A 72,089-nucleotide genomic window follows, 5' to 3' on the forward strand; every position below is an offset into this window, starting at 1 on the left:
ACTAACACCACCACAACCATGTCCGCGTCCCTTACTAGATGTTTTCCTCATTGTTACCGTTCACCACAATAAGAAAAAAATTATTTGGCCCAATGTATTGAATTCAAATTCAGGCCTTTTTTTTACAGGCACCTAACACTATCTGGCTATCTATTTAGGTACCGTATTACACTAATACAGGCACAACAGTAACGACAGATTTAGCTGAATATAAATTGTAGGCCTAGTATTTAGGTGCTGGGTGACAGGTATACGTTTACGGACAGAATTATTTAAACTTGGAAATGCACGGTAGCGTGTGAAGTTATTGAGGATGACACTATCCGCACCTTCAATCTAATATACCCTTTTATGGATAGATTTGAACTTGGCCTGATACAGCATAAAAAATATATTTAGGGGATTGCTAAGTTGGGAATTGTATTCAACCCAGAACAAAAACTGTGCTTTGGCAGACACTAAATAAATTGACCAGCCTCAGCAATAAACATAGATTTAGCTGAATATAAATTTTAGGCCTATTATTTAGGCGCTGGGTGACAGGTATACGTTTACGGACAGAATTATTTAAACTTGGAAATGCACGGTAGCGTGTGAAGTTATTGAGGATGACCCTATCTGCACCTTCAATCTAATATACCCTTTTATGGATAGATTTAACCTTGGCCTGATAGTAATTCCCTAAATTTGTGGTTTCTGCTCTAAGTTGGGAATTGTATTTCAACCCAGAACAAAAACTGTGCTTTGGCAGACACTAAATAGATTGACCAGCCACAGCAGTATCAACAGATTTAGCTGAATATAAATTTGAGGCCTATTATTTAGGCGCTGTGTGACAGGTATACGTTTACGGACAGAATTAGACTTGGAAATGCACGGTAGCGTGTGTGTGAAGTTATTGAGAATGACCCTATCTGCACCTTCAATCTTATATACCCTTTTATGGATAGATTTAAAGTAGGCCTGATACAGCAGAAACCACTGATTTAGGGAATTGCTAAGTTGGGAATTTTATTCAACCCAGAACAAAAACTGTGCTTTGGCGGACACTAAATAAATTGACCAGCCTCAGCAATAAACATAGATTTAGCTGAATATAAATTTTAGGCCTATTATTTAGGCGCTGGGTGACAGGTATACGTTTACGGACAGAATTATTTAAACTTGGAAATGCACGGTAGCGTGTGAAGTTATTGAGGATGACACTATCCGCACCTTCAATCTAATATACCCTTTTATGGATCAATTTAAACTTGGCCTGATACAGCAGAAAAAATATATTTAGGGGATTGCTAAGTTGGGAATTGTATTCAACCCAGAACAAAAACTGTGCTTTGGCGGACCCTAAATAAATTGACCAGCCTCAGCAATAAACACAGATTGAGCTGAATATAAATTTTAGGCCTATTATTTAGGCGCTGGGTGACAGGTATACGTTTACGGACAGAATTATTTAAACTTGGAAATGCACGGTAGCGTGTGAAGTTATTGAGGATGACACTATCCGCACCTTCAATCTAATATACCCTTTTATGGATAGATTTAACCTTGGCCTGATAGTAATTCCCTAAATTTGTGGTTTCTGCTCTAAGTTGGGAATTGTATTTCAACCCAGAACAAAAACTGTGCTTTGGCAGACACTAAATAGATTGACCAGCCACAGCAGTATCAACAGATTTAACTGAATATAAATTTGAGGCCTATTATTTAGGCGCTGGGTGACAGGTATACGTTTACGGACAGAATTATTTAAACTCTGAAATGCACGGTAGTGTGTGAAGTTATTGAGGATGACACTATCCGCACCTTCAATCTAATATACCCTTTTATGGATCAATTTAAACTTGGCCTGATACAGCAAAAAAAAAATATTTAGGGGATTGCTAAGTTGGGAATTGTATTCAACCCAGAACAAAAACTGTGCTTCGGCAGACAGCAGACAGTATTACAATTGGCTAGCCACAGCTGAAACACCAAACTTAGGGTACTGCTATTTTGGCCAATTGTATTTTACCCCTCAATAAAATAGCAAGCACAGCCAAGCCCCTGATGTAGGATATAGCAAAAAAATAACCACACTATTGATGCTTAAATGGACTTGGTGGCAGCTTGTGCTGGCGCACCACAAGACACAAAATGGCCGCCGATCACCCAAGAAAAAAGTGACATAAAAACGCTCTGGGCAGCCTAAAAACAGTGAGCAATTAAATAGCAGCAGTTCAATGATCCACAGCTGTAGATCGATTACTGAATTAAGTGTTTTTGCTGAGTAAATCCCTGCCTAATCTCTCCCTAACAGCAGCAGCATCCTCTCCCTAAACTGATCATAGCAGAGTGACGTGCGGCGCTACGTGACTCCAGCTTAAATAGAGGCTGGGTCACATGCTGCACTGGCCAATCACAGCCATGCTAATAGTAGGCATTGCTGTGATGGCCTCTTGGGGCAAGTAGTTTGACGCTTGTTGATTGGCTGCTTTGCAGCCTTTCAAAAAGCGCCAAGAAAGCGCCGAACACCGAACCCGAACTTTTACGAAAATGTTCGGGTTCGGGTCCGTGTCACGGACACCCCAAATTTCGGTACGAACCCGAACTATACAGTTCGGGTTCGCTCATCCCTATTTATAAGCCTTCTAACGTTCCCAAAAAATAAAATGGCATTCACAAAATGATCCAAACATGAAGTAGACATATGGGGAATGTAAAGTGGTAAATATTTTAAGAGGTATCACTATCTGTTTTAAAAGCAGAGAAATTGACATTTGGAAAGTTGCGAATTTTTAAAAATTTTTGGTAAATTTTATATTTTTTTATAAATAAAAATGAAATATGTTGATTCAAATTTACCATTGTCATGAAGTACAATATGTGACGAGAAAACAGTCCTAGAATGGCTTGGATAAGTAAAAGCGAAGTTATCACCACATAAAGTGACATGTCAGATTTGCAAAAATCAGTCTGGTCCTTAAGGTGAAAAATGGCCCGGTCATTAAGGGGTTAAAACCAGAAAACACCTGATTTTATTTTTATTTTTATTAAAATTGTGTTTATTGTATTTACCTAAAGGGTTTGTCTGGAGGGGGATGGGGGGGGGGGGCGGAAGGAGATAATCTTTAGATAAGGCTCAAAGTGGGACAAACAAAAAAGAGAAGGAATGATCCACCAACAGTCTACAGTAGTCATCTGCCTCAGTTTTCACCCTGGCCATTTACGCTCAGAGTAGGCTGACATGTCTTTGTAAAGAGATCACTTCTCAGTGCTGATATCATTATCATCACAGATAGGATTACTACGAAAAGTAATAGCGCTATTATAAATATGCTATATATTCACAAGAACCCTATTGTGGGGAGCAGCGTTTGAGATTACAATTGTAGCTTAGGCTGTATTTCAACAGCTAATTACACTGTTTTTCCCCCCACATTAATTGTTAAAATTTACCTTTATTATTTATCATTAATATCTAACACTATTAATTCAATGAGAACCTATGCTTTAAAACTTCCAGAGTGAGCGGTAGTTTGTCAGAAATTCTATACACTCTTACATAGAGTGTGTGGCTGCACGCCCCCACAGATGCTTCTCTTGTTTAACTCTGTTAGGTATATTCATTCTCTAGCGCTCACTACCTGAGGTAAAACTGTAACTTAGAATCTAGATTAGATTAGATTCTAAGTTACAGTTTTAGCTCTGGTAGTGAGCGCTAGAGAATGAATACAAGAGACGAAAAAATGGCGGCTCATCTCGGAGATCCCTATGGGTAGATGCACTCCTCAAGGATCACCCAGTTCCAGAAGAAAATAGCATATAAAATAGAAGAGGGGCACTCAAATATCAAGGAGCCCAGGACAGCAAGTGCATATGAAGTGCAATATTTAATAAACACTAATAGGACTCAATAGACACTTCTAACATAAAAAACATAAAATAGCATAAAATACATAAAAATCGCATAGGGGGTGATAGGCAGATCGTAGATATATTAGCACATCTGTGGGTGGACAGAACTGATGAATCAAGTCTCTGGCTCCTATGATGGCCTGATACAGCCTTAGTTGGACAACACTATAGGACTTGATTGTACGGTATACTGCCTGTACTGAAGGTACTGTGTACTAATGTTTCATATGAGAATAGAAAACTGCACGTGGAGGCAATGAATCTCTTGTTAATAAATCACATGTGAGATGAACGCTCATGAAAATATGTCCATATCTCAACTTGAACAGTGTTAAAGAAGAACCGTGTACATTACCACCGGATAGTAGGCCGGTCCTGGTTCACGCTGTCTAATAAGGTCTTACCGCCGAGAGGTAGGTTGGTTGTTTGATCTCTCCTCTGTTTCACCGCCGAGACTAACTACCCGCGTCCCATGTAGTCTCGCGGTATTCTTGTGGCGTCCCACATGACTTGGCGGTGATTCCACGTGACTCAGAGCCCATGCTAGATTCCACGTGACTCAGAGCTTCTAGCAATGACTTTGTCTCCTCACTTTACCAACACTGTCTCTCTACCTTTTACAAGCATACACAAATTTACCATTCTCCTGCTACCACTATTGTTAATCCAATTTCCCCTATTTAAATAAAGGAAAAAAATAATTACACCCTGGGACAGTGAGGAACTACATGTCTCAGCAGAACCTATGAAAGAGTAGCCATATAAAGTACTACAACCTAGTTATGAATAGCTTGACAATGAAACACTGAGGTACTACAGATCCTAGTACAACCTAGTCAAGAATACTGTAATTATGCGCTGGAATACTGATGTACTGGAAATCCCAGCATAACCTAAAAGTGATTAATTGCACACAGGAACGTCCAAGCATAACCTTTAAATAAATGCACAGTAAAAGCAGGGTAATCCTTGGGCTTAAAAGCTGTAAAGGAGAGCAGGATTCTGCTTGGCAGTATTATGGAAGAGATCTCCTCTGGCACAGTACATTGCTCCTGTGTGCTGATGCTGCAGCATGGATTCAGAGGTGAAGGGGGAGGACTTACAGGAGCAGCTGCCTGCTTGTGTGGTGGGGGTCGTCTGATTGATGAAGGACTGTACTGATGGGTCTTTTGCGACTGATTTGGTACAAAGAGCTGGCTCCTTTACCTGAATGATGGAAGCTGGCACCCAAGCAAGAGTGAGCCAAAAGCACAGACAGGGCAGTAGGCAGGCACAGTGGCAGTCTACAGAGAATTAATTAGCAGGGAAGGCAGAGTTTCAGGGAGGCATCAGTGTCTGAGACATCAGTGGCTATTCTGGGCAGGCAGTGGGGCAGAGAATAAATGAGCTAGGATATTCCCCCAATGTCTGCTAGCTGTTGGTCCCACCTCTAGGACCTGCACCTATCCTTAGAACACAGCCCGCAAAGTCCCAGAGAGCGCACTGCGAAAGTGTAGCCACACTCCATTGATTCCTATGAGAGCGCCAAAAATATCCGAGCACTGGCTCAACTATTTCTGTCAGCTCCAAAGAAGTGAATGGAGCGATGGCTATGCTTGCGCGGTGCACTTCCCATTAATTTCAATGGGACTTCCAAAAATAGCTGAGCGCGTCGCTCGGCTATTTTCAGTGCTCCCATAGGTATAAATGGGTGGTGTGCCCTCAGGGACTTTGCAGGCTCCGTTTGAAGTATAGGTGCACGTTCCACAGGTAGGACCCACAACTATCAGACATCCTAATGATATGCCCCCAATGTCTGAGACGGGAATATCCTTTTAATGCTTCTGTTTTCACATTGTTGTTTCTTTGGTATTTGTTATATGGCACAAAATACAGCATGCCAATAAAAAAATACTGCTAAATTTCTCAGAATAATAAAAGCCGTAAGTTCTACTAAAAAAAGAGCCATTTGAGAGCCAAAAGAGCCAGTTTTTTTTGGTGACCTGAGCCAGGATCACTAAAAAGAATCAAAATACCCACTAAAGGACTGATGACGCAAATGCTGCGGAAAAGGAGTCCAAACAACAGGGAGCATATTACCCCAGACATTTGTCCAGTTTGCATCCCCACTCCCCCAAATTCTAGCCCTGCACTAAAAATAAATATACTATAGTTTTCAAATATCAAGGTGTCTACTGTAAAAAAAAAAGTCTCTGGAGCACCCAGGTACTCCACTTGTCCCTGCTTTCTGGTGCCTCTCAGCAAGCCTGAATGAGCCCTCAACGAATCACTGGTTGAGTGGTTGAGGTGGGTCAAAGCATTGGTCAATAGTGGGCTGAGCAATAATTTGTTGAGAGGGACCAGGAAGCAGAGATCAGCAGAGGACTGAGAAGCTCTCGAAGGGAGGGAGGGAGGGAGGGAGGGGGGGCATCGAGTGATCGGTACTGCGAGTATTGTTTATTTTGATGCTTCACAGCAATCTCAGCTTATTTTTAAGAAATGGACAACCCCTTTATGCCATTTTTCTTGATTTCCTTAATAAATGTAGTGGATTTTGTTTTACAAGCTTTTATTAAGAAAGTCTGCAGATATTAAATTTGTATAACAATATTTTTAGTTACTTATTACATATATGTATTGCAAAACACTCTAATTTCATCAGCATCAAGCTACATAGACATATGATAGTAGAGTATAATTCTGAAGCACTCACTGAAAGCTTTTTTTCTTTAGGTGCAAAAACATAATATTTGTGTTTTGGGAAAAATAAATTCAGTTTAAGAATTTGCATTTAAAGACAAGCAGGAATGGACAGTACAGGAGGCATTTTAAGAGTAATAATGTGTAAGTAAGCTGTGCAGCTCGAATGATCGTAGTCCTAATATGGACACCACCTGCAAAATTTAAGATAGAGTTTTTAGCAAAAATACACAAAATTATTTAGTTTCATACAAAATATGGAAAAAAATGTATAAAACATAATTTAATAAGTGAGTACTTTGTGGTGCGTCTCTTGATGATCCACAGTTAAACAGTTATGTTATAATATAGACATAAACAGCTATAATGAATATGGAAATCATAATGCAAAGAATCAAATTCAGACCACTACATGGTGCCTCGAATAGGTAACAGAAGGTAACTCCATTTTAGAAAACTCATACAGTATTTCCACTTCTCCATCTCCAGTAGGTAATATTTTCAAAAGCTAAGATGGCCCCACCTGTAATTGACCTTATTCCCTGTTACCTTTTTTCCTTATACCTTGTTATACAGCCTTCCTACTCATTGGTCCATTTGTTTTTTTTATTTCTAGAAAGCAAACTGCATTGTCCATAGTGATATAGCAATGGGAAATGTATTTCAACCATGTGCTCATTGTTCCCACACAATTCCTTACCCTGATTTATTAAATCCTACTGTACAGATTCATTTGAATGGTAGTTGAACGGCCACTGCACATCATTTACTTGGACAATTTAACTCTGTGTTCCCTTAGATGTCCTCATTTGCCATTATTAATTCTATGCCTCACCTCACTCATGATTTTTATTGTATTAGGTCTCATGCACACAAACATATTTTTGTTCCTTGTCTGTTTTTTTTGTGGCCCATATGCGGAACCATTCTCTGCAATGGGGTGTGCGTATGTCCGCATGGCTTTTCCGCAAAAAAAAAAAAAGAATATGTCCTATTATTGTCTGCACGCTGTCGTTATCCGTGTTTTACGGATCTAAAATTTGCAGACTGCAAAACACCCAACTGTCATGTGCCAGAGCCCTAAAGGAAATGTTTTTGCTGAACTGAAATTTTTAAACATACCCTGTTAAGAAAGTAATTCGGAAGCTAGATTTAAAATAAATATTGCTTACCTGCAAAATTAGTACAATTACCATTTTTTGTCTTGTCCGACTCTGTATCTTTAAAAATGGCTGTGAAACAGAATCATAGTGTCATCTAAGTAAATATATTATATAACACATTTTATTATTTTATAACAATCATTTTTATTAAAATGTAAAAAAAAAGTAGAAGGTGCTGTATACAATTTATTAAAGAATAAATAGGTCATACTGCATGTGTGTTTTCTGTGTGTTGAAGGGTCTGAGCAGAAACCTAATTCTTCCACAGCTGAAATCATAGCACATTGGTTACTGTAGAAATTGAAGTTTGTAATTGAAATGCTGAAAGCAATTTTCATAACGCATAGCCACTCTATCGTTATTTCAATGTCAGACTGTGGTTCCGTGGGCCCACCAGAGGGAATGGTTCTGAGGGACCAGGCTCCATCCGTACAGAATATGTGCATGTCCATCTTTCATTTCAAATCTTTATTGTTATCATTCCATGCTAAGGATATATCACCCAATCAGAAATAGACAATAATGACAAGATATTTGCTCTAAAGTCCTGTAGACAATTATTCCTCTACATATATTGTCACATTTAAGAATTAAGTATGACTTGTACCTACTGAAAAAACAAAACATTTATTTATAAATTATAGGAATATAATAGTATAAATTTACCTGTATCATACTCTACTTCTTCCCATGTTCTTAGATTTCCCTCGTGTTGATACTTGCATTTATATATTTTACCTATGCCAGGTTTTTTAATTGTAATCCAGCTGTACAATGAGGACAAGTCACTGGATGCATTCTTAATAATTTCACCTTGTTCGGATTCCAGCACCTCATTGCCTCCATCTGCTCTCCACACCACATTAATTACATCAGGGAAGAAATTCTGAAGGCTGCATAGTAAAATTGCAGATCCTGTATCCTTCACAATTTCCTTAGATGTGCCTAAGATAGTCACATCTGGTTTTCTTGCCTTCTGATCTGAAAAAAAAAAAGGGTTTTACATTAAGAAATGAATTGGTAAGTTTTGAACCATTGCTCCAATTTAAGGAATTGTATTTCATATACTCACATAACTCATGTTTTACCACATTAAATATGTATCTATTCATCTAAATATTTTAGATATATGACATTTAAAAATGTATACTAGAGTGTTCTAGCTTGTAGATCCAGTCTAGCTTAAATATGTAACAAAGAGAAAAACATAATAAAACCCTAGTTTGAACATTCTCATACTTCTACTAGGAAACAGTGACTTCTAATCTGCTTGTATGGAATGCTTGATTCCTTATAGTTCAGGCTATAATCAATAAGCAAAAGAAGAAAACAAGTTTGGGAACTGAATAGATAGAAGCAAATTGACAAAAACTGCTTTCCTCACTATTTTTGGAAAACATTTAGTCTTTGCAGCAGTATCCTTCATACCATCTTCTGTCATTGTAATTGTTGGTCACAATAAAACTGCATTCCATTGTCTCCATGGTACAAGTTGTTCTGTAGAATACTGTCATCCCCCTGAAACACGTCGATTGATATTGGTTCTCTGTGCTTAGTCACCGCTACCTCTGTTCAATAAACTATACACCCAGGGTTCAACATATTGCAGAAACACCCATTCCCTCTGTGCTCACACTGCAGGAGGATAAACACCTTTACAAGTGTTTAAAAAGTAAGTTTATTCTAATCACATAATAAAACCCAAAAGCCAGAGTTTTCTGTGTTTATCCTCCTCCAGTGTGAACACAGAAGGAATCTGTGTTTTGGTGACTAGTTAAACCCATGGAGTATAGTTTGTTGCAGTCAGTGTTATCAATGACTAATGACACTACAGTATATCACCCAACCTGCTCCAGATAGCGGATGGTAAACTACAGAAAAACCAAGGAGACAGTGGAATGCTGTTTTATTGTGACCAACAATTACGATGACAGAAGTACATTGCTGCAAATGCTACCTGTACATCAGGAACACTGTGTTCTGAAATACTACAGGGCACTAATCCTGTCTAATATTTAGACAGTCTAAATTTAGGTTAGACTTAAAAAATAGGCCAAATTTATCATGCTGGATGATAAATTTGGTGTATTTTTACATTTCTGTTGAACTGTACACTACCTGTTGTTTTGGCGCAATTTTGACACACGTTGACACATCTTAAGCTACACCCTTTTTCCAGCTACACCCTTTTTCCACATCTATTTCTATTTAAACTACACCATTTGTTAACCGATGCACAAAAAAAGCTTAAAACACATTATAAATGTGATTCAAAGCATTTACTCAGTTTTTTTTTATTGTAAATTATGGCAGAATTCTGACACATATATCTTAGCAAATCTCCTCTATATATATTCTATATGCATTCTAGAATCAGTGAGGCAATCACTCTTTCAAATACCCTATGGGTTATGACCCTATGACAAAGGTAAAATAAAATTAAGTTGAGTAAAAATTATAATAATTAATGACTCATCTCCTCCCAAAAATAAAATAAACATGTCTTTTTAAATAAAAGATTGTTTCATTTTTTCAAAAATAGATCACCATAAAAAAATATACATTTGGTACTGCCACAGCCGCGATAAAATAAACTTTTTGTTTTTGTCACCTGGTAAAAAGCAAAATCAGAAAAATTTCAGTTTTTTTCATTCTCCCCAAAGAATATAATAAAATGAATGAATATATGTACCATAAAATAGTACTAATAAAAACTCCAACCTGAGCTATGAAATCAAAGCTCTCATATATTTGCATCAATGGAAATTTTTAAAAGTTATGGGTCTCAAAATGAGTTGACACAAAAAGTAATACAATTAAAAAAAAAAACTATACTTATTAAATAAATCTGTAAATTATATGTACCACAAAATGTTACCACTAAAAAATACAACTTGCCATCTAATGTTTGCCAGTTATAGTCACCTAGGGTGACAAAAAAAGTAAAGAATGTTCAAAGAATGCCCCTTTTTAAAAAAAATCAAAATAAATGAACAATTAAAAAAAATCTAGGTATCACCGCATCAAAAAACACCTATACTATTCAAATATAACAACATTTATACCATACAGCGAATGGTGTAGTAGAAAAAATTCATAAAAAGTTATCAAAAAGTCGCACACTTCAAAATAGTATCACTTTGTAAGTACAGATGACCCTGCAAAAAATTAACCCTCATATATCTCTGTACACATAACTACAAAAAAGTTATAGGGGTCAGAATATGGTATTGAAAAGAAAAAAATATATTTTTTCAAGGTTTTTTCAGTATTAAAATGCAAGAAAAACTATACAAGTGTGGTATTGTTATAATCATACTGACCTGGAGAATGGAGGTAACAGGTGAATTTTACTGTATAGGGTATGCCGTAAAAAAAGAAAATAAATAAAACTGTGGAAGAATTGAGTTTTTTTTTCCAATTCCACTCCATTTGGATTTTTTTTTCCAGTTCCCAACTACATCATATACAATATTAAATGGGGTCATTAAAAAATCGTAAGGTCCTCTAAGGATTAAGTTACATTGATGGAAAAATAATATGGCCCTTGGAATATAACAATGGGAAAAAAATAAAACAAAAAACTTGGTACTTAAGGTGCAAAATATGCCGATTCTTAAGGTGTTAAATGTTACCCTTGAGAATAACCTAAATAACACTTCCTTCAAATAATAATATTATCAATTCTGCCATTTAAAAGAGGTTCTACATTACTCACTGAACAAATTATTATATTGAAATATTTAAAGTGGTTCCAAATTATAGTTTGTTGCTCAGAATAATATAATATTACTCAATAATAATCAGCCTAACAGTTTCATAAGCTGATTATTATTAAATGTCATAAACTATTGAATTGTTAACTGGGTTCCCAGTCTTTATCAATAAAGTTTCTCATGAACATGTTGGATACCAGGACATAATGGCTAATGATATACTTTAATAAAAAACTAATTCCAGCATTTTCAAAAATTGTCCGAATACAAAGTAAAATTACAAAACGTTTTTGCAACCATCGCAAAAAATCTGAAGATCATTTGTTGGCTTTTTTTCATTGAGATTACTGTAATCCTGCAATTTTACTGCCACCAGTGGTAAAACTGATCTTTAGAAAGTAAAAACATTTAACTGAATCTATCAAATAAAGTGTATAAGCGGAAGAAAACCAAATTAGTGTTCTGCAATTACAAACTCATGTCCTTCATAGAACCAATCTGGTTTTAAATATGTATTGTGCAACATATATATAGATATATGTATATATATATCTATATATATATATACACAAAATGTTAATATTTTAATTAGCTCATGCTAATTGTGGAACGACGCCCATAATTGTCAAATAGCACCTGCACATGCATTAGTTTCAAATAACATGTATGACCCGACAAGTACAGATGCTATCCCATGATTAGCGATGATCCGCATGGAGATTCCGCTGCCAGGGCCGCATCACTGCGGGTAGCCTGATACATATTTTAATTTATTACTAATACTAAGGCAAATTATCATTATCTTGTTTTTTTTTTTTACTATTTATTAATTTTCACAATACTGGTGTTAATCGGATCCATATTTGTCACCAGGAATGAGGAGATAAAATGATCCTGCTACTAGGTAGAAAATATATGTATTTTTTTTATTTGACTTAGTACATTTAGTAATCAGACTGCTGTGTTATGAAAAAAGTATATAGAGATGACAGAATTAAGAATTATATTATTCTAATTTGTCACACATGGCTTTATTATTTATGTGTACAATTTTTTATGAATGTGATATCAGTAAGACAATGAAACCTGTGAAAGTGTGACCTGAGTGTAATCACTATACTTACCAATCACCAAAAGTTTTGTGCCTATTCCAAATTTCTTCATGTTGGCGTCCTTACACAGTGATAATTTTCTTAGCAAAAAACTGAGGGGTGTTATTGTATAAAATAGAAGGAAGTCTGGTACATAAAATCTAAAGCTAGGGTTTTTGATAACTTTTAGTCGCATTATGTTTAATGCAATTATACGATATATTCAGGAATATAAAATAATTCATTAATTAGAGGTTACTAATGCTGAGAGCAAAAGTGATTTCAATTTAGCTTTACAGTATATTTCACATTTTACTTTTACTTTATATTTCAACTTGTCAATTCAAATTTAACAATGGAAAATCAATCATGTTCAATTAAAACGCTCACGTGCTTATATTAGCCTAGGTCAGTAACAGCTAAAATGTAATAAATATAGATACAGCGTAAAATTAATTTATTCCAGCATTAACAGGACTTAATAGGCACTTTGCATTAAACACTATATACGTTATATATTTGTCATAGAAAACTATATTACTAATTGTTGACTAATTATGACAAATTTTCATGTTAGATAATCTATAAGATAAAGTGCTAACACAAAATTAATTGTTATTAGACATTCTTTCTTCATAGATGCCTCATAATCTGTTTTTATTAGGCAATCTTCTGTTTCTTAACAGATTTATGTTATGTTGACAGGCTAGCGGAATTTAAGGAGTATTGAATTACATTTATTTTGCTGCACAATTTTTTTTTCATTGGTGAATTTGCAAGGCATTTGTAACAATTTAATGCTTTAAAGCAATGATTCAAAATTTGTTTTATTGATTGATAGTTATTTATAAACAATAAAAACAAGTTTATGAGCTGAAATTAACAAATACAATCTTCACAACAATCACAGTAAATCAATAAATGGGAGAAAAAAAAGAAACAAAGGAAAATAAACAAATTCTACACCATGCGTGATGGAATTGTACCAATTATAATGATACCAAGCCATATCAACATATTTACTGTTAAAACTATCCATATTAAAACGCTAAAGCTTAACTGGTGATATAAAGTATTGATAGTACCATGTTCGACAAAATAAATATATAAATAAAAGTATTTCTTTTACAAATTATATAAATCTATCACATTCACAATGTAATAAAACTAATATAATTAGTTAAATAAAATGTATTGAAAATTGGTGGTGACATATACAAATTAGTTACCTGAATTTTATCTAGCAAAATCATGTAAACCTCTTTCATCTCTGGAAATATATATAGCTTATTAGTTTTATAGCTGCAGTATGCATTGAGTAGTAAGTTTAATCAAGTACATACCTGTTATGATGAGCTAAGTGCCACTGCCAAATGATCCAATGATCCAGTCAGACAACGATCACGGTGCAATTATCCTCTACAAAAACCTCCAGGTAAGACTTCAATGCCTCGCCAAATATTCTATTTTTAACTTTAAAAAGTCAGTTTTCATATTCTAAACTGCTAAACACCCTTCCTGCTTATCGTGCAGGTGCAGCAGAAACTGAAAGAATATGGACAGAAACATAACTAAGGTTCAAATACAAGCCAAGAATTATGATGCAACATTAATTTTTTTTAATTTTTTTATTTTTAGCTTTTGTGGCTTTTCATTGCCACTATGATCTTTAAGGGGGCCTTCACACATTTCTGTGAAAACAAATCCGTTCCATTTATTTAAATAGAGTTGGCGGCAAGCCCATAGATTTCTATAAGCACCTATTAAAGGGAACCTGTCACCTGGATTTTGGGTATAGAGCTGAGGACATGGGTTGTTAGATGGCCGCTAGCGCATCCGCAATATCCAGTCCCCATAGCTCTCTGTGCTTTAATTGTGTAAAAAGACCGATTTTATACATATGCAAATTAACCTGAGATGAGTCAGAGCTTGAAATTATGACTCTTCTCTGGTCACACAAGTAAGATATGACTCTTTTAAGTTAATTTGCATAAAAGGCGAGAAGTACAAAAATGCATAATACTTATTGAATTCGTCTGCAAATGAAATTAAAAGTGTAATTTATATAGTGCTATCAAAGAATTCTTCAGGGGATTTTTCCTGAATCAAGTTTTACTTTTATTTGTTATTCGTCTTTATTCATATGTCGGTGTCCTTTTCCATGTGTGAAAAAAACATTCCACTTGTCAACCATGACAATATCTATGTTGTGTCCATTTTGGTTCCATTTTTTTTTTTTTTTGTGCTTTGTGTCCCAATCACTTTTGGTGCCATAATGGCCTCCATTAAATCCAGGGAATGGAGCTACCAACATGCATGCCAAGCCCACTCTATACCTCTCCTGGTGTTAAAAGGCTTTCAATGAGTACAGGGAGAGCAGGCTACAGCTTTATACTTACACTAATTAAAATCAGCCTATAGGGCAGACAGGCTGGTCAGGAGTGCAAGACCAACTGGAGTCAGCCACACCTCCAACTCAGTACAACTGCAAGAAAGAAGGGGTCAGTCAGCACATCCCAATGCGCAGGTGCACGCTGCCATGGCTAGAAACACGAAAAAATAAAAATACAATGCAGCAGTATACTGCAAACTAAATAAAGTACAATAATGCCATAAAAAAATATTCTGGTACTAATGCTACGCTTATTTTGTAAATTTGAGATACTTGGCAAATACATTTTCTACAAAATTATTTGGGTCCGTCTGCCAAATAAGTCCGTCGGCTTCGTTGTTCGTACTTTAAATAAAGCTTGTTGAAAGGCTGCAGCATAGCTAATCAACAAGCGATTAAGCTGTGAGCACCTGAAAGCCATCACAGTCATACCTTGTATTGGCATCTCTGTGATTGGCCGGCGCACCATGTGACCATGCATGCATAAATGCTGGATCACATGGGGCGCCACCATTCTGCTCTGACTAGTGTAAGGACAGGACGTTTTAGTTTTAAAAAGTGTGCTGGTGACCTACACTCACCTAAAGAATTATTAGGAACACCTGTTCTATTTCTCATTAATGCAATTATCTAGTCAACCAATCACATTTGCTTCAATGCATTTAGGGGTGTGGTCCTGGTCAAGACAATCTCCTGAACTCCAAACTGAATGTCAGAATGGGAAAGAAAGGTGATTTAAGCAATTTTGAGCGTGGCATGGTTGTTGGTGCCAGATGAGACGGTCTGAGTATTTCACAATCTGCTCAGTTACTGGGATTTTCACGCACAACCATTTCTAGGGTTTACAAAGAATGGTGTGAAAAGGGAAAAACATCCAGTATGCGGCAGTCCTGTGGGCAAAAATGCCTTTTGGATGCTAGAGGTCAGAGGAGAATGGGCCGACTGATTCAAGCTGATAGAAGTGCAACGTTGACTGAAATAACCACTCGTTACAACCGAGGTATGCAGCAAAGCATTTGTGAAGCCACAACACGCACAACCTTGAGGCGGATGGGCTACAACAGCAGAAGACCCCACCGGGTACCACTCATCTCCACTACAAATAGGAAAAAGAGGCTACAATTTGCATGAGCTCACCAAAATTGGACTGTTGAAGACTGGAAAAATGTTGCCTGGTCTGATGAGTCTCGATTTCTGTTGAGACATTCAAATGGTAGAGTCCGAATTTGGCGTAAACAGAATGAGAACATGTATCCATCCTCTGATGGCTACTTCCAACAGGATAATGCACCATGTCACAAAGCTAGAATCATTTCAAATTGGTTTCTTGAACATGACAATGAGTTCACTGTACTAAAATGGCCCCCACAGTCACCAGATCTCAACCCAATAGAGCATCTTTGGGATGTGGTGGAACGGGAGCTTCGTGCCCTGGATGTGCATCCCCTTAAATCTCCATCAACTGCAAGATGCTATCCTATCGATATGGGCCAACATTTCTAAAGAATGCTATTAGCACCTTGTTGAATCAATGCCAAGTAGAATTAAGGCAGTTCTGAAGGCAAAAGGGGATCCAACACTGTATTAGTATGGTGTTCCTAATAATTCTTTAGGTGAGTGTATAGTTATTATTGATGGGTGCAATACAGCTCCTTTGCACCAGTGAGCCAGAAATACCATACTTAATCATGCTGTTCAGTGTGAGGGTGACCTGTTGGCATTTTTCTTTTGGTGTAATCCTACTCCTTTGCAGCAGTGACAGGGAAGTATAATAGTTAATCAGTCTGGTAATTGTGTGGGTGAGACATACCTATTTTTTTGGGAGAAAAAAGGGAATATACAATAGTTATTCAGCCAGTTAATTGAGTCGGTGTGACCTACCTTTTTTTGTGGTTTAAAATACACTGTACTTGATACTGTCAAAGGGATATATAATAGTTTTTCAGCTGGTTAATTGGGTCAGTGTGTTTTCTTTTTTTTTTTTTTTGTGGTTTAAAATACATTGTACTTGCCACCGTAAAAGGGATATATAATAGTTATTCAGCTGTTTAATTGGGTAGGTGTGTCCTACCTTTTTTCTTTCCAAACACCTCGTCTGTCAAGAAATTTTGTGGGTGACTGTAACAAAATGAGGAGAGCATCAACTAGGGGCCGTGGCCATGGTGTTGCTGGTGGTGGTGGTGGTGGAGCTCCTGCTGCAGGGAGAGGATGTTGTCGATCTGTGCCAGCTACATGCCCAAATGAAACACCTTCCTCTAGTGCACGCAGGCGACAGGACGTTATGTGACATTTTGTAGGCCCGAATACCACTCTTAGAATGGTGAGGCCAGAACAAGTACAGGCAGTAATAGATTGGATGGCTGAGAGTGCCTTCAGTTCCTTCACATTGTCTTCCACCCGTACACTACTGAAATCGCAAAGTTGGCACTGGTGGCCCATGGGCATCCGTCTTCCACCTCACCCCTCACACATCAGCCAAGCAGTCTGAGTCCCAAGTCATGCAGCAGTCACTTATGCTTTTTGATGACTCTGCTGGCGGGATTTTCTTGGACAATCCACCTAGCCCTGCCCCAGAAGTGACAGAGATTGAGTGCACTGATGCCCAACCGCTTATGTTTGAGGATAAAGACATGGGACAACCACCGCAGCATGTCTCTGATGACGAAACACAGGTGTCAACTGCTGGGGCTTTCTGCAGTGTGCAGACCGGCCAGGAGGGCAGGGGTGAGGAGTGGGTGGAAGATGATGGGGAGGATGATGAGGTCCTAGACCTCACATGGCATCCAGGTCATGCCAGTGACGTTTGCAGTTCAAAGGAAGAAGAGGGGGGCACGCAGCACCAGCCAGGAGCAGGGTGCAAAAGCAGAGTGGCTATCCCCCAGCCCAACGCACCAAGAGACATAGCACACCAAAGCCGGTGCAAAGGAGTTTCCTGGCATGGCAGTTCTTCAAGCAGTTTGCACACTGTGTTGTCAGAGCCTGAAGCAAGGCCTAAATGTTCTCAACCTGAGCACCACCTGCATGATCCGGCATCTAACCGCAAAGCACGAGCTGCAGTTAAGTAGACACCTCAAAAACCACAAAAGTTCAGAGGCTCCTCCTGCTCCCTCTTCTGCTGTGGTCTTGGCCTCTTCCTCCCTCTCTGGAGCGACAGGGTCACCTGTCACCCCCGCAAACAGAGGATGTCCAGCCACACCACCACCACTGTCAACCAGCATGTCCACACTGTTTCATGGAAGTGTTCAATTGTCCATCCCACAAACACTGGAGAGAAAGAGGAAGTACCCACCCACCCACCCACCCATGAGCCCTGACCCCGAATGCCAGCATTTAAAAACTGCTGATCTTTGAAATGCTGCCATTCTGGCTGGTGGAGACGGACAAATAAAAAAATGTAATGATGGCAGCTGTCCCACAGTATGTGGTTCCCAGCCGCCACTACTTTTCAAGGTGGGCTATCCCTGCCCTGCACGAACAAGTGGCAGAAAAAATCTGTGGCATGGTCCACATAACCACCGACAAGTGGACCAGTATGTGCGGGCAGGGAAGTTATTTCTCCCTAACTGCCCAATGCGTAACTGTAGTGGCGGCTGGGCCTGAGGTGGACAGCAGTTTGGCATATGTCCTACCGCCACCGAGGATTGCTGGACATTTCTCGGTGCTTCCTGTTGCCTGTTGCCTCCTCCTTCTACTCCGCTTCCTCCTCTGGTTCCTCCTCTACTGAATCCTCATCACGTAAGTGAAACACCTGCACCACCAACTTCAGCATAGCCAGGGGGAAATGATAGCAGGCTGTTCTGAAACTCATATGTTTGGGGGAAGACCCCCCACCACGCAGGAGCTGTGGGAAGGCATGGAAGAACAGACCAATACGTGGTTTATGCCACTGAGCCTCAAGCCCGCCATGGTGGTGTGTGACAACAGGCAAAATCTTATAGGAGCTCTGGGGCTAGCCGGTTGGACGCATATCCCTTGCCTGGTGCATGTGCTAAACTTGGTGGTGCAGAGGTGGCTCAAGGATTAAACCGATCTGTCAGAGCTGCTGCAGAAAGTGAGAGCCATCTGTGCGGTCTTTTGGCTTTCTCATCCTGCTGCAGCCTAACTTCAGCCTTCCCATTCACCGCCTCATATGCGATGTACCCACAAGGCGTAACTCCACCTTGCACATGCTGGAGAGACTGTGAGAGCAGCAGCAGGTGATAGTGGAGTTTCAGCTGCAGCACGCATGGGCGAGTCGCTCTGCAGAACAGCAACATTTCACCACCAACAATTGGGCCTCCATGCGAGACTTGTGGGCCTTGTTGTGCTGTTTCTAGTACTCCACCAACATGACCAGCGGTGATGACGCCATCATAAATCTTACTATCCCACTTCTATGTCTCCTTGATAAAACGCTTCAGGCGCTGATGGATCAGGATGTGGCACAGGAGGAAGAAGAGGTGGAACAGGGATCATCCCTACAGTTATCAGAGATATAGAGGATACAGACAATACATCTCCCTCTGAGGACAGCTTGTCGTTGCCTCTGGGCAGCCTGGCACACATGAGCGACCACATGCTGCAGTGCCTGCGCAACGACTTCTGAGTTGCCCACATTCTAACGGGTGCTAATTACTGGGTGGCCACCCTGCTGGATCCCTGCTACAACGACAGCATGCCGTCCTTACTTCCGTCACTGGAGCGTGAACGGAAGATACACAAGTACAAATGAACGCTGGTAGAGGCGCTACCCATGGTGTTCATACCTGACAGCGGGGGCTCAGTGGAAGCACGAGGAGGAGAGGGCAGAGGAGGAGGAAGTCGCCAATGCAGCAGGGGCAGCGTCGGCACCTCAGAAGGGATAGTTGGCATGGCCGAAATGTGGAAAAGCTTTGTCTGCACGCCACAATATACAGCACCACCATCTGATACTGACCATCTTAGCAGAAGGCAGCGTTTCAGCAACATGGTGGAACAGTATGGGTCTGCCCCGTTTAACTTCTGGGTCTCCAAATTGGGCACATGGCCTGAGCTTGTCCTTTATGCCTTGGAGGTGCTGGCCTGCCCTGCGGCAAGTGTATTGTCCAAACATGTGTTTAGCACAGCAGGGGGGTGATTACAGACAGGCACATCCGCCTGTCCACAGCCAACGTGTACAAGCTCACGTTCATTAAAATAAACAAAGCATGGATCCCACGGGACTTGTCCATATTGTACCTTGGCCAGAATAGAGAGGTATACCAGCCGCACCCAGCCATTGTTATACACCAGCATGGTTTGTGCATTCCCTTTGATATTTCCCAATGTTTTGGGGCCTCCACAAACACAAACAAAAAAAAACAAAACAAAAATTTGTTTTAATTTAAAATAACTTTAACTAAATAAATAAGGTTAGTGACCTCCTCCACATTCACCGCCACGTCCGCCTACTCCGTCTGCACTGCCACGTCTGCCTCCTCCACTGGGACCTCTGCCTCCAGGCTCAAGATTGTTATGTCTTATATTGGCAGATTAAACAAGTATACTGAGCGCACCTAGCCATTGTTGGACTCCCAATGTTTGGTGGTCGATAGTTACCAACCTTTCCCCCTTCCAAAGAAAAATTAAGAATACTAATAAGACGACCCATTTTGAATCTAGAGTATGGGAGAGGAATTTTTTCTGTGTAGCATGTCTGTGAAAATCATGATTTAAAAAAAAAATTAGGAACACCCCCTTCATCTGTCTTAACTGTTGTAGGAGAGGAAATTCTTCTGTGGAGTGTGACTGTGAAAGTCATGAATTAAAAAAAAATTCATCCTTCTTAACTGTTGTAGGAGAAGAAATTTTTCTGTGCAGTGTGTCTGTGACACTCTGGAAATTTTTTTAAAATTTAGAACAGCCCTTTGGCATCCGTCTTACTGTAGTAGGAGAAAAATTATTTTAATATATAGTCCCCAGGTAGGGGACGTGTGAGATCTATAACTGAGACAAATTTTTTACCCAGTCTTAACCAAGGACATACAAGCACCAAACTGTCACGCCGTGGCTCTTAGCAACCGGACACAGACTTGACGGACACATGGGAAAAAAAACAGAAAGTGTTGGCTTCCTCCCTGCCTCTGCTGCCTCTTCCACCTACACCGCCATGTCCACAGCCTCCTCAACTTCCTACTCCATTTGGACCTTTTTTAGAGCCATTTTAGTGCCCCAAAGTTTGGGTCCCCATTGACTTCAATGAGGTTCGCTGTTTGGGGTCAAGTTCGGGTCAAGTTCGGAACCCAAATCAAACTTTGAAACAAACTTTGGCAACACGCCCGAACCCAGACATCCAGCGGTCCGCTCATCCCTACTTAAGGGGACTATATATATAAGTGAAAAAATAAAAAATAAAATTCAAAAATATGACAATAAAAACATAAAATAAAAAATTCCCATTTGCCATTTCTTGTCCCTGCACAAAAAAGCATATGCATTCCAAAATGGTATCATTTAAAACTATAGATCGTCCTGAAAAAAATTAGTCCTCACACAACTTTGTAGACATAAATTTAAACAAGTTGGGATCAGTTGGGATAAAAATCATATTTCAAAGTTAATATTTTTAAGTATTAAAACAGTCAAAATGATACAAACAAGGTATTGTGGTAATTGTACTGACCCAGAGAATGAAAGGGATAGGTCAGTCTTACCGAATAAGGAATACTGTAAAAATGAAATGCACAAATCTATGTTGGAATTGGGTTTTTGTTTTGTTTTTTCAATTCCACCCGACTTCGATTTTTTTTTTCAGCTTCCCACTACATTATATGCAATATAAATGGTGCCATTATAAAGTACAACAAAACCACAAAAAACAAGCCTTTATATAGCTTGTGAATGGAAAAATACAAAAGTCGTGGCTTCGGGAAAGCTAGGAGTAAAAATTAAAACTGCAAAAATGGAAAATCGCTCTGTCCTCAAGGGATTAAAGTGAATCTCTAATCATGAAATTCTCTAATAAGCTTGGCACAATGGCTTGTAGGACTAGCTCAGCTGAATGTAATAATACATTTTACTTAGCGATCTGTTTGTCACGAGTTGGAGGTCCCAGGAGAGACCACCGCGTCGTCAAGCAATAAACGGAAATCAGGTACAGACACATAAGAGTTTATTGCACAAACAAAAACATGGAAGGCAGCACAGACAAAACAAGAGCTCTATGTACCGTCAGCACAGTGGGAGAAAACCCCCACTGCGCCACTGTCTAGTAATACTCCAGAGGGGCATAACTAAGCAACTCCTGGTTTTCACTAGAGCCCTAGATGGTAGGGTTAGACTTTGCCGCAGGAAGTTGCCAGGGTCCACTCTGGAGCGTGAACTAGACAGTGACAGCAGGGACGAATGGACAACAGGTACCAGAAGGTACCGACGGCACATAGGCAAACATAACAGACAGGTAAATACAAAACAGGGCAAATAATAACACAAGCAAGAGTTCATGCAAGGGAGCAGGAGTGGCAATGAGCAGAGAAGGACTTGCTCCACCAGTAGTAAACTGCATGGCCTTGTCATGCCACTCTGCTGCAAAGGCTTGCTGAACACAGACATATGAATACAAAACAGGGCAATTAATAATACAAGCAGGAGTTCACGCAAGGGAGCAGGAGTGGCAATGAGCAGAGAAGGACTTGCTCCACCAGTAGTAAACTGCATGGCCTTGTCATGCCACTCTGCTGCAAAGGCTTGCTGAACACAGACATCAGAATAAACACAAAGTAACTAAAACATAACTGGCAGAACAGAAACAAGCAGGAGTTCACGCAAGGGAGCAGGAGTGGCAATGAGCAGAGAAGAACTTGCTCCACCAGTAGTAAACTGCATGGCCTTGTCATGCCACTCTGCTGCAAAGGCTTGCTGAACACAGACATATGAATTCACACAAAGTACTTAAAACATAACAGGCAGAACAGATAACAGAAAGACAGCAAAGAGGACGGGAAAGGACGTAAATGAACAAGTAGGGAAACCCACAGAGCACAGACAGACACGGATCCCATGGGTCAGCAGCATGGGAGAAAGAGTACAAACCAGGAGCAGGACAGGACAAGACAACACACACCAGGAGAGCTGAAACAGAACTGAGGAAACCTCAGCCTTATATACAGGTTCCATGGGTGCAGCAGAGAGACCACACCCATGGAGCAGACAGAGGATTAACTCCTAATAAGCACACAGGGGAGTTAACCCATAAAGAACCACAAATGACACAGGAACGGAACTTCAGCGAGGAGCGCCGAACAAGCAATGACGGAAGGTCCCAGCCAGAGATAGTGGCTGTGACACTGTTGCTTCATTCAAGTATGTTTAATCAATACACAAGTCACTGTGTGCATACTTGCTCCTCCTACTTCATCTGTCAGCCCTTCCGTCCATTTCATGGTTAACAGGGCCTGATGAGAAACCTGGCCCTGACAATCAAGAAGGAAAGGGAGGGGCTGGCAGTGGAAGCAGAAGGAGCAAGGGTTCCATTGAGTGGATTGGACTTTTTCTTGGTGGTGCACGTAAATGCTCATTTGCATTATTCTCCATAATGAAGCAATTGATTAATAAATGAAAGATATCATTACATTAAGCTCAACCAGAACTACAAGGCATTGTGCTTGGTTTAATAGTGAATCAGGGTCAGTAGTGGGTTAAAGGGTTGTCCTATTTGAATATTTATGGCATATTTACAGGATGTTTGATAGGTGCAGACCACCTCTGGGACTCAATTCTATGTCAAAAACCTGGAATAAACAGGAAGCCACACTAGCATTGCTTTTTCCATGTACTGCTGTGGGACTTACTTGAATTTTGCATGCTTGCTCAGTTATTTTTGAAAGTCCCATAGAAATGAAAGTAGATAGCCACACATGTTTGAACATCTTTGTTCCCAGCAGTGTATGATGGGGCCCTGTTTGCTTTATTTTAAAATAAATATAACCATTTGCTTTATTACCTTACACATTCTAGTACATGCCTTGTACACAGTCTCTGCAAAAGCAGAATATGTGGAATTAATAAAAATATCTTAACTATAAAAATTGTTTTTTATGCGGTGCATTCAATTCTTGCTTCAGCTGTTGAATTACCTGACATACTGCTCTGTAGTCCTTAGACTATTTGTACAGACTTCCTGTGGTTTTGTAGCAGTGTGTGCAGGAACCAGAGATCCAGACTGCACAATCATAGTGCCATCGTCTTCATGAGTTATTTGATTAATGTACAATATGTAATTTTTCCCAAACTGACTGGCTGTATACTTTTCTTTGTTAATCCCATATTTATAAGTATGTCTGTTACTCCACATATATAAAATCCTCTCCAATACTTTGTTTGATTTCTGTAGATATTAATGAACTTAGGTTGATGGACTGACCTTAACGTTGCCTGCTTGTTTTCCTAGAGAAATCACTCTATGTTCTATATATCTGTACAAGTGAGTCAATGATTATAGATCATAAGTGAATCACCTCCTCTGGGAATTCTTAGAGCCATTGTAAACAGGCAATACTATGTAATAATATAAAGATTATAATCTAGAAATATATAATTGATATGTATTATACTGTATGGAACTAGAAGATAATTACAAACACTTGTTATAAAGAAAAAGGTAAAACTGATGGATCTAACATTGTCTCATGTCTTAATAAATGTTTGCCCTAAGAACAGTCAATGCAATTAGCTGTGTCTATTTCACACTGTACAGTGACACCAGTTCCTGTCTAAGGTATCAGCCTACTATACAGATGCTTTCATTGACATGATGGTACAAACGGCAACATGTGTCGCATGACATGAAAATCACAATGTTGCATTGACTGTCAATTAGTTGTGATGTGATAAGCAACATGCTGGGAATGTGACACGACAGTCGCAGATAATCAATCCAAGGCTATTGGATTTCGGCCCCAGATCGCAGGTCACCCACGACTTTACCATCATAGACCACAATGCAAGTTACCTGCGACTGTAACTTGTTTGTGACTTTTCTGCAATTTACTCGTCAAAGTGAAGACAGGACAGCAGCACTTGTTAGTCGATTTCTGTGTAAAATGGCGCTCGCAGTGCCAGGCCCCAACCTGAGGGCCCCTTTGGTAGCCAAAACAATAGATGAAAAACCGCAGCACTCCCAGTCTTGAATCTATTTTTGTGTTTATTAACACAGAAAAAAATAGCAAAGATAAAGATTTTGCTGTCGAAACGTTACTATTTTTTTCGGTGTTAATAAACACAAAATTGGATTCAAGACTGGGAGTGCTGCGGTTTTTCATAAATTTTTCTGCAATTTAGCTATATTCTTGAAGCTCAATCACAGATCTAAAATAGTTGTCCAACATCAAGTTGCAGACAAGTCACATAAATGTTTTTGGTTTTGCTGCTTTTTGGGCTGCATAGCCTATATCAGAATATAACATGTTCCTTTATCCTGGTTTCACACATAGGGGGAGATTAATCAAGACTGTTGTAAAGAAAAACTGATTTAATTGCCCATATCAGAGAAGCTCTGAAAAATGAAAGGTGGAATCTGATTGGTTGCTATGGGCAACTAAACCATTTTTCTTTACACAAGTTTTGATAAATCTCTCCCATAAATTTTTTGCCCCCGTGGCTGTGCCAGAGACTTGTCTGTAGAATGTGCGATCAAAACAAATAATTGTGAGTCAACACAAATTCCAGTAGACTCACCAGGAAAGTGTGGTGGGCTGGATCGCCAGTGGCAGAGTTGGACAAGAAGAACTTAGCGGCAGCTATCCTATCGCTATGGGAAATATTGGAGTAAAGTGACTCAACATCACATGTAACCATCAAGGTGCCAGGCGGCAGAACGATGTCTTTTAATTCCTGTATAAGATGCATGGAGTCACGGATATATGATTTCAGGCACAAAACAAAAGGCCCTTTTCCGAAACTGATCCAGTTTTTTCTTAAACGTGATGGTGGGATCTGATGGAATAGGGGTGTAAAAAGTTCTATTACCCAATTGACATTTGGCTTCGTTCAAATACATCCCCATATCCCACAATACCACGTTCCCACCTTTATCCGCTTCTTTAATTACAAAGGATTTGTTTTGTTGTAATTGTCGAATAATATTGAACTCTATTGCAGCCATGTTCCTACCCCTGATCAGGGCCGGCGCCACCAGTAAGCGATCTAATCAGTCGCCTAGGGCGCCATTTAGCAGGGGGCGCCCGTTGCGGTTTAAAGAAAAAACAAAAAACGTTGGTTATATAAGATCGGGCGGCCGCCGCTCTAAAGAATCTCCGGCCGCCGGCTCAGTGCTGCGCAGCCTGCCTGCACCTGCTGTCTCTGTGTCTGCTGTGTGCTGTTGTTAATGTAGCATGGCCGAGCTCTGTTCGGTCCGCGGTACAGGAGCTTTTGTTTCCTGTACCCGGCCGGACTGACAGGAAGTGCTCACTTAGTGTGCACTTCCTGTCAGTCCGGCCGGGTACTGAAACAAAAGCTCCTGTCCTGTACCGCGGACCGAACAGAGCTCGGCCACGCTACACTAGAGGTGGGGGGGAGTAAATGAGACTGACAAGGGAGGGGGGAGTAAATGAGAGTGACAAGGGGGGGGAGTAAATGAGACTGACAAGGGGGGGGAGTAAATGAGAGTGACGGGGGGGAGTAAATGAGAGTGACGGGGGAGTAAATGAGAGTGACAAGGGGGGGAAGGAAATGAGAGTGACAAAGGGGGAAGGAAATGAGAGTGACAAGGGAGGGGGGGAAGAGAGTGACAAGGGAGGGGGGGAAGAGAGTGACAAGGGAGGAAATGAGAGTGACAAGGGGGGGAAGCAAATGAGAGTGACAAGTGGGGAAGGAAAGGAGAGTGACAAGGGGGGGAAGCAAATGAGAGTGACAAGGGGGGGAAGTAAATGAGAGTGGAGGGGGGGAAATGAGAGTGACAAGGGAGGGGGGAATGAGAGTGACAAGGGGGGGGGAAGAGAGTGACAAGGGAGGGGGGAAGAGAGTGACAAGGGAGGGGGGGAAGAGAGTGACAAGGGAGGGGGGGAAGAGAGTGACAAGGGAGGGAGGGGAGAGAAGAGAGTGACAAGGGAGGGAGGGGGGAGAAGAGAATGACAAGGGAGTCCCCAGAGCCAGACCAAGAGCCAGACTGCAGCCAGAGACCAGATCATCTTATTGTCCTGGTGGTAAGTAGACAATGCAATATGTTTATTATTTAATTGTTTAGTTATTAATACTACATTGGAAACTAATTTACCTCACATTTAGGGTCCATTCACACATCCGTGTGTGTTTTGCGGATCCACAAAACACGGACAGCGGCAATATGCGTTCCGCATTTTGCGGACCGCACATTGCCGGCACTAAGAGAATATGCCTATTCTTGTCCGCTATTGCGGACAAGAATAGGACATGTTATATTTTTTTCAGGATCGGAATTGCGGATCCGGGTCCGCAATTCCGGATCGGGGCCGCACGTCGTGCGGCCCCATAGAAATGTATGGGTCTGCAATTCTATTCCGCAAAAAGAGACAGCTACAAGAATCTTGATTAACCCTAAGGGAAACAGCAGTTCTTTTAATTTAAAGCTGAGAAAGGGGTGGAACATATGTGATGTCATGATATGGGCAGATCATCTGATAAGGGGGGGGGGGGCGGCAACTTTTATCTTGCCTAGGGCGGCAAAAATCCTCGCACCGGCCCTGCCCCTGATGGTGTTGTTCGTCAATTTCCAGACCTCTTGTAGGACTGCTTGAAAGAATAAGTTGATATTGGGGAACATACTCAATGATGGCGTAATGGTGGAAGGTTTGGATAGATTAAAAGGTCTCCTACCTGTGCCAGTCTCATTTTCTCTAAGCAAGTCCACCAGGTCCAGGAAGACTCCACATTCATCCTCCGCAAGTTCCTGTAGTAGTGTAGGTTGAGCGTAAAGTAATTTGAAGCACAATTGCCTACAAAATAAATATACATCTTTTACAAACTCAAATTTGTCCAAAGTGCTCATTTGGGGAGAAGGACAATCCTTTCTGCAAAACAAATTTTTTATTCTCTTATAACACATAGGGGGAAAGATTTATAACCTGAAGTGATCCGTTTTCCTGTGGTTGTTCCACTCCTATACCCGCTTTCTGTGGAATGGTGGATGTGTGCTGTGGATGCCTGTGGATGGCTGTTGCCCTTGCGAAATTGGGGTCCCCTTTTCTGGGATTTGCGTAATCCCCTCCGAGTTCGCAGTCTTCGCTGTTTTTGGATAAAAAATCCAAATCACCATTTGTGTTAGCAGAGGTGTTAGCAGTATATTTCGTTGTTGTAACATTTGAGTGGTTGCCCTTTATGGGTGTATTACCACTATGTTTCCACCTAAAAGCCTGTTTTCTCTTAAAATCACTTCTATCCCGATGAAATTTGGATTTTTTGCCCACCATGATCTCCTTGTCAAAGTTCTCCAGTGTCTCCTTAAGTCTAGCATAGAATGTTTCAACTGGGCCACTATATTGACTCCTCATGCGGTTGGAACCCTCATCACGCTGTGACTGGGCCACTATGTTGACTCCTCATGCAGTTGCCACCCTCACCACTCTGTGACTGGGCCATTGTGTAGACTTCTTATGCAGTTGCCACCCTACCTACTCTGTGGCTGGGCCACTGTGTTGACTCCTCACGCAGTTGCTACCCTCCCCACTCTGTATCTGGGCCACTGTGTTGACTCCTCATTCGGTTGCCACTTACTACTATGTGACTCGGCCTCTATGTTGACTCCCCATGCGGGTGCCACCCTCCCTACTCTGTGACTGGGCCACTATGTTAACTCCTCATGCGGTTGCCACGCTCACCACTTTGTGACTGGGCCACTGTGTTGACTCTTCATGCAGTTGCCACCTCACCATTCTGTGACTGGGCCATTGTGTTGACTTCTCATGCAGTTGCCACCCTCCCTACTCTGTGACTGGGCCACTATGTTGACTCTTCATGCAGTTGCCACCCTCACCACTCTGTGACATGGCCACTATGTTGACTCCTCATGTGGTTGCCCCCTTCCCCACTCTGTAAAGGGCCACTATTCCAATGATGTGTCATCTCTGTTTTGGATCCACTCCTGTTTTTTTGGCCTTAGCAATACTGATGGGTTAGTGACTAAATGATGACAGTGTGAAGGCGGAGGCTAAAAGTACAGAATACATTTTTTAGGGTTGTTCGTGTGACGGATCAGAAGAAGGGAAAAATAAACAATGACACAACACAAATTTACTACTGACACCCTCTCCACTCTGTTATGGAGCCACTACTTGTATCAGCGTGTAAAAGAACAGGTTCTGTAGAAATCTATGTGAAATCAGCTGATGACTCTATAGTAAAATCTGCACGGTTCTTTATACCTGATGCTAACATTTGCAGCCAGCCAGTAGCGCAGGGGCAACACGTGAGGTGGACGGTGGACCCATCAGTTTACTCACGGTTAGCAGAAAGCCTCCCTGGGCTGGCAGCACAGTGTTGAGGTGGACAGCACGAAATCCTCCGGGGCACTCTTTGTGGTAGGGAATCATCAGCCAAGATGTTGGTTGAGGTTCCCCTTCGATGTTAGGGGGGCTTAGGGTGCTTGTTGCGGCTGAGTCCCTTGATGGTTTTTGTCGTGACGCCAGTACCGTTAATGGTGGTACAACCAATGGTGGTAATAATGAGGTAGACAGTGGAAAGATGCAACTCAGAACTTTTACTGTTGATGACTTTGGTTGCAGCAGTACAAAATACAGTCTCTGGTTGGTATTAGAGTTAATTCTGCAGATCCACTGTTTCCAGGCTTTCTTAGGCTTTGGTTTAAGCTTAGCCGGATATTTTCTGTATCAGTGTAATTTGGTGAGGTTGCCGGAGGCTATGGTATCCTTCACCTGAATATCCCAAAGGTCCTTGATGCCTGATTTGTGGCTTTTATCCTTTGAATGTATAAGTATTTTCTGTTGTCCCTTTCTGGACTAAACTTTCATCAGAGCCGAAGTGCTGGATCTGCACTCTCTCACTCTCAGCATCAGTCTACTAACCACTGATCTCCACACTTATCTCAACTGACTAACTAGGCCTGAACTAGGTATATATAAGACCTTAGTTTTATCCCCATCTAGTGGTGGGATGTATAAATTACACCTAATCTGCCTGGTAACAGGGATTTTGCAGGTAAATTAGTACAAAGTCACATAATACAGCATAATACAGTTTTTAGAGCAAAAAGTGCTTTTAAGCAGTGCCCACACACACGTAGTGGGACGCTGCACATTGATCTGTAAGGCTGAGTTTACACTTGAGTTATTTGGTCAGTTTTGGCCCCGTAACTGACCAAATAAGTGAAGTGTGAAGTGATTGATGCACAGTAACTATTTCACTACCACAGCGGACTAGCTATTCATGTTTTTTAAATGCACAATATTGCACACCGATATACAGGCTCTCTGCAGCCTGGAAAAATAGAGTATTTTTAACGCGCTTCGTCACAAATAAATTCGGATCCAATCAAACTTTTTGGGAAAATTCGACAAAGCATCTGAATTGAATTTTCGAAAACTTTGCTCATCTCTAGTAATCATGTGTATATTCACTGCTTAATTAACCCCGCCAAAAAATGGGGGAAAACATTAAAGTATTTGCTTGCAGACAGCTGCTTTTGAGGTCTGCAGTGCAGCACCTGCACTTCTGATAGCAGGCACAACCTGCCCCAGCTCCTGTCTTCTCTGCCCTGCTTGCCCCTATTCCACACAACTCACCACACAATTGTTCTTTGGAATCCTAGCCTTTCCCTTCACTCTCTCTGGCAATAAGCTTGATTGATTTCTGACTGTCCTTGAATGATTTCTAACTCACCCTGACTCCCTAAGATCGTTTTCCCAACCACCCTCATTCACAGCCCAGCACAGAATGGCATTCTGCTAGGGCACCTCCCTACCTGCTGCAGCACTGATTGGCTAATCCAGGCTGTCTGTCAGTCAAGGAAAGCCTCCCCCCACTTCCTCTCAGGGTCATGTGAGACTTCTTATTTTTTCCACCCTAGTTCTTTTTTCCCACTGTTCTTTTTTCTGCGCCATTTTAGTGAATTCGCCTGAAACGAACCTGAAAATATTCCTGTTCATCTGCCATCTAAACTGGTTTGCTCATCCTTAATCCACATGAATACAAAGACTCAAAGTTTCCAAGGAGGGCATTGCCCAGTCCAGCTATGAGACTATTGAATATACAGTGTCTATCTGATTCACTGAGGAAGGGTTTGGACATCTACATTTAATATACAGTGGCAAGCAGCACTGCGGTCCTATAGTGCTGTTGAAACTGCTGTTGAACCACAGATTCCCCTGCTTTAAGCCTCATTCACACGTCAGTGTTTCACGGACGTGTGCTGTACGTGTTCTCCACGGACAGCACGCGTCCCTATTAATTTTAATGTGTGTATTCACACATCAGTGTTTTAGCACGGTCCGTGGGTCAGTTTTTTTTTAGCACGGATGCATGCTCTATTTTGTCCATGTTCACAGATCCATCACGCCCATTATAGTCTATGGGTCCGGGAAAACCATCCGTGTTGCATCCGTGTTTCACAGATCATTAAGAAGAGATTCTTTGAAAATTATTTTTCAGCTGTTCAGTATCAGTGAAACACAGATGCAACACGGACAGTAAAAAACAGACACACGGATCCTTCACGGACAGTTTCACGGATTTGAGCACGACACGGATGTGTGAATGAGGCTTTATGCTGTGGCTTTTCATACATATTAAATACAATACAGGTTTATTTTGGCATGTGCACATCTTTTACACATGATTTGTATATTACTCCTGACATAGATTTATATCCCTGTGATATGACTGTAATCACCAATGGGCAGTAGATCAAGCTAAGGTTTTTTTTTGTTGATGAATTATTATCGGAATATCATCAGAAAAATTACAAGCGTTTATGACATGGTTTTTCAATTAATTTGCCGTTTTTTAACTAAAAAACTGCATCTGATTCGAAAACCACAGCAAAAACATATGATATTCTCAATGCGGTTTTTGAAGAGCATCTGAATACAACCTACAGTAAGTGCATATGGCAATAGCAGGACACAAAGTGGCTATAGGTCCATAGTAGAATAACTTCATAATAAAATATTCCATATGCCTCTGCATAAACCTAAAGCTATTGTGTCTCCTCATACATTGGTAGCATATTGCCACCAATGTCAGATATCTCTAGAAAGGGGCCCCCATATTGATTACATATTCTAAGGATTGGCCATCAATATTGAATACCTGGATTACCCCTTTAATACAAAACTGTGACTTTTTCCTGTGCTTTTTGATCAGTGTTTCATCCTTAAAGATGTGTCTGCTTGTGCCCTCCTTAATGCATCAGTAGTCCACGAGTACTGCTAGGCTGAAAAAGGTAAATCCAGGGAACATATGCCAACCTTCAGTGGATTCCACTGAAATCTATGCCAGTGGCACACGAGGCACACATACGCACGCATACACCTCATAAAAATTAGGAGCAACATCCAGCAGCACTGGTTTTGATAAATATTCCCTAATAAGATACAGGAAACCGGATTTTCTAAACTGGACAACCCTTTTAACCCCTTCCCAATGTCCACTGTACATGTATGGCAAGTGGCGTCCTCTAAGTTCCTGACCAGCAGATGACTGCTGCGTTAGAAAATATATGTAACGAAAAAAAGAAAAGTTGAGGGTTAATCAGATCTTATGGAAATACAGTCCAGAAGATCAGAAAAATCTAGAGGCGCCAATGGATTAGGAGAACATATTGATAGGGGGGAGAAACAGGTAAGGTGTATTGAGGATCTGGTTTGAGGGTGAAAAGGCTGCTTATGGGTTAACCATGCGGATACCAGATCGCCATGTAAAACAATTTTATACAAGAGGAACAGATGGGTTGGATGCAGTGTGTTTGTGGAATTAACCCACTGAGTACCACCTGTTTGAGATCCTACTGTAAAGCGCCAAGTCACTACCTGTTGTTAATGTCAGTTGGGGTGATAGGGCCACTAATTTAGAACCCAAAACAAAAGATCACCTCGTGGGTATGATGTAACAAAGTAGTCCTGTTTCTCTTGTATAAAAGTGTTAGAAAATAGACACCCGCTGGCTGTGTCTGTTAGAAGAGGCAACTCTTATTATAGACATTTAACCCCTCAAATGCTGTAGTCATCATTTACAGCTACAGCAGGTGAATGGTCTGAGGGTCCTCAGGCAGGGCTCAATAGAAATTTAGAAATATTACCATAGACTGTGGAATAAGTGATTCAATGATTGAAAGTCCCCTAAGGCCTCCTGCACACGGCCGTTTTTTTCCCCCGTTTACTGGCCTTTTTTTGCTTTCCGTATACGGAACCATTCATTTCAATGGTTCCGCAAAAAAAACTGAATGTACTCCGTATGCATTCCGTTTCCGTATTTCCGTTCCGTTTTAACATAGAACATTATGCCCGCAAATCACGTTCCGTGGCTCCATTCAAGTAAATGGGTCCGCAAAAAAAAACGGAACACATACGGAAATGCATCCGTATGTCTTCCGTTTCCGTTCTGTTTTTTGCTGAACCATCTATTGAAAATGTTATGCCCAGCCCAATTTTATCTATGTAATTACTGTATACAGTATATGCCATATGGAAAAACGGAACAAAAACGGAAACACAACAGAAACAAAAAACGGAACAACAGTTCGGTGTTATCTAGATGTTATTATTTTCCCTTATAACATGGTGATGGATCATGTGATTGGACCATGTGATCTGACGTCACCACAGGTCCTTTAGCCGGCAGCTCATGATTAAAGCAGTAAGAAGAGACCGGCAGCTACGCGATCAAGAGGAGAAGGTGAGTTAATTATTTTTTATTTTTTAACCCTCAACTGACCACCTACTAAGCATTCTGTACTAAAGAATGCTATTATCAGGAATTGACACAGGAGCGGCATGACGTAGGTCTGCCGCGCTCCTCCTCCTGCCGTCCTCTCCCCCTCTCTCCCTGCCTCCCACCGTTATGTGAATTGTGGAGGAACGCCTAGGAACGCCAATTCCAGCCCAGCCGTGTCTAGCCGAGCCCAGCCACCTGCTGCCTGTGGAGCGTAGAGGGGGTCGATACGGGGCCAGAGCAGGCATGCTCCCTGAAACGCTGAGACGCTCAAGCGCTGGTGAGGCAGGTGTGCCGCGGGTACTTACCTCCAGCCGGTGATAGGAGAAGCGGATCTGTGCCCTCGGCGTCCGCAGATGCAGGGTGCTTCCTTTTTCCTTCCGTGTTATGAGTGGAGTGTGTTTGGAGACCCTGCTGCACGGCGATGATCAGCTATGATTTGTGAATCCCGGGTGAGCCTGCTGTGAAGCCTGCCGTGGAGGTCGGTGGTCGACGTCGTCAGCCCTGAATTGTGAATCCTGGCTGCACCAGCTGTGAAGCCTTCCGTGGAGGTTGGTGGTGGACGTCGAGGAGTTTGAGGTACTGGTCTCTTTCTGTGGCCCCCAATGGTGTCCTTTGACTGAGAGACGCCCTGGTCTACACCTCTGTCCAGATTTGCCCCCTGTAAAGCATTCGGTCCTAGGGGGGCACTTAGTCGGGTCTGCGGACAATTCAGTGGTTTGGGTGGAAAGGTTACACTTGGGGGGGCATTTTTTGTCGCTGGACGGGGTCCGTTGTAAAAGGACTGCTGCTTCATTCATTGCATTTGACTTTCACGAGAAACTCTTACTCCAACAAGTTATCTCCATTCACTGGGGCTATGCCTGTATTCGCCCGCATGACCTTTGTGTAACCTCTGACAAGCCGAATCAGCCATTTATTTGGGGGTTTATGTACTCAGCTTGTGGGGCTTTATCCTGTTACTTATTTAACTATTATCTTCTCCTCCTATATGTACCAGCCGTTACAGGTTACTGGGCATTGTATGTATATAGGCTATATTAGTCCGTGGGACATCTGTGTCTCTATGCGCGGGATTCGAGTTGTCTGGATCATGTGGTGAGGTGAGGCAGTGTATTAGATAGAGCTGGATTAGTAGTGGAGTTGGCACTGAAAATTCTCTTATAATTTACATTGCCCGGTTTTAAAAGTCACTTCCCCACTCCGCCTAGATCTCTGAACCCTGCTTATAGGTGTAATCTATCGACTTATATAAAAAAAAAAAAATGCAGCCAAAGTACCATAAATCAGGAGGACTGTCCTCGCCGAAAGGTGGCTCGGGGGGAGCCCACAGGCTCGTTTAGATAAATTCTTGAAGTCACCACCACCCAAAACCAGGGGAGGTGTGCAAAGATCTGCCCCACAGACTGAGTCAGTATTGGTTAACACGGACCGGGTAGAACAGGGCTCAACAAAGTCTAATTCGCCTCAGAGGGAAGGCCTGGAAAGTATTAACAAAAAATTAGCAGATATACTGGGAGTAGTAAACGCTACTAGCACCTCAGTTGCAGAGTTGACCTTTTCCCTCTCAGTTGTACAAGGAGACGTCACGATTATTAGAGATGAAATGACAAAGCTGAGATTAAAGGTGAAGGAATTGGAATCCGCAGTCAATTCTGTCACTTCAGAGAACGGTGTATTAAAAAAAAGATTAGAAGAAGTACTGTAGATGAAGATAAATCTTGGCTTAGGGCTCTTTCACACCTGCGTTATTGTCTTCCGGCATAGAGTTCCGTCGTCGGGGCTCTATGCCGGAAGAATCCTGATCAGGATTATCCTAATGCATTCTGAATGGAGAGTAATCCGTTCAGGATGCATCAGGATGTCTTCAGTTCCGGTACGGAACGTTTGTTGGCCGGAGAAAATACCGCAGCATGCTGCGCTTTTTGCTCCGGCCAAAAATCCGGAACACTTGCCGCAAGGCCGGATCCGGAATTAATGCCCATTGGAAGGCATTGATCCGGATCCGGCCTTAAGCTAAACGTCGTTTCGGCGCATTGCCGGAGCCGACATTTAGCTTTTTCAGAGTGGTTACCATGGCTGCCGGGACGCTAAAGTCCTGACAGCCATGGTAAGTGTAGCGGGGAGCGGGGGAGCAGTGTACTTACCGTCCGTGCGGCTCCCCGGGCGCTCCAGAGTGACGTCAGGGCGCCCCAAGCGCATGGATCACGTGATCGCATGGATCACGTCATCCATGCGCATGGGGCGCTCTGACGTCACTCTGGAGCGCCCCGGGAGCCGCACGGACTGTAAGTATACCGCTCCCCCGCTCCCCGCTCCTACTATGGCAACCAGGACTTTAATAGCGTCCTGGGTGCCATAGTAACACTGAAAGCATTTGGAAGACGGTTCCGTCTTCAAATGCTTTCAGTACACTTGCGTTTTTCCGGATCCGGAGTGTAATTCCGGCAAGTGGAGTACACGCCGGATCCGGACAACGCAAGTGTGAAAGAGGCCTTAGAAATAAAGTGGCAGAGTTGGAAGATAGGTCAAATAGATATAACATGCAGCTGGTAGGGTTCCCAGAAGGGGTAGAACAGGATAATCCCTCGAATTTTATTCAAAAATGGCTGGTTGAAAATCTAGGTTCTGACCATGACGCATTTACTTTCTGTGTGGAAAGGGCCCACAGAATCCCCTTTAAAAAACCTCCTCCAGGGGCCCCCCCAGGTCAATCCTAGCAAGATTTGTCTGCTCAAAGGATAGGGACTGGGTACTTAGACGTAAAAGGGAAGTAGCAGACAAACATTTTGATGGTAATCTAATATCAATATTTCCAGATTTCTCGCAAGAGACCCAAATTAAAAGAAGATCGTTCCTGGATGTGAAAAAAAGATTGGCTGCGGCTAAGATTAAGTATTCTATGTTATACCCCGCTAAATTGTGGGTGGTATATAATGATTCTGTGTGTTTCTTTTCCACATAGACGGATGCGGTGCAATGGCTGGACTCGACGGGTTTATGAAAAAGAAGGTTAAGGTGGGGAGGAGGGAGGTTAAGAGGGGAGATGGTGGGGGGGAGGTTTGGTGGAAGGTAAGAGGTTGATGGGTACTATGAAATACCTTGTCAACCATGTAGGGGGTGATTGTGGGGGTGGGTGAAAGGGAGGTATTGGCTGTCGTCACTTGCTTTGTAGGTCTGCATGCCTCTCTACTAGATGGGGGGCTGGGATTTTCATTCATATATATAGTTTATGCCATGTAATATTTTATTCTGGAATGTGAGAGGGCTGGGAGACAGAGTGAAGAGGACGGTGGTGTTTGATCTTGTGGTTCGTCATTTGCCGGCTATAGTGGTTTTACTAGAGACCCACGCAACATCAGATAGGCTTTATACACTGAAAAGGAAATGGGCTTCTTATGAGTACCACGCTTACTATTCGTCGTATTCAAGAGGGGTCAGCGTTTATATTCACCGTGGGATGGAGTTTCAACCTGTAGACAACGTCATAGATAAAGAAGGGAGATTTGTATTCATCCATGGTTTTTGGAAAGGGCAGGAGATGATACTGGCGTTTATTTATAGTCCTCCACCATACAAATCAACTGTCTTCTCTCAATTAACCAAATATATAGCCATAAAAAATCAATGCGCATTATTGGTGGCAGGAGATTTTAACACAGTGCTTGACCCTGAGCTGGATCGGTTCTCCGCCTCTTCTGGACAGGGTCGGACGGGATCGCCTCTGAGTAGTATTTGCCAGGAGCTGGCGCTGGTGGATATCTGGTGCCACCTCTATGGCAACAAGAAAATCTTTTCTTTCTTTAGCCAGTCATATGGTTCAATGTCCCGTATTGACTTGGCTCTTGCAACCAATGATTTCAGTCATCAAGTTCTGAAAATGAAGTAATGAAGTATTAAGCCCATGAAATCTCAGATCACTCCCCAGTCCTCCAGTTTTCAGAGAGGCGGAGGCTCCAGCTTCGGGTAGAACCTTTAAATTGAACTCGCATTGGTTGGATGTGATAGGGGAGCAATGCCAAATTGACCAGGATATACAGGAATTTGGGGGCTTCAATGTAGGCTCAACACATATACATTATGTGTGGGATGCATTGAAGGCCCATATAAGGGGCCTATACTTCACTAAAATCATTAGGCGTAGATTTGAATTGCGTCAAAGGGAACAACAGCTGACAGAGTCAATTAGGAGTCTACGTGCTCTATTAATTGTATGCCATAATGAGCAAAATATAAATCAGTTAAAGGAGGCTAATCTACAGCTCAAGACACTCTTGTATGGCAAAGCACAACATAAGCTTCTTTTCCAAGGTCAAAATCGCTTTTGTGAATCGGGTAAAACGGGCAAGTTCCTTGCACGATTAGTGGCCAATCAGAGAGAAGTTACTACTATAAGGGAAATTAGGAATGCACAAGGAAATAGGGGGAGGTCCTCTGAGGAGATAAGGGAGGAATTTGTGAAATATTACTCTGCTCTCTATAAGTCTGATTCCAGGTTTAGTCGCAATGATATGGACCAATATTTACAACAATTGGATCTTCCTCAGTTAGCCGTACAGGACAGAGAGATGTTGGATCGCCCTATTCTTTTGGAGGAATTGCAATCGATACTCCCATTCCTAAAGTATAATTCAGCCCCCGGCCCAGACGGCTTGCTGTTTGAACTGTATAGGTACCATGCTAAATCGCTCCTCCCGATTCTCCTGCGGGTTTTGAATGAATCCTGTTTACTTGGCTCTTTACCTCCATCATTTAGAGAGGCAGTGATCATTCTGGTGCTAAAAAAGGATAAAGATACAAGCGATATGGGGCCATGTAGACCCATATCGCTCTTAAATACGGACTACAAGATATTTGCTAAAATTTTGGCTAATCATTTGAAGAGGGTTATAGCCTATCTGATACACCCCGACCAGACGCGTTTTATTCCAGGCAGGCAAATACAGATGAGTCTATATAGGGTGTATCTGAATCTCTCTGTTGGGGGTAGTATAGACCACTCCGTCCTGTCTCTAGATGCCGCAAAGGCGTTTGACAGGATGGAGTGGCCTTTTTTGTGGGCCACTATGTCCCAACTTGGTTTGGGGAATATGTTCATGGAAATGACTCAAATGCTATACGAGCAGCCGGTGGCATGTATCAATATTAATGGTAGTAGTTCTTCTGTTATGATGCAGCGAGGGATGAGACAAGGATGCCCCCTGTCTCCCCTTGTCTTCGCCCTATTTATTGAACCGTTGGCCTGTAAGATTCTAAGATTCGCTTAGATAATCGTATAGTCGGCTTCGGGGTGGCGGAAGTGAGCGATAAAATAAGCCTATATGCCGATGATGTGATCCTGTTCTTGGAACAGGGATGGAAAATCATCCCTTATGGGATAGAAGCAATAGAGGAATTTGGTAAATTCTCAGGCTATCTGATTAACTGGACTAAGTCATCGCTCCTCCCGCTGAACCTTAAGGCTGTAGATGAGGGGAGTGGAGTTAGTGTTCTGGCCCCCAATGACTCCTTGGATTATTTGGGGGTTAGGATAGGGGTTCCTATAAATAGATTTTATGAGATTAATTTGGCCCCGGTTTTGAATAAAGTAAAGTCTAAAATATGCGCTTGGCAGAAACTGATATTGGCACAGACAGATCGAATAGCACTGGTCAAAATGATTATCTTGCCTATTGTGTTGTACCCGTTGTGTGCTTCCCCTGTTTGGATCTATGACATCTTTTTCCATAGATTGGAGACTCTTATTAATGATCTAATATAGGGAAGGAAGAGGGTGCGTATAAAGCAGAGATATTTATGGTTGTCGGAGTTAGATGGTGGCTTATCATTTCCTTTCTTTCAAGGATATTATTTATGCGCACAGATTCAGCGTTGTTGTAATGCTAAAAAGAGTTTACTTGCACGATATTTGATAAAGGTTATGGATAAACCAATTGAGAATATTTTCTTATGTTTGGAGTCTGGGTATATGGGATTGAGGAAGTCTTTGTCGATCCCTTGCTCCCTACAGAGGGCTTGGAATAAGCTTAACCACCTCCCGTCTGCCCATTGACTATAAACGTCCAGGAGGTGGATCTCTATTTCTGATAGCATGTTTTAAAACGTCCTGCAGCTTTCCCTCCTGTGCTCTGCCCCTGTACATAGAAACTCCATGACTAAGCTCTCTCCTGACAGCCAAGAACATGGATCTTTACCCTGAGACCTTTTTTGCTGGTCTCCAGGATTTTGATCGCTCTGACAAGCAGTCAGTGCGATCACAAATGCATCTACCATCTCCCTCTTATTACTGCCAGTCAGAGAGGGAGATCGGTATTTAAAGTAGGCATCGCGATTGTAATGTTAAACTGTAAGCCCTGGAGACCGATCAGCATGGTCTCCAGGGCATGTGAGCGCTGTAATTTCCAGTTACAGCGCTCAGAAATGCTTGTACCGTCTCCCTCTCTGTAGCGCTGGCAGGAGAGGGAGATCGGTACATTCACACTCCAGCAGCGATCCCCCAGCAGCTGTTTACACTGGAGACAAATCAGCAGCATAGTCTCCAGAGCATGTGTTGTGAGCTCTGTAATCTGCAGTTACAGCGCTCAGAGAGGCTTGTACTGTCTCCCTCTCATTAGTGCTAGCAGGAGAGAGAGATCGGAACATTTACACTCACCCAGCAGCTGTTTTCACTGGAGTCTAATCAGCACGATCTCCAGGACATGTGACTGTCTGAGCCGGGAGAGTGCAGGAGCTGTCAGGTCTTTCAGAGACCTTGATCAGCCCTGCACTGAGGCTGTACAGCTCTGTATTCTGCTGTACAGCCTCTCTGGGGTGCATTTCTCCTGTAACTGGGGCTACTATGTCAGCCCCAGTTATAGGAGAAATCAACAGTGAAAAGAAAAAAAAAAAAAGTGAAGTTAAATGTCCCCCAAAGGTCTTGTATGACCTTATGGGGGACGCAAAGTGTAAAAAAAATAAAAAATAAAATAAAAAAAAATGTTCAAAAAAAATAAAAAATGACGTTTTCACATGTAAATAAAAATATTCCCCAAGTAAGGAATAAAAAAAATAATAAAAAAAATAGAAAAAATAAAATAAAATAGACATATTTGGTATTGCCGCGTCCGTGACGGTCGGCTCTATAAATATATCACATAAAAGACCCAGTCCAATAATCGCCATGAAAAATAAAAATAAATAACTGTCAAAAAAAGCCATTTTTGTCACCTTACATCACAAAAAGTGCAACACCAAGTGATCAAAAACGCGTATGTCCCACAAAATGGTACCAATAAAACCGTCACCTCATCCCGCAAAAAATGAGCCCCTACATAAGAAAATCTCTCAAAAAATAAAAAAACTATAGCTCTCAGAACATGGACACATTAAAACATAATTTTTTTGTTTCAAAAAGGCTATTATTGGGTAAAACTTTAATAAATAAGAAAAAGTATACATATTAGGTATCGTCACGTCCGTAACAATCTGCTCTATAAAAATGTCACTTGACTGGACCCCTCAAGTGAACGCTTTAAAAATAAATAAATAAAAACTGTGCTAAAACATCAAATTTTTTGGTCACCTTGCCCCATAAAGTGTTATAATTAATGATCAAAAAATCATATGTACCAAAAAATAGTACCAATAAAACTGGCACCTTATTACCTAGTTTCCAAAATGGGGTCACTTTTTGGGAGTTTCTACTGTAAGGGTGCATCAGGGGGGCTTCAAATGGGACATGGCATCTAAAAGCCATGTGGAGTTCCTTTTCTTCTGCGCCCTGCCGTGTGCCCATACAGCAGTTTATGATCACATGTGGGGTGTTTCTGTAAACTGCAGAATCTGGGTAATAAATATTGAGTTTTGTTTGGCTGTTAACCATCGATGTGTTAAAGAAGAAATTGGATTAAAATGGAAAATCTTCCAAAAAAGTGAAATTTTTAAATTTGATCTCCATTTTCCTTTAATTCTTGTGGAACGCCTCAAGGGTTAACAAAGTTTGTAAAATCGGTTTTAAGTAACTTGAGGGGTATAGTTTCTACAATGGGGTCATTTATGGGGGTATCCACTATGTAGGCCCCACAAAGTGACTTCAGACCTGAACTGGTCCTTAAAAAGTGGGTTTTGGCAATTTTCTTAAAAATGTGAAGAATTGCTTCTAAACTTCTAAGCCTTCTAACGTCCTAAAAAAATAAAATGACATTTCCAAAATGATGCCAACATAAAGTAGACATATGGGGAATGTTAAGTAATAAATATTTTATGAGGTATCACTTTCTGTTTAAAAAGCAGAGGAATTGAAATTTAGAAAATTGCAAATTTTTCAAAATTTTTGGTAAATTTGGGATTTTTTCATAAATAAAGGTGAAATATATTGACTCAAATTTATGACTATCATAAGGTACAATGTGTCACGAGAAAACAATCTCTGAATGACTTGGATAAGTAAAGGCATTCCAAAGTTATTACAACATAAAGTGAGATAGGTCAGTTTTGCAAAATTAGGCCTGGTCAGGAAGGGGGCAAATGGCCCAGATGGCAAGTGGTTAAGGAGATTCTTAAAGGGAACCTGTCACCAGGATTTTGGGTATAGAGCTGAGGACATGGGTTGCTAGATGGCCACTAGCACATCCGCAATATCCAGTCCCCATAGCTCTCTGTGCTTTTATTGTGTAAAAAAAACGATTTGATACATATGCAAATTAACATAAAAGAGTCATATCTTACTTGTGTGACCAGAGAAGAGTCATATTTTCAAGCTCTGACTCATCTCAGGTTAATTTGCATATGTATCAAATCAGTTTTTATACACAATAAAAGCACACAGAGCTATGGGGACTGGGTATTGCGGATGTGCTAGCGGCCATCTAGCAACCCATGTCCTCAGCTCTATACCCAAAATCCAGGTGACAGGTTCTCTTTAAAGTTTCTTGTCCTTTTGCCTTCACCCCTCTGTGGAAGAACAGGGGCCTGGTGGAATTCTTCAAAACCACAGATTTTGTTTATTGGTCATGTAAGGGTGTCATGAATGTGTGTCACATGTTTTATGCGGGACATTTTAAATCCTTTAGAGAGTTTCATTTGACCGATAGTTCACCACTAGATTTGTTTATGTATGCACGCTTAAAACACACATTTGAGGCCTCTAGGAATAAAGGCTACATTTTTCCACAGGAAAATCTATTTTTTGATTATTGCTATGCACAGAAAGAAGGGAAGGTTAAGATATCTAGAATATATGGTAAACTCTGAACGGCTTTGGCAACTGTAACACTTTTTAAAAGCCCTAGTAAGTGGGAGCAAGAGTTGAATTGCTCTCCACTACAGTGGACCAGTATCTACAGGAATGTGAGAAGGGCTACAGTTTCCAATGCTCATAGACTGATTCAATTTAAGATCCTTCACCGACTGTATTACACGCCAAAAATGCAGGCGAAATTCCCCCAAAATAAAGGCCGGGACTGCTGTTGCCCTAAATGCGGATATGTGAATGCGGATTTTGTCCATATACTTTGGAATTGTAGTAAATTACAAAATTATTGGGAGCAGGTCTTCATAACCCTACAAAAGAAGTCTTCTATGACATACAACCCTGGGTTGTTGACAGTCATATTGGGATACTATGCTCCAGAAATGGAAATCCCGGTCCGGGGCCGACAGATCTGGATGAGGGGCCTGATGGTGGCAAAAGTTATCTTAGTCAAACACTGGAGCTCTGCCTCCCCGCCCTCGATAAATGAATGGACCCTGTACCTTCAACAAATTAGAATGTTTGAGGATATTGAAAGGAGACGGAGAGCGGCACGCATGACTGGTTAGATATAATTAATACTGTTAATATGGATATATAAGACTGAGCAGCTGTGACGAGCAGCCAATTGCGGGTAGGGGAGGGGGGAAAGAAAAAAGAATGCTATTTTCCCTTATAACCATGTTATAAGGGAAAATAATACAGTGAATAGACTGTCATCTTAGCAACCATGCGTGAAAATTGCACCGCATCCGCACTTGATTGCGGATGCTTGCGATTTTCACTCAGCCCCATTCACTTCTATGGGGCCTGCGTTACGTGATAAACGCACAATATAGAGCATACTGCGATTTTCACGCAACACTCAAGTAATGCGTGAAAATCACAGCTCATGTGCACAGCCCCAGCCCCATAGAAATAAATGGGTCCAGATTCAGTGCGGGTGCAATGTGTTCAACTCCCGCATTGCTCCCGCGCGGAAATCTCGCCCGTGTGAACTCAGCCTAAGGGAACTAAAAATAAAGTAAAAAAAAAAATTATAAAGAGGGGGAAAAATTATTTAAAACCCCCAGCCTTTCTCCATTTTACATCTTAAAATAAACAAAAGTAAATAAATATCATTGTTATCACCACATCTGAAAATGCCCTAATTATTAAAATATTATAACATTCCATAGACATTCCTGCATGGTAAATGTCGTAACAGAAAAAGAAAATCTGAATAGTCAAGCTGCTGTTTCTTCTTTGCTTTGTCATTAAAAAATTTAATACAAAGTAATCAAAAATGGTATCAATGAAAACTTTAGATCACCCAGTTAAAAAGAGCCCCTAGACAGCATCATAGACAGAGATCTAAAAAGTTATGGATGTCAGAATACGACAATGCAAAGAAAAAAGATTTCTCAAAGTTAATTTTTTTAAAAGTTATAAAACATAACAAATCTATGTAAGGGGAGTTTACATAGGCATTTTCAGTCCTGTTACAGCTTTCCGGTATAACATTCTTATAATGGAAAATAACGTAATAGATAGCCCGGAAACCAAACCTTTCCGTTTTAATCTGTCCTCATATACTTCAATGGAGAATAAATAACGCAAATCAGACAGAATGCTGGTTTCCATTATTCATTCTCCATTAAAGTGTATGAGGACGGATTAAAACAGAAAGGTTATTATGTTATTTTCCATTATAAGAATGTTATAATGGAAACCTATAACGGAATTGAAAACACCTATGCGAACGCCTCCTTAATTTGGTATTGCTGTAAGTGTATCGATCAGCAGAATAAAGGTAATATGTCATTTTTACCACACAGTGAGCACTATAAAAAAAGAATCCTGTAAAGCCATGACACAAATGCCTTTCTTTCCAGTGCCCCCCCCGCCTTTAGTATTTTTTTTCCACATTCCATATACATCATATAGATTATTAAGTGGTGCCATTAGAAAATACAACTTGTCCAGCAAAAACCAATCCCCAATCCTTTATATGGATATGTGAATGGGAAATAAAAAAGTTATGGCTTTTGGAAGTCAGAAAGTAAAAAATAGCTTTAGCTTTAGGCCTCTTGCACACGAACGTGTGCTGGCTGTGCCTGTGCTGCGGACCGAAAAATTCATTTGAATGGGGTCCGCGATCCGTCCGTCCCGCAAAAAGATAGTACAAGTTCTATCTTTTTGCGGAACGGAAGCACGGAACGGAAACCCCACGAAAGCACTCTGTAGTGCTTCCATAGGCTTCTGTGCTTCTGTTCCACATCTCCAGATTTGCGGACCTATTCGAGTGAATGGGTCTGCATCCGTGATGCGGAATGCAGATGGCTGGTGTCCCGTGTATTGCCGACCCGCCATATGCGGGCCGCAATACGGCCACAGGGGACACATGGCTGTGTGCAAGAGGCCTTAGGATGAGAAGGAGGACCTGTCACTTTCTCATAGAAATGCAACTAGCGGCAAACCTTTGTAAACACATCATGCCATGACTCCTATGCTGTGTTTTATGGTCATTAGTTTTGATAGCCAAGTGCAGTGAATTGTCAGGTGGGCGATCCCCAGAGATTGTTACGACAGTCATTTGCACTGAGCACTGTGGACTGCCCACCTGACAATTCACTTCTACCAGATCCTGAATCTAATGACACTGAGGCTAAATTCACATGGCAAAAACTGCGGCAGAAAACTCAGTAGTAGATTTATAGCAGATTACTATCTGAAAACAGGTTGTTCTTGGGTGGCAGATTTCTAATTTGGTGGCGGATTTAAATGAGAATTACAAGCGTTTTAGAAAATGATTTATTTAAGGAATTGGAAGAGTATTTAGAAGAGGATTAGAAGAGGTTTTACAAGAGGTTTTGCCAGCATTTTTCTTATCCAGCCCTTTCTTGGAATATAATTCAGAAGTGTTTTTGGTGACAGAAAAGCTACTAAAAATACTTCTAAAACCACTAGCATTTTTTTTCACTTCCTCATTGACTTCAATATAAAATCTGTTATCAATCCACTTAGATGCTTAGAGGTAAGATGCCGCTTCAGAAGCATATCTCAATTTAGCAGTGGAAAAAAACACCACCATGTGCATATGGGGACATTATTTCTATTAAAGTCAATGAAAAGCTATTGATGATATTTTGATTGCAGATTACACAGCGGAAAAACGGTTTTCCGCAATGAAATCCGATCTGGATTAAATTTATGTGAACATACCCTGATACAAGTCCTGATCAAAAGTTTAAGACCACTTGAATAATGGCAAAAAATCATATTTAGCATGGCTGGATCTTAACAAGGTTCCAAGTAGAGCTTCAACATACAACAAGAAGAAATGGGAGTGAGACAAAACATTTTTTGAGCATTCAATTTAATGAAAACAACCAATAAACTGAAACAGGCTGTTTTTCAGCTGATCAAAAGTTTAGGACCACACCTCCAAAAAAAAACTAAACCCCCCCAAAACAGAAATCCAACTTCCAAACATGAACTCAGTAATGAGTAGCTCCGCCGTTATTGTTTATCACTTCAAAAATTCCTTTCGGCATGCTTGATGCAAGCGTTTCCATGAGGTGAGTGGGAACATTTCTCCAAGTGGTGAAGACGGCCGCACGAAGGCCATCTACTGTCTGGAACTGTTGTCCATTTTTGTAAAGTTCCCTTGCCATCCATCCCCAAAGGTTCTCAATTGGATTTCGATCAGGGGAACACGCAGGATGTGCCAAAAGAGTGATGTTATTCTCCTGGAAGAAGCCCCATGTCCTGCGGGCATTGTGTACTGTAGCGTTGTCCTGTTGAAAAACCCAGTCGTTACCACACAGATGAGGGCCCTCAGTCATGAGGAATGCTCTCTGCAACATCTGGACATAGCCAGCGGCCATTTGACGCCCCTGCACTTCCTGAAGCTCCATTGTTCCACTGAAGGAAAAAGCACCCCAGACCATTATGGCGCCCCCTCCACTGTGGCGCGTAGAAAACATCTCAGGTGGGATCTGCTTGTCATGCCAGTAACGTTGAAAACCATCAAGGTTACATTTTTTCTCATCAGAGAATAAAACTTTCTTCCACCTTTGAATGTCCCATGTTTGGTGCTCTCTTGCAAAGTCCAAACGAGCAGTTCTGTGGCGTTCAAGGAGACTAGGTCTTTGAAGACTTTTTTTTGTTTTTGAAGCCCTTCAGTCTCAGATGCCGTCTGATGGTTATGGGGCTGCAGTCAGCACTAGTAAGGGCCTTAATTTGGGTCGAGGATCGTCCAGTGTCTTGACGGACAGCCAATTGGATCCTCCGGCTCAGTGCTGATGAAATTTTTGTTGGGTCTCCCACTTGAATTTTTTGTTCCATAACCCTCAGGATCATTTAAGAAATTCCAAATGACTGTCTTACTGCGTCCCACCTCAGCAGCGATGGCGCGCTGTGAGAGACTCTGCTTATGCAGTTCAACAACCCGACCACGTTCAAAAAGGGAGAGTTTTTTTGACTTTGCCATCACAACGTGTGACTACCTGACAGAAAATGACAATGAATCCACATCTTTGCACAGATTTGGCCTTTTAAAGGCATGTGGTCCTAAACTTTTGATTGTCTCACTCCCATTTCTTCTTGTTGCTTGTTGAAGCTCTACTTGGAACCTTGTTAAGATCCAGCCATGCTAAATATGATTTTTTGCCATTTTTCAAGTGGTCTTAAACTTTTGATCAGGACTGTAGTAGCAGAACTGGAGAGACTAGAAGCAAAAAAGATAAAACAGCGCAGGAGTTGCCAATGATATGGTACAAAACATACTGCTAGTTGCACTTCTTGAAGACGTTACAGGTCCTCTTTAAGCAACAAAAAATTAAACAAGATAAATATGTAATTCTTGCCCACATCATTAACACGGTGCATAAAATAAGATAATTTATAAATTTAGTGTAACACAGGGAATTACATTAAACCATTGGAAGGAAATTGTGTTATTCCCTAATGTAGTTACAAGACAGTGGTGTTCTGCCAGGCTGCACAGAAATAAGTGCCGTCATCCGTAGGCTTAATATTGGTAATACTCAAGGTGCAAGAACTTTCTGTGGCAATTTCCAGGGATATCCTTGTTTTATATTCATTTACAGCTTCAGTCGTTCCAGGCTTGTAGAACAGTAGCCATTTAATAGCCTTGCTGCTGTCTTGATGGTACCAGTGAAGACCTTGATGTATGACATAAATGCCATCAACCCCACAAGTGAATTTAGCTGTTTTGCCCATAGATCGTATAAGAGACTTTAATTCTTGGCAGGAAACTACACAAATAATTCAGAATAATAGATTAGCAGCATGTATTATTATTATTATTATTATTATTATTATTATTATTACTTCTATATTATTATTTCATAAATGTGGTGGTGAGCTGTACCTACCAGTACAAAATATGCACAGAAGTAGGATATATGGCAGCATGTTGAATGTCTTCTTGACGGTGGACCCTTGAAGTCAGTATATCTTACTACTTATCTTTGAGGAACTGCTCTAGCCAATGTCATGTGCTATTTCTTTCTAAGTTGTCTTCATAAGTTAGCCTTGCAATTATATCATATTCAGCAAAACCGCAAGCAACAACCACACGGCTCAGTAGAGCACCTGACATACATATTACAAACCCACAGTGTAACTAACAAGTGACATTTTAAACACAGATGGGTAACTTGTAAATACTACTTACGTACTTACGGATAACTACGTGCACTGAGTAAAAGCCTTGGGGTTCAGGAAACTGGAGTGTCATCCAATACAATTTTCCTGCAAAATGGGGAGTAGAAGCAGAGAGAAAATACTGTGCGTGAAGGGGAAGGGGCGGTCAATTTATCAAAACTGGTCTAAAAGAAGACTGGCTAAGTAGTCCATAGCAGCCAATCAGATTCCAGGTTTTATTTTTCAGAGCTCCTTTGGAAGATGAAAGGCAGAATTTTATTGGTTGCTATGGGCATTTAAGCCAGTGTTCCTTTACAGTTTTTATTAAGAGCTTATTCCTACTTACTCAAGAAGGGGGAGCGTACATTCCCACTGTGACCAGGATTCATTTATCTGTGCTGCTTATATACAGTCACACTAGTTAGCAGATGCAGAGGGCAGATAGCTTAGTGAATGTGTAAGCTACCTTGTCCACTCCTTACCTAATGATAGAACAGGGCAGAAAAAGTGATGATCTCTAGAGACATTTACACTAGTGGTGAGATGCCGGATATGGTTAATGGATAACCAGTAGTGTGATACAGAATAAATTTACCGATGGCATTTATTTATTTTGATGGATTCAATTTCCCTATAAAAAATAAACATAAAAAAATAAAGTTAATTTGCACTGCCACGTCCCAAAACACCCATACTATTAAAATATAAATGTACTTATCCCATACAGTGAATGTTGGAGCAGAGAAAAGGAGAGCAAAGAAGGATGTCTTGTGAGGATTGGAGATGACATTGTGGATGGCCTTGTATAGTATATCATTATTAATTAGTAGTTATTTTGTCCTGCTGTGGGGAAGTTTAGTGCATTTCTCTACTTTCTTAACCCTTTCAGGACCAAGCCATTTTTCACCTTTATGCCCATGCCATGTTTAGCAAATCTGACATGTGTCACTTTATGTGGTAATAACTTTAAAACGCTTTTACTTATCCAGGCCATTCTGAGATTGGCTTCATAACAATGGTAAATTTGACTCAAAAGATTTCATTTTTATTTATAAAAAAAATACCAAATTTACCCCAAATTTTGAAAAATTTCCAAATTTCCAAATTGCAATTTCTCTACTTTTATAATAGATAGTACTTAATAACTCCAAAAATAGTTATTACTTTACATTCTCCATATGTCTACTTCATGTTTGGATCACTGTGAATGCCATTTTATTTTTTGGGGACGTTAGAAGGCTTAGAAGTTTAGATGTAATTTTTCAGACAATTTCCAAAACCCACTTTTTAAGGACCAGTTCAGGTCTGAAGTCACTTTGTGAAGCTTACAGAGCTTAAACTACCCAAAAATGACCCTATTTTAGAAACTGCACCCCTGAAGGCATTCAAAACTGATTTTACTAACTTTGTTAACCCTTTAGGTGTTCCACAAGAATTATGGGAAAATGGAGATTACATTTCAGAATTTCACTTTTTTGGCAGATTTTCCATTTTAATCCAATTTTACAGTAACAAAGCAAGGGTTAACAGCCAAGCAAAACTTAATATTTATTACCCTGATTCTGCAGTTTACAGAAACACCCACATATGTGGTCATAAGCTGCTGTACGGGCACACGGCAGGGCGCAGAAGGAAAGGAACGCCATATGGTTTTTGGAAGGCAGATTTCACTGGGATAATTTTAAGCTGCCATGTCACACTTGAAAACGCCCTGATACACCCCTAGAGTAGAAACTCTAAAAAAAAGTGACCCCATTTTAGAAACTACAACACTCAAGTAGTGTTGGGCACGAATATTCAAATAGCGAATATTAATTGCGAATATCGGCACCTCGAGAATTAGTGAATATGTTGAATATAGTGATATATATTCGTAATTTCGAATATTCAAAAAAAAAATTTCATCAGTAACCTCCCTTCTTGCTTGTGGGCCAATGAGAAGGCTGCAATGTCTTTGTCTGAGCTTATCAACATTCCTAGCAACCAATAGGAAAGTTGGCTACCCCTTACTATATAAGAACCTCCCCAGCAGCCCTTGTATGCAGTATTTTGAAGATCTGAGAGAGACAGCAGTGTTATTGCTGTGCTCTCTGCTTTCCTGTGTCATTACATTAGATAGTTAATTAGTTAGTTAGTTAGCTTACATATATAATACAGATAGTTAGTGGGAGATAGTCAGTGTAGGTTAGATAGTGATATAGTGTAGCTGTAGGTTCTGCTGTCTATACATACATGCTACATACATATTGCTATATGTATGTATGTATGTATGCTACATACATACTGCTGTGATGTCGCAAGTTCACAACAATACTTAGTGCACCAATCACTAATAAGTAGTCAGACCTGTTAAAATGTGAATTTTCACGTATTGTGCCTAAATAATCGCATCATTAGTGCCGATTTCGCAATCGCGAATATATTGGAGCACTCTATCTGCATATAAAGCTATTGTAATGTTCTACCATGCCAACCATTTTCTCCAGTCTCAGGAAACTTCTAGCAGCTTGAAAAATGTAGCTATAGTGACCCACGCCTGTATTTTGCGTGCATTACGGGAATATTACATTGCTGATTTTTAGTGATCAAGAAAAAAATATTGAATTTGCGAATATATGACGAATATTCTACCAAATATTCACAAAATATTGTGAATTCGAATATTGCCCCTGCCGCTCATCACTACCCTCAAGGTATTTAAAACTGATTTTACAAACTTTGTTAACCCTTTAGGTGTTTCACAAGAATTTTCAGAATTTCACTTTTTTGACAGATTTTCCATTTTAATAAAATTTTTACAGTAACAAAGCAAGGGTTAACAGCCAAACAAAACTCAATATTTATTGCCCTGATTCTTTAGTTTACAGAAACACCCCATATGGTAGTAAGCTGCTGTACGGGCACACGGCAGGGCGCAGAAGGAAAGGAACGCCATATGGTTTTTGGAAGGCAGATTTCACTGGGATAATTTTAAGCTGCCATGTCACATTTGAAGACCCCATGATGCACCCTTTTTTGTTTGTTTGTTTCAGTTTTACATAATAAAGCATTTTTGAAAAAAATGATGTTTTGTGTCTGCATATTCTGAGAGCCATAGTTTTTTTAATTTTTTGGGCGATTGTCTTAGGTAGGGTATTATTATTTGCGGTATGAGATGACGGTTAGATTGGTACTATTTTAGGGTGCATATGACTTTTTGATCGCTTGGTATTACAATTTTTGTGATGTAAGGTGACAAAAAATGCCTTATTTTTATTTTTTTACTGTGTTCACACAAGGGGTTAGGTCATGTGATATTTTTCTACAGCAGGTTCTTACAGACGCGGCAATACCTAATATGTATACTTTTTTTATTTATGTACGTTTTACACAATGATATTTTTTAAATAAAAAAAAATTATATCTTTTTTGAATCCAGAGGGAAAACAAACCAGGCTGGTGTAGTGAGCTGCATTTATATTTATATAAGGAGATATACAGTACAGACCAAAAGTTTAGACACACCTTCTCATTCAAAGAGTTTTCTTTATTTTCATTACTATGAAAATTGTAGATTCACACTGAAGGCATCCAAACTATGAATTAACAAATGTGGAATTATATACATAACAAACAAGTGTGAAACAACAGAAAATATGTCATATTCTAGGTTCTTCAAAGTAGCCACCTTTTGCTTTGATTACTGCTTTGCACACTCTTGGCATTCTCTTGATGAGCTTCAAGAGGTAGTCCCCTGAAATGGTTTTCACTTCACAGGTGTGCCCTGTCAGGTTTAATAAGTGGGATTTCTTGCTTTATAAATGGGGTTGGGATCATCAGTTGCGTTGACATGAAGTCAGGTGGATACACAGCTGATAGTCCTACTGAATAGACTGTTAGAATTTGTATTATGGCAAGAAAAAAGCAGCTAAGTAAAGAAAAACGAGTGGCCATCATTACTTTAAGAAATGAAGGTCAGTCAGTCAGCCGAAAAATTGGGAAAACTTTGAAAGTAAGGGCTTTTTGACCATGAAGGAGATTGATGGGGTGCTGCGCCAGATGACCTGGCCTCCACAGTCACCGGACCTGAACCCAATCGAGATGGTTTGGGGTGAGCTGGACCGCAGAGTGAAGGCAAAAGGGCCAACAAGTGCTAAGCATCTCTGGAACCTCCTTCAAGACTGTTGGAAGACCATTTCAGGGGACTACCTCTTGAAGCTCATCAAGAGAATGCCAAGAGTGTGAAAGCAGTAATCAAAGCAAAAGGTGGCTACATTGAAGAACCTAGAATATGACATATTTTCAGTTGTTTCACACTTGTTTGTTATGTATATAATTCCACATGTGTTAATTCATAGTTTTGATGCCTTCATAGTCATGAAAATAAAGAAAACTCTTTGAATGAGAAGGTGTGTCCAAACTTTTGGTCTGTACTGTATAACGCGAGTTTGACCGCGACGCGTGGTTGATTAAGTGTGGTTGTGTAAGTGTGTGACTTAAGATTAAGTGACTTTAGATTCAGGGACTTCAGTGTAATCCAATATTGTATTTTTCGCTTTTGTGGTGTAATCCCCATTTAGTATGTGTTGCACAATTGACAACGCAGTCCAGTGCACATCTTGCATGATGTATGCAGTCCTGGAACAACCGTTCAAGGGTGTATATCTTTGTTCAAGATGTGAGCAAATTACCCGTTTGGAATCGCTAATCGAGTCTCTAAATTGGCTAGTTGCAACACTGAGAGGCATTGACAATTTGCAGAAGAGTTTGCTTCTCACCGAGCAAGCACTCTTTGGGGTAGATGAGGGGGAGGGTGACAGAGGGGAGGCTGAGGAAAGTGAGGTAGCTAGCTGGGTAACAGTTAGAAAGCGGGGTAGAGGGAAGAGTGCCAGGGAGGCTAGCCCTGATCTGACACACCCCAACAAGTTTGCACGTTTGGCAGATGAGGGGGATATCAGTCCAGGGACGGCACTGCCGCAGCCGGACACTTCCTCTGCCAGTCAGGGGAATGTCAGCTCCGGTAAGCAGGGGACCAGGAGAGCAGGGCAGGCCAGACAGGTGCTGGTAGTGGGAGACTCAATTATTAGGGGAACAGATAGGGAAATCTGTCACAAAGACCGTGATCGCCGAACAGTGTGCTGTCTTCCTGGCACTAGAGTTCGACACATCGCGGATCGGGTTGACAGATTACTGGGAGGGGCTGGAGAAGATCCAGCGGTCATGGTCCATATCGGAACCAATGACAAAGTTAGGGGTAGGTGGAGAGTCCTTAAAAATGATTTCAGGGATTTAGGTCAAAAGCTTAGGGCAAGGACCTCAAAGGTAGTATTTTCCGAAATACTACCTGTACCACGGGCCACACAAGAAAGGCAGCGGGAGATTAGGGAAATTAACAAGTGGCTCAAGAACTGGTGTAGGAAGGAGGGGTTTGGGCTCCTGGAGAACTGGGCCGACTTCGCTATCAGCTACAGGCTCTATCGTAGGGATGGGCTGCACCTCAATGGGGAAGGGGCAGCTGTGTTGGGGAAGAAGATGGCTAGAAGGTTGGAGGAGTGTTTAAACTAGGGACTGGGGGGGAGGGTAATTACGTTACAGGATGGGAAGATAGTGCAGATAGAGACCGGGGGCAAGGTAGTGGGACAGGGGGAGGAATGGAAGGAGGGACTAGAACAGTTCAGAAGGAAAGGTGTAGGGTAAAAAATATACATAAACCTCTCAAATGTATGTATACTAATGCCAGAAGCCTGACTAATAAAACTGGTGAACTGGAATTAGTGATGTGTGAGGAGGACTATGACATAGTGGGAATAACTGAGACATGGCTGGATGATAGCTATGACTGGGCAGTTAATGTACAAGGTTACAGTCTGTTTAGAAAGGATCGTCAAAACCGGAGAGGGGGAGGGGTCTGCCTTTATGTAAAGTCCTGTCTAAAGCCCACACTCCGTGAAGATATAAGTGAGGGACATGAACATGTGGAGTCACTGTGGGTAGAGATACATGGAGCTAAAAACAACAATAAATTATTAATAGGAGTTTACTATAAACCACCTAATATACCAGAGTCCACAGAAAATCTACTACTAAATGAGATAGACAAGGCGGCAAATCATAATGAGGTGGTTATTATGGGGGACTTCAACTACCCAGTTATAGACTGGGAAACTGAAACTTGTATATCTCATAAAGGAAACAGGTTCTTGGCAATAACCAAAGACAATTACCTCTCCCAACTCGTTCAGGACCCGACTAGAGGGACGGCCATACTGGACTTAGTATTAACCAATAGACCTGACAGAACAACAGACGTGCAGGTTGGGGGACACCTGGGAAATAGTGACCATAAAGTAATAACCTTCCAATTATCATTCAAAAGAGCGTTTCTACAGGGAGGAACAAAAATACCAAACTTCAAAAAAGCTACATTTAGCCAACTAAGAGAGGCCATAGGCCTAACTAAATGGGATAAAGTCCTCACAAATAAAAATACAGCCACAAAATGGGATATCTTTAAAAGCATCCTAAAATCTCATTGTGAGAGGTACATACCATATGGGAATAAAAGGTTAAGGAACAAAAAGAAACCAATGTGGATAAACAGAACTGTAAAGAAAGCAATAAATGACAAAAAGAAAGCATATAAAACACTAAAACAGGGGGGTAAGCACGGAAGCACTGAAAAACTAGAACATGTAAAAAACAAATAAAAGCGGCCAAACTATAGACCGAGAGATTAATTGCCAAAGAGAGTAAAACTAACCCTAAAATGTTCTTCAATTATAGAAATGTTAAAAAGTATAAATCTGAAGGTGTCGGCCCTTTAAAGAGTAATGAGGGGGGAGTCGCAGAGAGCGACGAGGAGAAAGCAAAGCTGTTAAATATTTTTTTCTCCAATGTATTCACTGAGGAAAATAAACTGTAAGATGAAATGCTGAATGTTAAAATAAATTCCCCATTAAAAGTGTCCTGTCTGACCCAGGAAGAAGTACAACAGCGACTTAAAAAGATTAAAATAGACAAATCGCCAGGACCGGATGGCATACACCCCCGTATCCTAAGGGAATTAAGTAATGTCATAGCCAGACCCTTATTTCTGATATTTGCAGATTCTATACAGGGAATGTCCCACAGGATTGGCGCATAGCAAATGTGGTGCCAATATTCAAAAAGGGTCCAAAAACAGAGCCTGGAAACTATAGGCCAGTAAGTTTAACATCTGTTGTGGGTAAACTGTTTGAAGGTTTTCTGAGAGATGCTATGTTAGAGCATCTTAACGGAAATAAGCAAATAACGCCATATCAGCATGGCTTCATGAGGGATCGGTCATGTCAAACTAATTGAATCAGTTTCTATGAGGAGGTTCTAGACTTGACAGCGGCGAATCAATGGATGTCGTGTATCTGGACTTCTCCAAAGCATTTGACACTGTACCACATAAAAGGTTAGTATATAAAATGAGAATGCTCGGACTGGGAGAAAACGTCTGTATGTGGGTAAGTAACTGGCTCAATGATAGAAAACAGAGGGTGGTTATTAACGGTACATACTCAGATTGGGTAACTGTCACTAGTGGGGTACCTCAGGGGTCAATAATGTGCCCTATTCTCTTCAATATATTTATTAATGATCTCGTAGAAGGCTTGCATAGTAAAATAAAAATTTTCGCAGATGACACTAAACTCTGTAAAGTAATTAACACTGAAGAGGACAGTATACTACTACAGATGGATCTGGATAGACTGGAGGCTTGGGCAGATAAGTGGCAGATGAGGTTTAACACTGACAAATGTAAAGTTATGCACATGGGAAGGAATAATGCAAGTCACCCGTGCATACTAAATGGTAAAACACTCGGTAACACTGACATGGAAAAGGATCTAGGAATTTTAATAAACAGCAAACTAAGCTGCAAAAAACAGTGTCAGGCAGCTGCTGCCAAGGCCAATAAGATAATGGGTTGCATCAAAAGGGGCATAGATGCCCGTGATGAGAACATAGTCCTACCACTTTACAAATCGCTAGTCAGACCACACATGGAGTACTGTGTACAGTTCTGGGCTCCAGTGAACAAGGCAGACATAGCAGAGCTGGAGAGGGTCCAGAGGAGGGCAACTAAAGTAATGACTGGAATGGGGCAACTACAGTACCCTGAAAGATTATCAAAATTAGGGTTATTCACGTTAGAAAAAAGACGACTGAGGGGAGATCTAATTACTATGTATAAATATATCAGGGGTCACTACAGAGATCTATCCCATCATCTATTTATCCCCAGGACTGTGACGAGGGGACATCCTCTGCGTCTGGAGGAAAGAAGGTTTGTACACAAACATAGAAAAGGATTCTTTACGGTAAGAGCAGTGAGACTATGGAACTCTCTGCCTGAGGAGGTGGTGATGGTGAGTACAATAAAGGAATTCAAGAGGGGCCTGGATGTATTTCTGGAGTGTAATAATATTACAGGCTATAGCTACTAGAGAGGGGTCATTGATCCAGGGAGTTATTCTGATTGCCTGATTGGAGTCGGGAAGGAATTTTTTATTCCCCTAAAGTGAGGAAAATTGGCTTCTACCTCACAGGTTTTTTTTTGCCTTCCTCTGGATCAACTTGCAGGATGACAGGCCGAACTGGATGGACAAATGTCTTTTTTCGGTCTTATGTACTATGCTACTATGTTACTATGTTACTATGTTACTATGTTTTAGTGTCTCCGTATTCTGAGAGCCATAGTTTTTTTTATATTTTTTAGGCGATTGTCTTAGGTAGGGGCTCATTTTTTGAGGGATGAGGTGACGGTTAGAGTGGTACTGTTTTGGGGGGAATATGCCTTTTTGATCGCTTTGTGTTGCACTTTTAGTGATGTAAGTTGACAAAAAAAATGTTGTTTTTTTTTTGTTTTTGTTTTTTTACGGTGTTCACCTGAGGGGTTAGGTCATGTTATATTTTTATAGAACAGGTCGTTACGGACGTGCCAATACATAATATGTATACTTTTTTTTATTTATTTAAGTTTTACACAACAATATCATTTTTGAGACCAAAAAAACATGTTTTAGTGTCTCCGTATTCTGAGATCCATATTTTTTTTTTTTTTTTTGGGCGATTATCTCAGGTAGGGTATCATTTTTGTGGGATGAGGTGACGGTTAGATTGGTATGATTTTGGGGGGCATACGCCTTTTTGATCGCTTGGTGTTGCACTTTTAGTGATGTAAGGTGACAAAAAAAAAGTTTTTTTAGTACAGTTTTTATTTTATTTTTTTGACGGTGTTCACCTGAAGGATTAGGCCATGTGATATTTTTATAGAGCCGTTCAATATTGGCGCTGCGATACCTAATATATCTACTTTTCTTTTTTCCCTATTTAAAAAAAAATAAAAAATACTGTATTTTGGGAAAAGGACGCTTTTTTTTCACTTGAAACTCTTAATTTTTGTAAAACTTTATTTTTTTCACTTTTTTTTTCACTTTATTTTTTGTCCCACTCTGGGACTTCAACTTTTGGGGGTCTGATCCCCTTTACCCGCCTCCGGACCGCCTAACGCAGGATCGCGTTCCGGAGGCGGCAGCTCCAGGCAGAGTCACGCATATACGCGTCATCTCGCGAGACGCGAGATTTCGCTCAAAGCCGGCCCGCACATGCGCATCGCGGGCCGACAAAAGTTACAGGACAAGTCAGTCATCAACCTGCCAGCCAATGATCGTCGCTGGCAGGTTGATGATTTTCAAAAAAACAAATCACAAGCCATCTAACACCTTATATTTATATATATAAGGTGTTAAATGGCTTCTCTGCTCCTCTGCTGGTCCTTTTAGTCGGTTGGTTCCAGCAGAGGAGCAGACATCACAGTGAGTAGCCACCAAACACTACACTTAGCCCCAGATCACCCCCCATCACCCCAATTAACCCCTTGATCACCCCTGTCAATCACTAGTGAAAGGGGAAAAAGTAATCACTTTTTTTTTTCACTGGTATTGACTGTTAGGTTTTAGGATAGTTTAGGTCCCTTGGTTAGGTAGTTAGCGATCGTTTAGCGCCCAGCCCACCACACCGCAGTCACTGATTCGCTGATTAGCGTATCGCTAATCAGCATTTGTACTTTTATAGTATCTGTAAGTGATCAAAACTGATCACAGTCAGATCTATAATAGTATTAGTGTCACCTTAGCTCGCCCTCCACCCAAAACGCAGTGTTTGCCCGATCAGGCCTGACCGGTCGCCCACACGTGCGTTCACCCACGCCCCCCCGCCGCAGTGACAAAAATTTTTTGGGGATCACTGCACAATCACTTTACAAGCGTTGCAGCGATAAAAAAAAAATCTGTTTTGATATTTTTTATCAATCGCAGTGGCCTCCGGTACTTTGCTAGCCTCCCAGTTGTAAGACAGGCTTGCTTTTTTTCTTGGGTAGTCTCAGGGAATACCCCCTAAATTTAGTAGTCCAAATGTCAAACAGGGGGTATTCTTCTGAAGAGGCCTACAGGATTCTGACCCAGTCGGATGAGGAATGGGAACCCTCATCTGACGAATCTAGCGGGTCAGAATATGAACCTGTAGAAAGCAGTGGCAGTCTGACCCAAAGTTCGGACGAGGAGGTTGAGGTCCCTGATAGCACCAGGCGTACCCGGCCCCTTGTTGCTAGACCACAGGTTGCGCAGGATCCGCTTCAAGAGCAGCAGAGTGGGGCTGGCGCTGTCAGATTACGTGGTGAGGCATACACCAGCAGCGCAGCCCTCCCTGGACCTAGTACCAGCACTGCCGTACAACATGGTGAAGTGGCGAGCACCAGAAGGGCAGTTGAAGCTGGTACGGTGGCACATGCAATAGTTACCCTGTCGCAGCCACCGCACAGACAGGCCCGTAGAGCCCCTAGAGTCCCTGAGGTGCTGGCAAACCCTGATTGGCAGTCCCCAACTTCAGCCGCACCATTAGTTCCCCTTTTCACCGCCCAGTCTGGAGTTCGGGTTGAGACAGCTGAGATCGGTTCGGCACTGGGATTTTTTGAGCTGTTCTTGACTGCGGAGCTCTTGGACTTAGTCGTGGCAGAAACAAATCGGTATGCCACTCAATTTATAGCCACCAACTCGGGAAGCTATTATTCCCAGCCTTTCTGGTGGAAACCAGTCCAAGTTTCCGAATTAAATTTTTTTCTGGGCCTTCTCCTCAACATGGGTCCAACCAAAAAGCATGAATTGCGGTCATATTGGTCCACGAACCCAATTCATCACATGCCCATGTTCTCTGCTGCTATGTCCAGGGCACGATTTGAGGCCATCCTGCATTTCCTGCACTTTAGCGACAACACCACCTCCTGTCCCAGAGGCCACCCAGCTTTTGACCGGCTCCACAAAATTCGGCCCATCATAGACCACTTCAACAACAAATTTGCAGATTTGTATACCCCTGAGCAAAATATCTGCGTAGACGAGTCCCTTATACATTTTACCGGGCGCCTTGGCTTCAAACAATACATCCCAAGCAAGCGCGCCCGGTATGGGGTCAAATTGTATAAGCTCTGTGAAAGGGCCACAGGCTATACCCACAAATTTCGGATCTATGAGGGTAAAGATCAGACCCTGGAGCTGGTCGGTTGCCCTGACTACCTGGGGAGCAGTGGGAAGACAGTCTGGGACTTGGTGTCACCCTTATTTGGCAAGGGGTACCATCTTTATGTGGACAATTTTTATACAAGTGTGCCCCTCTTCAGGCATTTGTTCCTAGAACAGATTGGCTGCTGTGGCACCATGCGACCTAGTCGCCGGGGCTTCCCCCAACGACTCGTTACCATCCGTCTTGCAAGGGGGGAGAGGTCTGCCTTGTGTAACAAAGAACTGCTCGCGGTGAAATGGAGAGACAAGTGTGACGTTTACATGCTCTCCTGCATTCACGCAGACACGACAATACAAATAGAACGGGCAACCAGTGTCATTGAAAAGCCCCTCTCAGTCCACGACTATAATGCGCTCATGGAAGGGGTGGACTTCAATGACCAGATGTTGGCTCCTTATTTAGTTTCCCGACGCACCAGACGCTGGTATAAGAAGGTATATTTGATTCAATTGGCAGCCTATAATAGTTTTGTTCTCTACAGTAAGGCTGGGAGAACAGGATCCTTCCTCAAATTTCAGGAAGAGATCATCGAGAACCTCCTGTATCCAGGAGGTTCGGTGGCCCCAGCCACCAGTGTAGTGAGCCGTCTACACGAGCGGCATTTCCCCAATGTCGTTGCTGGTACCTCAACCCAACCGTCACCCCGAAAAAGATGTTGTGTCTGTAGCAGGAGTGGAATAAGGCGTGACACCCGCTATTTCTGTCCTGACTGCCCTGACCACCCTGCCCTATGCTTTGGGGAGTGTTTCCAGAAGTACCACACACAGGTACACTTAGCATAGGGATTGCATCTCACAGGACAGGCACACAGGGCTATTAGGGCCCTTTCACTCACAGCTGCTGCAAACCTCTCCTTTCACCTGGGACAAAGTGCATAATGTACTTCGCCACATCTTTGGGCGATTTGCGCTTTGCACATTGTCCCATGGGGAAGGAGAGGTTTGTCCTATAAAGGTAAAAAAAAATAATCACCGGTAAGCAAAAAAGTTAACGTTCTGTTCAAAAAGTTAAATAAAGTTTATATGTTCCGTTCAAATGTTATTATAAAGTTAATAAATTTATTGTGTTGCGGCCTGGTTTTTTCTTTTTTGTTTTGTTTTTTTTACCTTCCAGGTGGACCAACCGATCGACTAGCTGCAGCACTGATGTGCATTCTGACAGAAGCATTGCGCTGCTGTCAGATTACACAAAGGTCGGTGTATGCGGCGCTGCAAGACGAGATTTCTCCTCTGCAGTAAAAGATACGTTTGCAGAGACATATGAGCTGAGGGGGCAGCGGTGTTCATATGCTTTGGCAAACACTTTGTATATATAAAAAAATAATAATAATCCCGGCAATGATTTATTCATCCACATCGATTGATGTGAATGGAGAAATCGGGTTTGCCAGGGCATACGGGCTAAGTGGGTATGGATGTTGGGCGGAGCTCCTATGTCCTGGCAGACGCCTTTCTCCTCCTTTTTTTTTTTTTGGCAGAGATTTTTTCATCCACATTGATTGATGCGAATGAAGTAATCTGTGCCGTTCATTTTTTCTCTCAGCCCAGAGGCTGAACGGAAAAAAAAAAATCTCATTACCCGTATGCTCAATATAAGGAGAATAGCAGAAACTCCTAATGCTGGCCATACATGTAATGATTGCGGAGACCCTCAAATGCCAGGGCAGTACAAACACCCCACAAATGACCCCATTTTGAAAAGAAGACACCCCAAGGTATTCGCTGAGGGGCATATTGAGTCCATGAAAGATTGAAATTTTTGTCCCAAGTTAGCGGAAAGGGAGACTTTGTGAGAAAAAATAAAATAATTTTTTTTTCGCTAACTTGTGGCAAAAAAAAAAAATTCTATGAACTCGCCATGCCCCTCATTGAATACCTTGGGGTGTCTTCTTTCCAAAATGAGGTCACATGTGGAGTATTTATACTGCCCTGGCATTTTAGGGGCCCTAAAGCGTGAGAAGAAGTCTGGGATCCAAATGTCTAAAAATGCCCTCCTAAAAGGAATTTGGGCCCCTTTGCGCATCTAGGCTGCAAAAAAGTGTCACACATGTGGTATCGCCGCACTCAGGAGAAGTTGGGGAATGTGTTTTGGGGTGTAATTTTACATATACCCATGCTGGGTGAGAGAAATATCTCGGTCAAATGCCAACTTTGTATAAAAAATGGGAAAAGTTGTCTTTTGCTGAGATATTTCTCTCACCCAGCATGGGTATATGTAAAAAGACACCCCAAAACACATTGCCCAACTTCTCCTGAGTACGGCGATACCAGATGTGTGACACTTTTTTGCAGCCTAGGTGGGCAAATGGGCCCACATTCCAAAGAGCACCTTTTGGATTTCACAGGGCATTTTTTACACATTTTGATTTCAAACTACTTCTCACGCATTGCATTGGGGCCCCTAAAATGCCAGGGCAGTATAACTACCCCACAAGTGACCCCATTTTGGAAAGAAGACACCCCAAGGTATTCCGTGAGGGGCATGGCGAGTTCCTAGAATTTATTTTTTTTGTCACAAGTTAGCGGAAATTGATGTTTTTTTTTTTTTGTTTTTTTTTCTTGCAAAGTCTCATATTCCACTAACTTGTGAAAAAAAATAAAAACTTCCATGAACTCACTATGCTCATCAAGAAATACCTTGGGGTGTCTTCTTTCCAAAATGGGGTCACTTGTGGGGTAGTTATACAGCCCTGGCATTTTAGGGGCCCTAATGTGTGGGAAGTAGTTTGAAATCAAAATGTGTAAAAAATGCCCTGTGAAATCCGAAAGGTGCTCTTTGGAATGTGAGCCCATTTGCCCACCTAGGCTGCAAAAAAGTGTCACACATCTGGTATCGCCGTACTCAGGAGAAGTTGGGCAATGTGTTTTGGGGTGTCTTTTTACATATACCCATGCTGGGTGAGAGAAATATCTCGGCAAAGACAACTTTTCCAATTTTTTTATACAAAGTTGGCATTTGACGGAGATATTTCTCTCACCCAGCATGGGTATATGTAAAATGACACACCAAAACACATTGCCCAACTTCTCCTGAGTACGGCGATACCAGATGTGTGACACTTTTTTGCAGCCTAGGTGGGCAAATGGGCCCACATTCCAAAGAGCACCTTTCGGATTTAACAGGGCATTTTTTACACATTTTGATTTCAAACTACTTCTCACGCATTATGGCCCCTAAAATGCCTGGGCAGTATAATTACCCCACAAGTGACCCCATTTTGGAAAGAAGACACCCCAAGGTATTTTGTGATGGGCATAGTGAGTTCATGGAAGTTTTTATTTTTTGTCACAAGTTAGTGGAATATGAGACTTTGCAAGAAAAAAAAAAAATAATCATAATTTTCCGCTAACTTGTGACCAAAAATAGAAAGTTCTATGAACTCACTATGCCCATTAGCGAATACCTTAGGGTGTCTACTTTCCAAAATGGGGTCATTTGCAGGGTTTTTCTACTGTCTGGGCATTGTGGAACCTCAGGAAACATGACAGGTGCTCAGAAAGTCAGAGCTGCTTCAAAAAGCGGAAATTCACATTTTTGTACCATAGTTTGGAAACGCTATAACTTTTACCCAAACCATTTTTTTCTTACCCAAACATTTTTTTTATCAAAGACATGTAGATCAATAAATTTAGAGAAAAATTTATATATGGATGTCGTTTTTTTGAAAAACTTTACAACTGAAAGTGAAAAATGTCATTTTTTTGCAAAAAAAATCTGTAAATTTCGATTAATAACAAAAAAAGTTAAAATGTCAGCAGCAATGAAATACCACCAAATGAAAGCTCTATTAGTGAGAAGAAAAGGAGGTAAAATTCATTTGGGTGGTAAGTTGCATGACCGAGCAATAAACCGTGAAAGTAGTATAGTGCAGAAGTGTAAAAAGTGGCCTGGTCATTAAGGGTGTTTAAGCTAGGGGAGCTGAGGTGGTTACAATGCTTTACAATACTTCTGTATTGTAAAGCATTGGCTGTAAGTGTATAACTGAATGTAATACACTTCAGCCTGCTTGCCTATGAGATCCAGGGGGCTTCCTTCCCTGCCATCGGGTCCCCGAAACAGCAGCGCAGAGACCCGATGGCTTCTCCCTCCCTGCATGGACATCGCACGCACATCAAGGGTTAATGCGCCGGCATCTGTGTTTTCACCAATGCCGGCGCATACAGCAGGGGTCCGGCTATCAGTGACTGCCGGACCCCTGCCGCGGATCGAGCGGGTGCAGCTCCTGCACCCGCTCAATCACCGTGCCGTACATGTACGGCGCTGGGCGTTAAGTCACGTCCTGTTAAAGTCTCAAAGTTCAGGGGTTAAAGTCTCAAAGTTCAGGGGTTAAAGTCTCAAAGTTTTAGTTCTATCTGTGTATAGCTTGCCAAAATATACAGGGGGAAGTTAATACAAATATGTCATGGTTTTGTTTTGTTATGGTCTGATATAAACAGTGAAGCTAACTGAGACACCTAAGGGCTCATGCACAGGATCGCATTTTTTGCGGGTTGGATGCGAACCCATTCACTTCAATAGGGCTGCAAAGGATGTGGACCGCACACCGTATACTGTCTGCATCTGTATGTTCATTCTATCGCACCCACAAAAAATAGAACATGTCTAATTCTTGTCCATTTTAAGTGCAATTCTATTATGGGCCAAAGTTCCGTTCTGCAAAATCCAGAATGCACACGGTCAGTATGTTGCTTTGTGGATCAGTAATTTGCGGACCGCAAATACAGCTGAGGCTGTGTGCAAAAGCCCTAAACCTATAAAGAGTCAGCTTACTTCTGAGAGAGGCAAGAACTGGGAATAAGAGTAATAGTGATCAGTCTAGTGACAGAGTTACGCTAGCTGTAGTGGACTGCTACAGTATATTTCTGTAAGTCTAGAATGTAGTGGCATATGTGGATGTTCTAAGGCACTATCAGAAACAGGTAGCACCTCCTTATTCCTTCCAAGGAATACATCTTAAAGTTAGTGATCACATTGTCAAATCATGTCTCCAAATAATGTTGTACAGTATATAAGTGATGATGGCTGGTGTCAAAGGTTGTGTCATACTCATTGAAGATCAAGCTATAGACAAAGATAAGTCATTCTACCCTTCTGATATATTAGTGGGTGGGAAAAGGTGACATGGATGATTATGAAGTACTGGAAAGGACTTTGGAATCAAAAAGGAGTGAAGAAGAATATGGAAAAAAAATTTAAGAATATGTTAAGAAATTTTACGTATAAATGACAAAATATAATCCATATTTCAATTCTTAATTCCTATATTTTCTCCCAATCACCTACCCTAACCCTTGCTTTCACTCCTCCCCCTTGCATCCAATTAGTTAGATCCTGTATTTTCTTGTCTGTGAGAACTCATGCAGTCACGGTCCTCCATTTTGGCATTTTACACTGTTGTCCATCTACTGTAACTTACTCCCTTGCTCTTAATTCAAACATAACAATATCTTAAATTACCCAAACCTTCAGTATATGATGGAGAGCCAGAACACATCAAATTTAGTATAATGGTTCTTTTTGCTGCCACTAAAAACAACAAAATCACCCTCATCTCCATATAGCAGAAATAACCAAGAATCCAAACCCATCTTTCATTTTATTACAATGCCTAAAAATACCAAAAACAAATTAGCGACCGTGAGATTCCTGTAACATAGTAACATAGTACATAAGGCCGAAAAAAGACATTTGTCCATCCAGTTCGGCCTGTCATCCTACAAGTTGATCCAGAGGAAGGCAAAAAAACCCTGTGAGGTAGAAGCCAATTTTCCTCACTTTAGGGGAATAAAAAATTCCTTCCCGACTCCAATCAGGCAATCAGAATAACTCCCTGGATCAACGACCCCTCTAGTAGCTATAGCCTGTAATATTATTACACTCCAGAAATACATCCAGGCCCCTCTTGAATTCCTTTATTGTACTCACCATCACCACCTCCTCAGGCAGAGAGTTCCATAGTCTCACTGCTCTTACCGTAAAGAACCCTTTTCTATGTTTGTGTAGAAACCTTCTTTCCTCCAAACGCAGAGGATGTCCCCTCGTCACAGTCACAGTCCTGGGGATAAATAGATGATGGGATAGATCTCTGTACTGCCCCCTGATATATTTATACATAGTAATTAGATCTCCCCTCAGTCGTCTTTTTTCTAACGTGAATAACCCTAATTTTGATAATCTTTCAGGGTACTGTAGTTGCCCCATTCCAGTTATTACTTTAGTTGCCCTCCTCTGGACCCTCTCCAGCTCTGCTATGTCTGCCTTGTTTACAGGAGCCCAGAACTGTACACAGTACTCCATGTGGGGTCTGACCAGTGATTTGTAAAGTAGTAGGAATATGTTCTCATCACGGGCATCTATGCCCCTTTTGATGCAACCCATTATCTTATTGGCCTTGGCAGCCGCTGCCTGACACTGTTTTTTGCAGCTTAGTTTGCTGTTTATTACAATTCCTAGATCCTTTTCCATGTCAGTGTTACCGAGTGTTTTACCATTTAGTATGTATGGGTGACTTGCATTATTCCTTCCCATGTGCATAACTTTACATTTCTCAGTGTTAAACCTCATCTGCCACTTATCTGCCCAAGCCTCCAATCTATCCAGATCCCTCTGTAGTAGTATACTGTCCTCTTCAGTGTTAATTACTTTACACAGTTTAGTGTCATCTGCGAAAATTGATATTTTACTATGCAAGCCTTCTACAAGATCATTAATAAATATATTGAAGAGAATAGGGCCTAATACTGACCCCTGAGGTACTCCACTAGTGACAGTGACCCAATCTGAGTATGTACCGTTAATAACCACCCTCTGTTTTCTATCATTGAGCCAGTTACTTACCCACTTACAGACGTTTTCTCCGAGTCCGAGCATTCTCATTTTATATACTAACCTTTTATGAGGTACAGTGTCAAATGCTTTGGAGAAGTCCAGATACACGACATCCATTGATTCGCCGCTGTCAAGTCTAGTACTTACCTCCTCATAGAAACTGATTAAATTAGTTTGACATGACCGATCCCTCACGAAGCCATGCTGATATGGCGTTATTTGCTTATTTCCGTTAAGATGCTCTAACATAGCATCTCTCAGAAAACCTTCAAACAGTTTACCCACAACAGATGTTAAACTTACCGGCCTATAGTTTCCAGGCTCTGTTTTTGGACCCTTTTTGAATATTGGCACCACATTTGCCATGCGCCAATCCTGTGGGACATTCCCTGTCAGTACAGAGTCCGCAAATATCAGAAATAAGGGTCTGGCTATGACATTACTTAATTCCCTTAGGATACGGGGGTGTATGCCATCCGGTCCTGGCGATTTGTCTATTTTGATCTTTTTAAGTCGCTGTTGTACTTCTTCCTGGGTCAGACAGGACACTTTTAATGGCGAATTTATTTCAGCATTCAGCATTTCATCTGACAGTTTATTTTCCTCAGTGAATACATTGGAGAAAAAAATATTTAACAGCTTTGCTTTCTCCTCGTCGCTCTCTGCGACTCCCCCCTCATTACTCTTTAAAGGGCCGACACCTTCAGATTTATACTTTTTAACATTTATATAATTGAAGAACATTTTAGGGTTAGTTTTACTCTCTTTGGCAATTAATCTCTCGGTCTCTAGTTTGGCCGCTTTTATTTGTTTTTTACATGTTCTGTTTTTTTCCTTATAGTTTTTCAGTGCTTCCGTGCTACCCTCCTGTTTTAGTGTTATATATGCTTTCTTTTTGTCATTTACTGTAGCTTGTAACATCTCCACACTGTCTCTTAGAAAAGACAATGTTCCCTATTACTCCCTGTACCTAGAATGCAGAATCTTCTGTACAAAAAATTTACTCATTATCTGTTACTCCAGTGTTCTATCAGCTTACACGTCTCTCCTGATTACCCGTCATGTGCAAAAATAACCATGCTAAATTATATAAATGTATATGTGAAGGGCAATGGGTGTGGACCCACTGTGCCAACCAACTGGTTAGAATTAGGGCTAGTCATTTTCAAACAGGCTAAGGTCAGGGTAGACAGTGTTTGTCCAAACTGTGAAACAGTCCAAAGGTCAGGAATGCGGCACAGGATGATTACAGTGAACAGGCACAGGTCAGGTCAGGCGACAGAGGGTCAGGATACAGAAAACAGACAACAGTCGATACATAGGCAGAGAAATGGATTAAAGCTCTTTATAGACTTTAGAAATTATTGGGGGGCACTCACCTATTCAGTACTGCATGGAATTGAAAATATTCATTATATGTGAGATATATATGAAATAATATTAAATAATATAAAAATGTTATATACATCTCACATATAATGAATAGAGTTGAGTGGACACCTGGATGTTCGGGTTCGACGAGTTCGGCCGAACTTCACAAAAAAGTTAGAGTTCGGGACCTGAACTTGACCCTGAACCCCATTAAAGTCAATGGGGACCTGAACTTTTGAGCACTAAAATGGCTGTAAAAATGTCATGGAAAGGGCTAGAGGGCTGCAAATGGCATCAAAATGTGTTTAAAAGCATGGCAAGTGCTCTGCAAACAAATGTGGATAGAGAAATGACTTTAAATAACATAAAATACGTAAAAATAAAAAATAATAATCTTGATCTAGGAGGATGAGGTCCATATGGAGTAGGAGGTTGAGGAGGCAGCGGATGTGGCGTTGTAGGTGGAAGCGGCGGTGGAGGAGGAGGCAGTAGCCTACACTGATTTTTGGTTTTAAATTTATTTTTATTTTTTTAAATTAGGGTACACCCCAAAACATTGGAAAATATAACCTGTGATAACACCCTCCAGTCGTGCTAAACACACGTTCAGACAATACACTGGCTGCAGGGCAGGCCAGCACCTCCAAGGCGTAAAGGGCAAGCTCAGGCCATGTGCCCAATTTGGAGACCCAGAAGTTGCAGGGGGCAGACCCATCAGTCAGTTTGTGTAGGCGTGTGCACAGATACTGCCCCACCATGTCGCACGTCCCCGTGATGTTCACGATGTAATTGGATATCTGCTCTATCAACTTTAGATGTTCTTTTCTGCGCCTACCATGTTGATCACGGTTAGCGGCGAATCAGGGTTCCACGATGGAGAGGGAGAGAGAGAAAGGTATAGCACATCCAAGGGAGATCAATGGATGAAATATAATTGTGATTGAGCGGAAATGTGGGCTAAGCTATTAAAACTGAAGAATTGTAGGAAAGGAGGGGGCGCGTGGCAATTACCCACTCCCGACTTGGGGAGGTAGTGACGATAAATAACAATACAGGACTCTTAAGATGCCCTGTTATTGGAATGATTAATAAAAAATTATAGGGAATGTCACTGGGGTATTTAGGATTTGGAAACATTAGACAGGAGAGGCCCTGCTGCTGCATTGTTGACTCTAGATAACTTTTGCCTGATTGCACGTCCCCTGTGACGTCCACAATCCATTTGGATATCTTCTCTATCAACTTTTACAAATTTAATTCCCTGTCACATATGCAGAGCAGGGGTTTTTCATCACTAGAAATGGGTTAATGTCACCCACCCATGGAACAGATGATTTTTTAAAATTTCGGTCCCTGTCACCTATGCAGAGCAGGGGTTTATTCACGGCAAAAATGGTAAAATGTCACCCAAGAATGTAACAGAAAAAATAGTGAAATTTATTAACCTGTCTAATAGGTACAGCCGGGGTATATCACACCCAAAAAGTGGTGAATTTCACCCGAATATGTAACAGACAAATTAGTGAAATGTTACCTGTCTACTAGGTAGAGCAGGGATATATCACACCCAAAAATTGGTGAATTTCACCAGAAAATGTAGCAGACAAATTAGTGAAATGTTTTAACCTGTCTACTAGCTACAGCCGGGGTATATCACACTCAAAAAGTGGTCAATTTCACCCGAATATGTAACAGACAAATTAGTGAAATGTAATCTATCTACTAGGTAGAGCAGGGGTATATCACACCCAAAAATTAGTGAATTTCACCAGAAAATGTAACAGACAAATTTGTGAAATGTTTTCACCTGTCTACTAGGTACAGCCAGGGTATATCACACCCAAAAAGTGGTGAATTTCACCCGAATATGTAACAGACAAATTAATGACATTTTTTTACCTGTCTACTAGGTATAGCAGTGGTATATCACATCCAAAAATTTGTGAATTTCACCAGAAAATGTAACAGATAAATTAGTGAAATGTTTTTACCTGTCTACTAGGTACAGCCGGGGTATATCACACCCAAAAAGTGGTTAATTTAGCCTGAATAGATAACAGACAAATTAGTGAAATGTAACCTGTCTACTAGGTAGAGCAGGGGTATATTACACCCAAAAATGTGTGAATTTCACCAGAAAATGTAACAGAGAAATTAGTGAAATGTTTTTACCTGTCTACTAGGTACAGCTGGGGTATATCACACCCAAAAATTGGTGAATTTCACCAGAAAATGTAACAGACAAATTAGTGAAATGTTTTCACATGTCTACTAGCTACAGCCGGGGTATATCACACTCAAAAAGTGGTCAATTTCACCCAAATATGTAACAGACAAATTAGTGAAATGTAATCTATCTACTAGGTAGAGCAGGGGTATATCACACCCAAAAATTTGTGAATTTCACCAGAAAATGTAACAGACAAATTAGTGAAATGTTTTTACCTGTCTACTAGGTACAGCCGGGGTATATCACACCCAAAAAGTGGTGAATTTAACCTGAATAGATAACAGACAAATTAGTGAAATGTAACCTGTCTACTAGGTAGAGCAGGGGTATATTACACCCAAAAATGTGTGAATTTCACCAGAAAATGTAACAGAGAAATTAGTGAAATGTTTTTACCTGTCTACTAGGTACAGCTGGGGTATATCACACCCAAAAAGTGGTGAATTTCAACCGAATATGTAACAGACAAATTAGTGAAATGTCACTTGTCTACTAGGTATAGCAGTGGTATATTACACCCAAAAATTTGTGAATTTCACCAGAAAATGTAACAGACAAATTAGTGAAATGACATAAAAAAATATAATAATACGTACAAATAAAAAAAAAATTAACTTGATTTATGAGGTGGAAGTCCATATGGAGTAGGAGTTTGAGGAGGCGGTGGACATAGCGGTGTAGGTGGAAGCGGCGGTGGAGGAGAACGAGGTAGCCAATCTTTAATAAAAAAAATTTTTTATTAGGGTACACTCCAAAAGAGTATGAAATATCCAAAATACAACACTGAGCAATTGCGCTGTAGTATAACAATGGCTGGTTAAGGCCGGTATACATGTCTATTCTGCACTAGGTACGGACAAGTCCTGTTGGATCCATGTCTGGTTCATTATAATGAACGTGAGCTTGTCCACATTGGCTGTGGACAGGCGGCTGCGCTTGTCTGTGATAACGCCCCCTGCCATGCTAAACACACGTTCAGACAATACACTGGCTGCAGGGCAGGCCAGCACCTGCAAGGCGTAAAGGGCAAGCTCAGGCCATGTGCCTAATTTAGAGACCCAGAAGTTGAAGGCATGTAGGCGTGTGCACACATACTGCTCCACCATGTTGCTGAAATGCTGCTTCCTGCCAAGACGTTCCATATCAGCAGGTGGTGCTGGTTGTTGTGGCGTGCTAACAAAGCTTTTCCACATTTCGGCCATGCTAACCCTGCCTTCTGAGGTGCTCGTGGTGCACCAGCTGCGTTGGTGACCTCTTCCTCCTCCTCTGCCTTCGCCTTGTTCTCCCACTGTGCCCCCGCTGTCAGGTGGGAATGCCACCAGCAGCGCGTCTACCAGTGTGCGCTTGTACTCGCGCATATTACGATCACGTTCCAGTGACAGAATTAAGGACGGTACGTT

The 72,089-nt window shown here is 41.3% G+C and overlaps 1 protein-coding gene across 1 annotated transcript; it reads right to left on the bottom strand.

Annotated features, from left to right (window-relative positions):
* Window positions 1–6,539: 6,539 nt before the first annotated feature.
* Window positions 6,540–48,824, bottom strand: LOC121002480. Its single transcript, XM_040433932.1, has 9 exons — window positions 48,711–48,824; window positions 47,980–48,280; window positions 27,725–27,843; window positions 19,302–19,395; window positions 13,890–13,928; window positions 12,580–12,659; window positions 8,406–8,720; window positions 7,749–7,808; window positions 6,540–6,770 (listed from the first exon to the last, which is right to left on the bottom strand). Exons 1-9 carry the CDS (start codon window positions 48,763–48,765, stop codon window positions 6,649–6,651), a joined length of 1,185 nt encoding a protein of 394 aa, XP_040289866.1. The 5' UTR covers window positions 48,766–48,824; the 3' UTR covers window positions 6,540–6,648.
* Between the last annotated feature and the right edge of the window lie 23,265 nt (window positions 48,825–72,089).

This window comes from Bufo bufo, chromosome 5 (assembly GCF_905171765.1).
Source record: "Bufo bufo chromosome 5, aBufBuf1.1, whole genome shotgun sequence".
NCBI lineage: Eukaryota > Metazoa > Chordata > Amphibia > Anura > Bufonidae > Bufo > Bufo bufo.

Coding starts and splice junctions, on each gene's coding strand:
- LOC121002480 (XM_040433932.1), bottom strand. CDS start 48,765: ATGACACTCCAGTTTCCTGAACCCCAAGGCTTTTACTCAGTGCACGTA. Junction 8,721..12,579: donor CACAAAACTTTTGGTGATTG/GTAAGTATAGTG, acceptor TTTTTTTTTCAG/ATCAGAAGGCAAGAAAACCA. Junction 6,771..7,748: donor TAATTGTACTAATTTTGCAG/GTAAGCAATATT, acceptor TAAATTTTGCAG/GTGGTGTCCATATTAGGACT.